The sequence below is a fragment of the Phaseolus vulgaris genome, chromosome 2, assembly GCF_000499845.2.
Source record: "Phaseolus vulgaris cultivar G19833 chromosome 2, P. vulgaris v2.0, whole genome shotgun sequence".
NCBI lineage: Eukaryota > Viridiplantae > Streptophyta > Magnoliopsida > Fabales > Fabaceae > Phaseolus > Phaseolus vulgaris.
In genome coordinates, this window is record NC_023758.2 from 22102781 (window position 1) to 22174869 (window position 72089).

At 34.3% G+C, this 72089-nt stretch overlaps 3 protein-coding genes across 3 annotated transcripts in view; 1 reads left to right on the forward strand and 2 right to left on the reverse strand.

The window, feature by feature from the left end:
- LOC137810913 (uncharacterized) overlaps positions 1 to 6236 on the reverse strand; it is a 6318-nt gene extending 82 nt beyond the window's left edge. The window contains exons 1-10 of the mRNA XM_068612408.1: positions 6035 to 6236; positions 4227 to 4729; positions 4019 to 4102; positions 3668 to 3913; positions 2411 to 2543; positions 2126 to 2288; positions 1910 to 2038; positions 998 to 1192; positions 758 to 880; positions 1 to 395 (exon numbers count right to left, since the gene is read on the reverse strand). The exon at positions 1 to 395 is cut by the window's left edge and continues 82 nt beyond it. Of these exons, the coding sequence (XP_068468509.1) occupies positions 282 to 395; positions 758 to 880; positions 998 to 1192; positions 1910 to 2038; positions 2126 to 2288; positions 2411 to 2543; positions 3668 to 3913; positions 4019 to 4102; positions 4227 to 4524 (1485 nt within the window). The 5' untranslated portion in view covers positions 4525 to 4729; positions 6035 to 6236 and the 3' untranslated portion in view covers positions 1 to 281. The remainder of the gene's footprint in view (positions 396 to 757; positions 881 to 997; positions 1193 to 1909; positions 2039 to 2125; positions 2289 to 2410; positions 2544 to 3667; positions 3914 to 4018; positions 4103 to 4226; positions 4730 to 6034) is intronic.
- Positions 6237 to 16262: 10026 nt separating this feature from the next.
- On the forward strand, positions 16263 to 22516 carry LOC137810915 (probable protein S-acyltransferase 22). Its single transcript, XM_068612413.1, has 9 exons — positions 16263 to 16666; positions 16740 to 16853; positions 18404 to 18802; positions 19001 to 19069; positions 19145 to 19216; positions 20028 to 20156; positions 20338 to 20418; positions 20936 to 21124; positions 21489 to 22516. Exons 1-9 carry the CDS (start codon positions 16625 to 16627, stop codon positions 22245 to 22247), a joined length of 1854 nt encoding a protein of 617 aa, XP_068468514.1. The 5' UTR covers positions 16263 to 16624; the 3' UTR covers positions 22248 to 22516.
- Positions 22517 to 24135: 1619 nt separating this feature from the next.
- LOC137810916 (uncharacterized) lies at positions 24136 to 25287 on the reverse strand. The gene has a single exon (XM_068612414.1). The coding sequence runs from the start codon at positions 25213 to 25215 to the stop codon at positions 24274 to 24276; it is 942 nt and encodes a 313-aa protein (XP_068468515.1). The 5' UTR covers positions 25216 to 25287; the 3' UTR covers positions 24136 to 24273.
- Between the last annotated feature and the right edge of the window lie 46802 nt (positions 25288 to 72089).

The following is a 72089-nucleotide window of genomic DNA, read 5'->3' on the forward strand; positions in this document are numbered from 1 at the left end:
TTTAGACCAACTCCATAATCATACCTTAGAATCTATTACTATGGGATATCAAAGGTGCAAGAAAGACACATTCAGGACTTTGATAGCATAAAAGAAAACAAAAATCTTGCATATGAGAGAAAGCACAGATTGCTTAATTTTTACTTCTCTCCTTTTGCCTCCAAATTTATGTAAATTTAGCACCCAATTCTTAGAAAACAGCCCTCAATCTTGTCTTTTCTTTTCCCCCTTAGATGATCATTTGGGTCTTACCCCAGTTTGCCACCTGATGCCTACATGAATTAGTTATCATCAACAGCTACAATGCTAGGAATTTGACCATGGTTAACAAAATCAATTTTATTCAGCCGTAAGCAGCACAACACTTGCTCTGGCAGTTCCTCTTGCTTCTGTGCCTGTCAAAGCATACAAAAAAGAGAGTATTATTAATCAATCAACAAGTGTTTAGAAATCAATCAGCTCAGAATAACATCATGCTTCATGTCAGAGATATCAGATAAACTAAAGACAAGATTAAATTATAGTATATAAATGAGGGAGGGTATAATTCTGAGGAAAATAATCTAATCTTTCTATCTTGGTAATTTAGAGAAATATAATCTTAGTCTTTTTTTGCAAGGAAATTTGGTGGTTTATATCAACTATAAAAAGAATGGTAACAATTGCATTGATACAATACAATTGATGAATTAAAGAATAGAGTCTATCATATGTCTAAGAGAGTGAGTAGTTAAGCTTAAGCACATATATATCATACCTGGATGGTTAAGCCCAAATTAAGTACTATATTTTTTGTACGGTCTCGAAGTGAATCAAGTGCTTTCCTTGGTATATAGCTAAAACGATGTATATCCAAGTCAATCTCAAAGTAGTTAGGTCCCTGCAATGAAGAATTGAAGACACATAATTTAGCAGAGATCCATAAAGTGAGCTTCATCTTGCATGTTAATTAAATTTAAAGACGAAAATTTTAAGCCCAGAGATCCATTTGTGCAACCTTAAAGAAACTGTGTTGAGGGCGTGAAAGCACTGGCTTTCCATTGTAGGAATGTATAAGCTTTTTCTCTGCAGAATTTAGCTCAAGGTCCTCTGGATTTACTACCCCAGCCAATATTTTTAGCCTTTCACTGAAAGGAACCAAGCTTTCCTTTGTAAAGCCTTTCACCTTTTCCATATCATCATCTACTAATCTCTGTGAAAACAATACTGTTAATAAACTAAAGAGTAAAGTAGCCAAGTGGGAGCCGCCGCAGAAAAACAATATAGAAAATCTATACTACCATTAGAAAAAGAATGAGCATGTTACATTAAGGACCAAATGTGAAGACAAGAATTTCTAGAACGTTTATATCTGGGTTATACAACATGAGGGTAATCAAGCATTGGAAACAAAGTCTAATACTCTTATCAGGGACAATTTGATGGAGGACTGTAGAATTAAATCAAAAGAGATGAGACTGGTTGGTAGGATTAAGCCATAAATATATTGAATGGCCTTAAAAGAAGAAACTGCAGTTCCAATAACCTACCAAACAGCCAAGACATTAACCGAACATAGCATGTAATAAGCAACCACTTTAGTTCTTCAATTCAAATTAACTTGACATGTTTTGAAAGGGGAGCAGCTAGTTGTATATAACAAACCAATGGTATGTAATAGATTGTATAAGAATTACTAAGCCTTAATCAAAAGAGAGTGTGTGACTGATGATGAGAAAAAAAATCAGAGTGAAAATTTTACATATGATTGCAACAGCTATTTAATATGATAAAATGTTGAAATTCTATAGTCCAGGAAGCAAAATAAGATTAAAGAATATTTTTACTTGCAAATACCTCTTAGAGGAAGATTATTGTAAGCATACAGATTTGGGACTCAAAATATGCAATTGTTAATGAGAAGAAATACCTTGATGCTCTCCTGAAAGTGTGGAGAAGTATCTGTATCAAAATTCTCAGACAATTTGAAATATAATACAAGGCTCATGCCTTCCCCATCAGCATCACCAGGGAACATGCTAGCAGGATAAGTTGGCAACTGAGACAAAAAGAAAAGGAACATAACTAAGCTATCAGTTGATTCAGTTGAGAAGGAGCAATATGTGGTTTGAGATGGAGAATGAACCTGTATATTAACAATTAGGAGGGAAGGTACGTTCTCATGTTCTTTGAAAGGTGGAAGTTCAAGATGCCTAGCAATGTGATTTATCTTCCGGGGACAGGCAAATAAATCAACACCTATTGGTACATAAGGGCTAAAATCTGAAGCAGGACACTTCTGCTTATCTCTGCATAGTTAATTGTTGTCATATATATAATAAGGTAATAGTACTAAGATTTCAGATGAACCAGAAGAAATCAAATGATTAATGGATTAACAAAGATTGATAGAGAGAATTTGGTGACATGCCTGAAAAAATTCCCTCCTCGGAGGCTGAAAACTGAAGGTGAAACCACGGACCAGGAACCAGGGCATGGCTTCTCTTCTGTTGTATTTAGAATCTGAAACCCAGCTCTAGGACGATACAATCTCTCGGATGCACCTGCCCATTCACTCATTTATTGTTATTATAACTTCTCTAGCTCTAGATACATACATAGCTTATATCATCATCTTTTATTAATATTTAGTGCTTTGACCAGACCAAATAAAAAATTATTGAGTTTAATTAAAATACATATTACGTTATTATGGTTCAACAAGGTAAGCTCCAATGCTTTAAGACAAAATAATTATTATATATTTTTAAAGATTTTCAACCAATAAAGATCTAGATAGTGAAATATGATGTATGAGGTTCAATTTCACCTGTGTATTAAGATGATTGGTCTGCTTACACTGGATCTAAATTATTTCAAAACCTCACATGAGACATAAAGGATCTGAACGACCAGTAAAGAATCTAAAAGACCAAAGACTAAAAGCATCCATAATGAAATGGATGACAAAGATCAAAACAAACCAAAAAGGTGCTCTTAATATAGAAATGAATGACACAATAGGAGCAATTGTTCATACTCACAATAATATGTCATCATTTGTAAATAAATTTTTCTATTATGAAAAAATATATTCAGCCTTCTTATATTCTCATGTACCATACTTATATGTCTTTCAATTAACTCCAGCAAATTTACATAATATCATAATTTACAAATAATTGCAATTAACAAATTATTACAAATCCAAATTTTAACATTCTCTTTAAAATAATAAAAAAATAACTTTTGAAAATTTATAAATATATTTGTAAAAAAGAATTAAAGTCTTTCACTATCAAACTTTTTTTTTTCACAATTTTTTTTCACAACTAAACGAAACTTGTGCATGAATAACACAATTTTAATAAAAAATAATAAAAGACAATTTTAATAAAAAATAATAAAACTTAAGTAAGTTGTACACCCTCACACAACTTCAAATATATTATTTTACATTAAAGTTGTGTAGATGACACACAAATTCTAACTTAAAATCATTTTGATTCCCCCAACTTAACCCAATTTCATAAAAAGAAAATAATCCAATTTCATTAAAAGAAAATTATTTTGCCTAAATCAATAATAAAAGTTTTAAATTAGCCGAATTAGTAATTTAGCCCTAAAAGTTCAAAAGCAAAGGAAAAATCTTAATCTATTTTGTACTTATATAATTCCTTTTTCTTACTTTCATCCAAGGATTTCTTATCCACAGAAAGCATAGAAACTGCTTGTTGTTGCTTTCTTTGTACATGTTGAGGACGTGATGGATAATGGTTCACGTCAGCATTCTTATCGTTACTAACTTTAAAGCAGCTTTCATTGAATCCGTCATATCTACATCCTGAATCTACAATGTATGATGCATTTTCATGCTGGAGTAACTGAGCATTTGGGACACTTCCCAAAGCATTACTAACAAAGGGAAAACGTTCTGTTGGCCACAAAGCAAGAAACAGATAAATTTCATGAGCATAACAAAGTAACAATTATAAACCAGTGACAAGGTAGGAAAAATATCATGAAATAAATTCATCACCTCCATGTACACTAAAGAAATCATCATCCGACTCAGACTCTACAATGCTAACTGAGTCAAACCAGGCATCATCATGGCTTTTTCCTGCAAAAGATAATTGCTCATCATGTCTATCAAAGTGATCTATGTCCAACACATGAATCCAATTTCATCATAAATCTCTTAACTGCGTTCATGCCAAGGAGAGGGAGGGAGAGAAAAAACATACCCTTTGATTGTTTTGTACTGTGGCTGTGATGAAATTTCTTGTTAGAAACATCAGATTTCCGGCAAGTGGCTGGAGCACCCTTCTCAAAGTCCAGGGGCACACAGTCAGGAAGGGGAAAGTCTCCCACACGGCCTCCAACATGGCTAGGCCTTTTCATTGGCATGGCAGCGGGTGAAGTGGAAGCATTTCCCCTGCGTTTTCTAAAATGTTTTTTTTCTCTTTTATGAACATTATTACTCTTCCTGTTTGGCTTCGAGGCACAGCCTCCCATTACTTTTTTTACTAATCCTCCTATCATTCTGCCAACTTAAAATAATTCAGGACCAGTGATACGGTCTCTTTCAGAATCAGTGATGGATCAAAGAATTTACTTGTCTATGAACTGGATGGAAAATGGAGATCTGCTAGATATATAATGCACCTACTTTTATATTTTACATGGAGCTGATTCCGTAGTAAATCAGCGATCACCTTCTTCTGACAAAACCTGAAGAATGAAAGTTCTTCAAGGAGAGAAAAAAAAATCCAGTGTTAGCCAGCTTCAACAGTTAGACCAAACTTCATTGTGCATGGTATTACAGATCAAAATAAAAAAGTTGTGTTTATCTGCACCAAAAGAAAAAAGAAAAAAGAACCTCCTTCCCACTGAAGAGAAGCAAAGAAACTCAGGCCAGTTTGATTCCTTCTGACTTTTTTATTCAATGGTTTTTATCTAAAGCAGTTCTTAGCCATTAATTTCTTATCCACAATTATGAAGGTCTGAGAATTGTTTATGTTCCTGCTAGGGAGATGGGACCTAGAGAACTGTTGAAGTCTTCTTCTCCTTCCTTCGGTCGGTCAGGTGACTGGGTAGTGAACTGGAGTTCTCTTTGCCCTCCTGCTTCTCGTTCGGCCCTCGGCCTCGGCTGAACACCGGATGGTGGGGGTACCTGCGAAGGCACTCCGACGCTCAAGTCAGTAAAGCGGGTGGTCAGCTCTCAGAGTGATAAAATGACATACCTTACTCCTTGGGATGCGTACTATTTATATTATTCTAGTGGGCCTACCTTGTTGGGCCCATTTATCGAGGTGGACACCTCTTAGGTTTGCATTACCTAATTCTTAATGACAGATTAGCTTCACTGATCTTGGTTTGAGCGTTAACTGTAATAGGGGTCGGCCATCGGCCAAATCATCATGGCATGGGTCGGCCATCGGCCATGTTCCAGTGGTCTCGGTCGTCTCGGCCAAGTCTTCTAAGGTCTCGGCCTCTCAGTCGTCTCGGCCTCTCGGCCAAGTCTTCTAAGGTCTCGGCCCCTCGGGCAAGTCTTCTAAGGTCTCGGCCTCTCGGCCAAGTCTTATCAGGCCTCGGCCTCTCGGCCATACCGGTACAGTTTACAAAACAGGTATTTTAAATATTTGGAAACTGTTTTCTCATCTTCTATTTTCTTCAAGTGATTCAAAAACTTTTAGCATATATATATATATATAGTTTTGAAATATGCTGTGGAAAGACAACGTGGAAGTTGATCATTGCAAGAATACAAAAGCCCAGAAAACATGCTGCAATATTGAAAGGAAAATATAAAAGGACCTTTAAGAGATAGTGATGTGAAAAATGTAAGGAATAAGGCGAAAATAATAGAAAGATTCCAGTGGGAAGGCATGCATTCGGTGAGATAAAGGGCGTGCATGTATGAAGGAATTGAGCAACATCACGGATTGAAACACAAACACAGAGTAAGGAAGAACGATATTGCATAACAGAGAAGGGACATGATCGTTTCATGAAAAAGATGTGTGAGATAGAGAGACAAAAAAAGGAGAACCTGAGAGGGAGAAAGTTGAAAAAGCATGAAAGAGGAATCACGGTTCCTAGGGAGGAACATGGATTCCTCGGTTGTTCTTCCTTCCCCTGTCTCAGAATCAGAAGGAATCAACCAAAACATAAACAAAAGCAAAACAAAGAGACTCCCAAAATAAGTCCTTTGTTTTCGGATCCTGCTATGTTCTTAGTCTTTATTCCTCTCCTTTTTAATCTCTCCATTTCATCTAAATAAAATCTTACTTGAGAGAATGAAAAGTTTATGTATCAAAGCTCTATATTTATTATCAGGTATATAGATAGATAGAGAGAATAAACACATTAATTTTTGTGACTCTTTATTTCTTATGGTAATTGTTTTCTCTATGTACAGGTAAAACTCAATAATTTAAGGAATTTCAATTAATTGTGAAAAAAGTTTCAGGAAAAATAAACAAAGTGTGGTTAATAATGTATTTATTCATTTTGTTGACTAAAATTATAGATTAAGAATTAAAAATATTTTTTATATAATTTATAATTGTAATTTATTCTCTTATAGCATTGTAATCTTTGACTATTTTTTCTAAAAATCACTCACTATTTTTTCATCAATATTTTATCATGTCAAATTAACTCATCAAATAGTTAGAAATATAAGTTAAAAAAAGGGAATGAATTGAAATTTAATTTTTTTTAAAAACGTTTGCAAATTGTGCTTTCAATAAATGATATGTTATGGTAAGATAATATCAATATTCAAGACCTCACAATTAGTGTTCAAATTAGATATAATGTCTAAGAGTCATTTTTAGTTAATTTGTAGAAAATAGAGAATTTAATGTTATCTCAAGGATATGTTTAAGCATTGTTATTAGAGGTTTGTTTTATATGACTTGGGTCATTTGTTGTCATATATTTTCAACAAAATTAACTATTCTTAGTTTTATGTATTCTTGGTTTTATGTATAGAGTTGTCTATTATTGGTTCTTAGTGTCTAACAATATGTTTGCCTTATTGAAGTTAACTTGTAGAAAATAGAGAATTTAACGTTATCTCAAGGATATGTTTAAGCATTTTCAAGGATATGTTTAAGCATTTTTTATTATAGGTTTGTTTTATATGACTTGGGTCATTTGTTGTTATATACTTTCAACAAAGTTGACTATTCTTAGTTTTATGTATAGAGTTGTCTATTATTGGTTCTTAGTGTCTAACAATATGTTTGCCTTATTGAAGTTAAAGAATGTTTATTTTTCATCCTTATCTGGCTTGCATTCTCTTACACTTCTTTATAGAAGATTGCTTCAATAATATGTTTCATATCTTCTATTCTTCTCATCTTGTGATGTAACTTACATCACATGTTATACAAGATTAACTTTAAGAACATGCAAGATAAAGTCATTCGTTGATAAGGATGTATATTAAAGAACATTGTCTACTAATAACATCATCGTCTAAACTTGTCAAGGTCGTCTAATACTTTTTAAGGACTCGTTTAATCTCTATAGCACTTGTTTAATGTTTTCTTTAGGACTCATTTAATCTATGTAAAAATTATGACTCTTTTTAAGGACTCATTTAAGCTCAATAGCACTTTTCTAGTGCTTCTTGATGGCTTGTCTTTTCCTTTATATCATTCATCTAGCGTGAGCTAGTTTACTTTTATTTCTTGTAATTCAACTCTAACTTTTACCTTTATTAGGAGGCTTGTTCTATAGTCGTGATCAAATATCATTTTTTTGTTTGTTTATTACTTGTTACACGGTAGGTAGATTATTAGACCAAAACCATTTATGATCAAAACCTAGGTGTCAAAAAACAAGGCATAAGAATTTAATACTTTTGTCTTATAAGAACTTAACTCGCCTTTAGCTTAACATGACTTTATTTTAGTGCATCTTACGGTTAGGAAAAAGTCCAACACCCATGATTTTGATTAAGTGTTGAAAACAATAAAATGTAAAACATGATCATACTTTGTTTGTAAGACGATAGTACTAGTTCAACAAAGTGTTTCATCTGTCAGACAATATAACATTGTGTAGTCTTTGTCTATGCCTGATAAGCATTTCATATGCTTAAATGATATACACATAGATTTAAGTTAACCTCGTACTACATGAATATATATATATATATATATATATATATATATATTATTTTATTTTATGTTACATTCTATTTCTTTCGTCTACCAAGAAGATTCATTCAAACACATTTCACTCAAATGATCTCTCGGATGAAGAGTTGTTTTCTTCAACAACTCAGTGACGCTAGTTGTAACACTCCAACTATATTATATATAATTTTTATTTAATTAAAAATTAGGAGTATATTTTTTTTCTAATAAGAAGATTTTCTTAAAGAGAACATTAATCATAACATAACATCGTCGATATAAATATTTTACATTTTTAGTAATTATGTGCAATATATTCCAAAAATGTATAATTATAAAAGTTTTATATCATGATATAGATTTATCTGTATATTTTATATATTTACTAAGTTCTCAATGAGTCAACGTTCGCTAAAATATCTCCCGAAATCTTCCTAATTATCTCTTACTAAGAAGGTTCTACTTCTACTTACAATAAGTACATTTCAAAGAAAAATAGGGAGAGGAGTGATATTTTTATAAGTCTTACATATCATTCTTAATAAACTTAACACATAATGTAGATAATGGGGCTTATGCATGGGACTTATGACTTGACCTATAACCATAATAATAGGGGCCAATAACCGATTAGGAATATTGAGATCTAGATGAAAAAGTGGTCAAACAATTTGAAGAAATACAAAGTGACCAGTTTTCAATTGACAGCCAAACCAACCCAAAATAGCATTGCAATAATGTAGTAAATGAAAAAGAAGATGAGACTGAGGAGTTAGAGAGAGAAAAGAAAAGAAGTGAGGAAGAAAAAAGTGAAAATAAGGAGAGAGGATTTCTTGAAAAAGATTTATCATATCCTCATCTTCCTTCAAAAAATGAAAAGGAAAGAAAATTCTTTGATAAATTACTCCCTAAAAATTATTTTGCAGGAAATTTGAAGCAAGATTCAACATTTGAAAGATTTCAAAAGAATAGGAGCTATATTGAAGAAAGAAATATAGAGCTGGAGGATAGATACAATGTCATTATTCGAAAAGGCTTGCCTCAAAAATTCAAGGACCCAAGGAGTTTTAACCTTCCCGTGTCTATAGGTGCTTTATTTGTAGACAATGTTTTATTGGATTTGGGAGCAAGCGTAAATATAATTCTTTTGGCAATGTTGAAGAAAATAGGTGATTTGGAGATTAAACCCACCAAGATGACTTTAAAGTTAGCTGATCAAGTAACCAAGTATCCATATGGTGTGGTTGAAGATGTTCTCGTCAAGGTGGATAAATTCACATTCTTTGTGGTTTTGGTTGTGATGGACATGAAAGAAGATGAGGAGGTTCCCTTGATACTTGGAAGACCCTTTATGAAGACTGCTAGAATCATAGTTGATGTTGACAAAGGAAAACTTCAAGTTAGAACTCAAGATGAGGAGGTAACTTTAAATCTTTTTTATGGTCTTAAAAATTTTAATGCGGGGGAAGAATGTGTACAGAAGGATGGATCAAAGAGATATTCCACCTTGAAATAAAAAGACATCAAGCTAGATGACGTTAAATGAGCGCTTACTGGGAGGCAACCCAGTCCACATTTTAGTTTTATGTTGTTACCTTTGTTGATTTTATTTTTCAAAAAAAAAAATCCCGTATGCCTCCTAATCATTTTGCAAGTTATGTGTTTTGACCTAGGACAGGTTCTATTATTCAGAGGGGCAGATTCAGCAAATGAAACAAGACGACTATAGATAAAGATTTTAACAAAAAATTGGATGATTTCTTAAGAAGAGAGGATTGAAAAAAAAATGGTTTTATCTTTCTAATTCTCTTTTATTTTTAGTTATTTGAATTTTATTTTCTGTTTAGTTTTTATTTTATTTTTTTGTTTTCTATTTATTTGTTTATTTGCTTATTTGGTAATTTGAATACATTTGGTTTTGTTAGTTTTATGTCTTGAATTAATTTTCTTGAATAAATTTCAGTTTTAATTTGTTTGTTTTCTAGTTTATTTTTCTCAAATAAAAAAGAACTAGAATATTAATTTTGAATTGTGGGAAAAAAGAATGTGTTTAAATATTAGATAGTGAGATGAATTAGACACAGGTTAGAAAAGAAAATATGATTGAATCTCTATTCAAATGTAGTTGAAATTATGATACATGAAAATTTAACAGGATGATTGATTAAGACAAAGAATGACAAGACAAAAAGGAATGAGGCCAATTAAACCAAGTGAGTGTGTGAACCTTAAACAATTTTGAGAGTTTTGTTGATGAATTGACAGTTGTGGTTACTTAATTTTTATTTTTGTTACATCATAAAAGAACATGAAGATGATTGAGGCATTTGTTTGTGTTAATTAGGAACCCAGGGCCAAATAGCCAACCTTTATCTTATTAGAATTTCATTTTTTTATGTATCCTCTTTAGGCCAAGATTTTTGTTATTATTGCACCTTTACCTTTGATGATATATTTTTCTACCCTTTAGCATGTTTAAGGAAGGAGAACATAAATGCAATACATATACAAAAGGGAATGATTGGTTCTGATTGTGAAAGCTCAAAAAGTTATAAAATATAGGAAGAATATTTTCCTATTATTGAAAGAAAAAAAAAGAAAAAAAAAGAAAGAGAAACAAAATAAGAAAAAAAAATCATCATGAAAATAATGAAAAGTCGAAAAAAAAATAGAAAAAAAAATAGAAAGGAAAGAAAAAATTCATCATGAAAATCATGAAAAGTTAGAAAGAAAATGAGGAAAAAGGTGACATCGAAAGAAAGTGGTAATTAGATAACATATATGTTCTCTATAATTGAATTGTAGGTATATTCTTCTTCTTTAGATGTGCATTTTGTTATCTAAGAAAAATCAATATTTTTTGGAAGCTCAGCCTCATTACAACCCTGGAAAAGGCCTCAAGATTCATGTTTCTAATATGTTTGTGATTTGAAGATGAAATGAAAAGCAACTGTGATTTGTTATGATTCAGTGAAAATAGAGAGAAACACTTACCCGTGAGCATATGGGAAGATATTCTTTGATGAATTGTCATTTATTTGTTTTGACTTGATCCTAAAAGTTAATTGTGTCTATATTTTTCTATATTTGAACTTGGAAGTATCATAAGTTTTTAATTTGATCTGTTGTTTAGTGAAATAAGCGGTTTGATATTTAAATTCAAATATATTCATTTACTTTGTTTGAGGACAAGCAAGATTTTAAGTCGGAGAGAGTGATAAGTGTCTAATTTCAGTAATATTTCATATTAAAATGTAGGCACTTATGATGATTTATTGCTAATTTACATATAAAATAATCCTTAATTTATTAATTTTTACATTTTTACATTTTTTATGAGCTTTATTTGAATAAGAGCATTTTATTCCCAAATTTGGTGTTAATCGCAGATATTTAGGGAAGATTGAAGATTTGGAGTAAAGGAGAATAATTTGAGCTAAAAAGAGAAAGCTGGAAGGTCCTAAAATAGAAAAAGATGCAAAGAAAGCTTAGGCCTTTTTTATGTTTTATCACTTAGCCCATTAGCGCGACACAGGAAGCAACCTAACCCTAGAAAATTAGGTTAAATAGGGGGCTAGAGGCTCAACTTGAGTGTGTCAGATTGAGGGGAAAACACCATAAAGTGAATTGTAACCCAATTGGGAGAATGGAAGGTGTTAGAAGTATGTGTGGCTAATTCTACCCTTTGGGATTGGGAGTAATCTGCTCAAACTCTTATGTATTGACGTGATATCTTATATATTAATATTCAGCTTTTGAATGATTATTGGTATTGTTGTTTTACTTTTAATTTTTCGTGACAAATTGAGAATCTTAAATCTGACCGGGAGGTATTTTTAGGGTTCGGACCTAAACAACAATATTTGAGTGTTAGGGATAGACTTGAAATGTTAATCGCCATTAACGTTTGAGCTTCGTTCTAAGTTGTTCTTGTAATTATGCGAGGGATCAATAGTTAGGGAACATTCTTAAGGATTTTATATGCGAGGAATCAATATAAATGATTTTTATACGGGCATCAATTTCAATCAAAGAATTTAATATTAACATGCTAATCAAAATACATAAGAGTGAGAAAGATGAAACCTAATCCCTAATTTGAGTAATTGAAGCAACCAATTCTTTGTCTATTTTCTTATTGATCAGTGCCAACACAATTAATTCAAAACTCTATTTAGCAGTTTTTGTACTCAATAATTCACTGTTCCTTGTAGGATCGATATCCATCCTTAGGGACAATTATTACTTCTGACAAACGCGGTGCACTTGCCGTAAAAAGTCATCACAAGGTAATACTTTAAATTTTGTATTGAAATATTTTTCTAACTATTCACGCTCATTGCATACAATTTACAATAACAATATTAATTACATGTTGCATGTGGTAAATGAATCCCTTTTACATTGGAAACAGTTCTATTGGCACCCAAGAGAAACCCATAATCAGAGATATTATTAATGAGTTTAGTGAAGACGACGATGTTGATGATTTACTTGAAGATGGTGGTTTCACAACGTCATCATTCCAGCAAAGTGATTCATATAACTGATCTAGACAAATAGTTCAATATGACATTTCTAAGCGAATTACTTTTCCTAATATAGAGGCTACTTTGATTGCCATCAAACAATATCACATAGTTGAAGGGTACAGATTTGTTGTCGTGGAGTCAAAGACGAATCGATATGTAGCCCAATACATTGACAACAATAATGGATGTCAATGGCAGCTTAGAGAATCCTTTAGTAAATTCCATGATACATGGGAGATCAAAAAAATTGAAACACCCCACACATGTTTGTCGACCACTCTTTCTAATGATCACGTAAATTTGGACTCCAAGCAAATTACAATTATAGTGGTCAATTACATTAAAGCAAACTCATCCATCCCTATGAAAAGTTTAATTGCAAAAAAAAAAGTCATTATGGTTATTCTGTAACGTATAAAAAAACATGGATGACAAAACAAAAGACGCTTGCCATATGGGATGAATCCTATAATCATCTTCCAAGATGGTTGCAAGCGGTTCAAGAAAGTTTCTCTGGGACAATTGTCGAATATGTAACTCGGCCTTTTGTTATAGAAGGTGTTTAAGATAAATCGTGTTACATGTTCAAACGTGTATTTTGGGCTTTCAAGCCTTGCATTGATGACTTTAATTACTACAAGCCAATAGTCCAAGTTGACGGAACATTTTTTTACTGGAAAATACCACAAGACTTTGCTAACTGCAATTGGTCAAGATGGCAAGCGGAACATATTCCCTTTAGCTTTTGCAATAGTTGAAGGTGAAACAAAAGAAACACTGATCTGGTTCTTCCGTCTGTTGCGATCACATGTCATACCACAACAAAAATATTTGCATGATAACTAATAGAGGAAAAACCATTTTACCAGCATTAAAATCTCCAGAAGTTGCTTGGGAAGGACATGGTCTTCTATCAGTATATTGCATACACCACATTGCATATAACTTTAATAAGAAGTTCAAGAATGCTGAGGCAAAAAGACAATTGATAAAAATGGGTATTTATCTTAATTCAATTCACTTATATTGATTATTCTTATTGCAACACAATCACTTTAAATAATTTAATTGTTTACATTTTCACAAGTTATGAAATGAAACAACCAACTCTTTCAGACAAAGTTGTCGGCTCTAAGATCACAATTTCAGCAAGCTTTTTCCTAGATAGATCAAATACCTTTAGCTGAGTACATGAACTCTGTATTAAAGGGAGCACAATAGTTACTTATATGTGCTCTTGTGAAGACAACTTTTGAAAGAACCAAATCTTGATTTGTTGAATGAGACGAAGATAGACTGCATGTTATGAGCTGGCCATCAATATCCAGAAGATATTATTGCCTTGTTACGGAAAAATGAACAATAATCTACTATGTGTCATGTCCAAAGCTACAATAGAAAAAATTCAGAGTTTGATGTTCAAGGGCAACCCACTCCCCAACTACGATGCCTACCTATGTCATACACGATAAAACTTAATGACTGGTGGTGTGATTATAGGGAGTTTCAAGCTCTTTGACTTCCCTATGCTCATGTTATCGTTGTTTGTTTGACATGTCATTTACAACTAACAACATTCGTTGATCCTATCTATAGTCTGCAGTATATTTTGAAGGCTTACGAAGTTGAATTTCATCCATTTTATAATGTATTATAATATTTAAAAATTTCTAATTCAAATCGTATTTCAATATATGATTTTTTAAAAATTTAATATATTAAAATATAGGTATAATTACCTTATTAGTCCTTACATTTCGGGTCAATATTCAATTTAGTGTAGTAGTTTTAAAAAAAATCAATTTGGTCTCAAGTTTTTTTAAAAAAGTATGCAATTTGGTCCCTTCGGTTAGATTGATATGAATGACGTTAACTGGTGAGTACGTGGCATAAAGAGTGACAATTTTATTTATAGGTCTCTCCAAGTGTAATATAGTATTTTAACACTCTTCTCCATTATGATTTCATTTAAATTAAATTTTTTAACTAAATTAAATTCATTCATAACCTAAACCAAATGACAAGAAAAAGAAAAAAAAGGTTTATATCTGAACCAATCAAAATTGCATCCCGAGTTTCTTTGTAGTTGTGTTGAATATAAGAGAAAAGGTGAAACCAAGTCAATTGATGAATATGAGAAAAAATTGTTAAGACATAAGGATCCACCCACTAAAGAAAACAAGGGGGAAAATTGATGTAAAGAGGAAATTGAATTGGAGATTTGCAATCCCACATTTTATATTGTTGCTTAAGAGAATATTGTTGAGTTAAGAGATTGAAGTTTAAGCCTTTAAAAAAAATAAAGGGTTTCCAAAGCTTTGTTGGTGAAGAAGCGAAACGATGGAGGAAGAAGAAGAAGAAGAAGACCAATCGGATCTTCTAGATTTAGTGAAGAAGTGAGTCCACTACTTCCTCTCCCAAAACCTTCCCACCAATTCCCCACCGCTAAAGCCAGCTCCTCCAAATTTGTGCAACTCTCTCCGCTACGCCCTCCACCTCGCCACCCACGCCCGTCCCGCATACATATGCACTCTCCTTTGCCAACCTCTTCTCCAAATTCGCCTCCAAAGCCCAAAAATGACAACAATAAATGGGTCTTTGACATCAACATCGTATTGTTTGACGAAACAGAAGGCGGGAACCACAAGGAATTGAACCTGCACGAGCTGTGATTTCGCTTATAAGTTTGGAATTAGGGTTTGTGCAAATGTAGATGTAATATTTGCTTATGAGTTTGGGATTAAGATTTATGCAGATGGAGATAATATTTAAAATTTAAAAATAAACATAACATAATTAATGAATAATCTACGTATAAATGTGTCACATTGTGTGTCATCTCATCACTACTTAACGTCCGTTCATGTCAATATAACATAAAAAACTAAATTATATACTTTTAAAAAAAAATTAAAATTAAATTGATTTTCTTAAAAATCACTGGAAATTAAATATTGACATAATGTAAGAAATATTATACGTAAAATATATTATAATATTAAAAATGTGTATACGAAATACGATTTCTATATACGATTTCTTATTTTTTTAGAATATACTTACTATTGACGATTTCGCCTTATTAAATGTGTGCAATGTGTTATTGATTTGCCGATTATAGAAATAAAAAAATTGTCCATTTTAAAAAAAATCGAAACAAAATTGAACTAATTTAAGAAAAGAACCGTAAATTTGTCTTAAAAATAATATATAATGAGAGTGAGTTAAACTAAAATAAGATCTTAAAACATAAGGAGATATTCTCAGTGCAGTGTGAGACATGGTTTTGCAATTCAAAAAGGTAAACGCTTTTTGCTGCAGTGGTGGCAGGTAACACCAGAAACCAAAAAGTAAAAAGGGTGTGTGGTAAGGTAGTTTCATAATTAGCTCAAGTAAAAGGTTCTTTTAACCAAAATATTTTTATAATCAGAATTTTAAAGAGTAAAAATTATCAAAATAAATTTTGATATTTTTTAATATTATCTCCTACAAACAGTCAGAAAAAAAGAGAGTTTATTTTAACTTAAAACATCTAACTTTGTTCTAAATTGCTGAGCTGTAAAAGGGCTTTTGCAACCAATAAACAAATCACACACCAAAATCCAAACAAGAACAAGACCATACCTTTAGTCCAGTATTTCCTCACTCAAACATTCTATGAAACCAGACAAAGACAAAAGAAAAAGCTTCCTCAAGACACACTTCACACCCACCATCATTATCCTAATTCAACTCTCTCACACATTCACTTCTCTTTCTATCTGCTTCAAACTCCTTTTCTTTGTCCTTCATAATCCTTCCTTCCCTTAAAAAACGTGAAAAAGTTGACACAAAAACACAAATAACCGTCCCTGGTTCTTCCTTCTTCTTCTTCTTCTGTCTAGTGTTCCCTGTGTTCTGGGTTGTTCTTTGAGTTCTTCTTCAAAAGTTTTGAGTTCAACTTGAAAGTAAAAAACTATGAGGAAACATGGATGGCAGTTACCTTACCACCCTCTTCAGGTACTTGCAAAATTTGATTTTTTTTCAGCAAAGTTTTTTTCTTTCTTATTCATTGTGGAAAATATTTGTGAAGGTGGTGGCTTGTGCTGTCTTTTTATCTCTGGGCTTTGCCTTCTACGTGTTCTTCGCTCCTTTTATTGGAAATAAGACGTGTCAGTATATTGTTGTTGGCCTTTACTCAGCGCTGGTAACCCATCTTCCTATATCTCTGCCTTTTTTTTATATGTAATATTTTCATTTTCTGCTTCTTAGTTAGTGTGTGAAATGAGTGAGATCTGTGATTTTATTTGGTCCCATATTCTTGTGTTTGGTTTCTTTTGTAAATCTGAATTCCGTTTAAGTTTAGAGGTTGCTTTTTATCACATGATCTACCATCCTGTTAAGATTGTTAAGATTGTCGTGTAGTTCAGTGAAGGATTCTATGGAGCTGTCTCTGTACATGATAAGGGCCATTTGGTTGCTTGCTGTGACCTCTTAAGTCTCTTTCCCTTGTCCATTTTTCACATCCATTTTAAGCACACACTCCCGAGTTATGACAAATAGCCATCATTAGACATGTATGAACTACATTTCAAGGATTTTTTTTTTTAAATTCTTTGGATTATTTATTTGGTTAAATATAAACTTAGTCTTGTACAACATGAAGTGAATTATCAATTTATTCCCTACACATTAAAAGCTTATTAAATTGATCCTTATAAATGTAAAATGTAATTGATTTAGTCCCTACAATCGGTATTTCTTACTCATCCTTAATTTGACCCCTACTTGTAATTTATTCTTATTTTTGGTTTATGTCCCTATATATTCTTAATTTAATCTTCAATATATTATTAATTTGATGCCCACTTGCAAGGGGGCATATTAAAATATTCTGCATCATGTGTAAGGATCATAAGAATGTCTTAGATGGGACTAAATTTAGACTGTGTAAGGGGTAATGGTGACAGAACCAAATTAGTGACACTTTTTATATGGGCAGAAACCGATTTAAAAGTTTTTATGGATTGGAATCATATTGAGAATTCAAAACACAGACAAGGACTAAATTTGATGTTTAACCCTAAACCCTAAATAACTACTTTTCTAAATTTCCTCTTAGAACTATACTCGTGGTTCTATTTTTTTGCTCCTAGGACACGATCCAAGCTAGTTTAAAATCTCATAATTTAAAATAAAATTGATATTTTGACAGACAACTTTATTTTAGTGAGTAGAGATTTAGATTTTATTAACATAAGGCATGCTTTTCATGATTATAAGACCACATACATATGTTCAATTTAGCTAAAAATTGAAGTGCATGATGATATCATATAATTCTATTGTTATGCGAATTTTGTGTTTTATAGAAAGTTATTGAGTAGAAGTGTCAAAAACTTACACTTAAGAGTGAGTGGATTCCTTACCTATATATCTGCAGTTATTTTGCTGATAACTGCCTTATGTGGTGGTTTATGTCAACTAAATCCTATGTCAAAGGAGACACCGTAGTGGAAGAAGAGTAAAGTCCATACACTGTTCAATACTTTAGTTTTATGCACTTGCAATTCTCTAGAGCACAATATTATCAAGTGTTAGAACTATCTATCTAAGCAGATATGCATTTTATATTCTCCGATGTTCACCCTTTTTGTGAGTTATTTTGGCTACTTCTATATAAGACTCTCCTAGGGTTAGAACTGTTATTTCCCTGTGAAAGACATCATCGTATAGTGATATTTCCTCTTTTTCCAGATTACTAGTGTCTTTGGACTGTACATTTGGTGTACGGCATCAGATCCTGCAGATCCAGGGGTTTTAAAGTCCAAAAAGTATATTAAAATCCCAGAAAGTAAAAAGCTTGCTGAAGTAAAGAATTCTAAATTAGGGGAAGAATCAACTTCGCCAATGCATGAAGTATATGCATCAACAGCTGGAGCTAGTTGTGTGGATAAGGAGGGATTGGGAACAAAAGGAATTTCAAAAAGTGCTTCGAATTCAGTGGAGAAGAGTACATCATCATGTTCATCCTGTGTGCTCTTGGTTTCTTCTCCTTGTGCTTATATCTGCAGCTGCTCAAGTTTAACTGATAAATCTACAGATAAACAAATAAGTGAAGATGGTATGTTCTTTTGCAGTTTGTGTGAAGTTGAGGTGCGTAGAAGATTTTGAACTGGAAATGTATTACCTTTTAATATTACTATTGGAGTTCATTCCTTAATATGACATGTGGAGGTTGAAAAATGACTTGACATAAGTGCATGGAGAACTTCATAATTACCTTGTGTTACAAACTCATGCTTACTCTGCAATTCTTAGATGGTATATCAGTGAAGAATAACTTTGATGTAGGTTTTCAAGTACAGCAAGCACTGTAGAGTTTGTGACAAGTGTGTAGATCACTTTGATCATCATTGCCGAGTGAGTATATCTGACTATTTCTTTAGTTATCACTTGAGGAATGTTCTGAAGGACTGTTTCTACCTTGGTTTGCAGTGGCTTAACAACTGTATAGGGAAAAAAAACTACAGGCAGTTTTTCGCGCTCATGGTTGCTGCTATGCTCTTGGTAAGCAATATCTGTCCATTCTTACTCATTCACATGGTTGACCCTACCGTAACTAGAAAGTTCTACTTGTTATAAACAAAGACTAAGTCCAAGATTTGAAATTTGAAATCTTAATTCATCACTAAAAGAGGGATCTTTAAGTGATTTTAATCGATTAAAGCTCATTTTAATTGATTGAAACAGAGTGCAATTTGAAGGTTACATGGCCTAAGTGAAATTGATCAATTAAAGCTTGATTTTAATCAATTAAAACATTATTCTTTGTATTTCCAGCAACTTAACATTCTAAGATTAAAATTGTTTTTAATCCATTAAAAACTTCTTTATGCACTTAACCTTTAATCCATTAAAAACTTCTCTGCACAATCTATGCATGATCAAAGGCAGTAGAAACCTTTACACAAGATTAAACATGAAAATTATGACTCAAAACGCAAGATCAAACAAGAAAACTAGATCAAAATCAACAATTTGCACAATTTGGTTAGAATCATCCAATCTTCAAGCTTTTGTATCAACCACGTAAGAATTGAAAAAGATAATTCTGCTTGAAAACATCAGCATTTGGAAATCAAGCTCTATTGCCAAAATAAAATCTTTCATCTTTTTTGACCCTACATGTCTCCCTACTAAGTTTCAATTCTTTCCTTTTCCTCTTTGAACCATCCCAAATCTAACTTAATAATTGTTTCAACATGCCATAATCTATAGAGCATCACAAGTATGGATTTGTATTTCCTAGTCATTTTCATTTTGACTAACTAATGACAGGTCTGTACATGATTTTTGCACCTTGGGCTTGAGATTGCAGTTTATTCTTCAATGGTTGACTGGAATTCTAGTGCTTATCTGCTGTTTTGTCAAGAGGAAGCAATTTTCTGTGGATATATCCTCCAAGTTGGGAACCAGTTTCTCTCTGGTTCCCTTTGTTCTTGTGGTGGTGAGCATTCTCACCCTCCCTCTTATGAGTGATTACTATATTTCTCTATTAATGCTTATTTATTTTTCTGATAAACTAACTTATTTTGCTCGTTTTTGTTTCGAATCTTTTCATTTGATAAAAAAATCTGAGGCTATTTCCGGATGCAGCTATTCTTATTTTCACCTGTGAAATTTTTCAGTCTATCTGCACAATTCTTGCAATGATTGCTACCTTACCAGTTGTTCAGCTTTTCTTCTTTCATATCCTCCTCATTAAAAAGGTAAGGTTGGCTGCTATTTGGTATGTTGATTATCTGGTTAACACTTCATCGTGAAAGGAATTTTGTTTATCTTTTCTGTGTTGCACCAAACGTGTTTTAGGCTCTTTTCTCTAACTGAAAACAAAACAGTAAATAATTACATAAAGCCTTTGTCATAAAGCCATTGTCACATTAATGTTTCTGTTTATGATTGTTGAGTATTGGGGATCTAGTCTCTTTGGGATGTCAAAGTCTCATAATGATGCTTAGCATGTGAGGTTTTATTAAAAAAATGTTTTTATTTAAACTGGCCATGTGTAGTTGTTGATGGTTTAGTCTACACACTTCTTGTATATGCAAAGATTGACAAGTCTCTCACCTTATAGTCCTAGTAGGCAATAAAAAATTGTCCTCTGGGGAAGATGCATGTTTATGTCTTAATTCTCAATGAATGACAATGGTGTTTTTAGTGCTAAACATCATCAATCTATCTATCCTCAGTCTGAAGTGTTAATTGTTAGTTTGACGAGTGATTCAGGGACTCAGCACATACGATTACATCATAGCTATGAGGGAGCAGGAGCAGGAGCAACTAGGAAATGGAGGACAGCAAAGTCCCCAAATGTCAACTGTTAGCTCACTTACTGGATTGAGTAGTGCAAGCTCCTTCACTAATTTACACAGAGGTGCGTGGTGCACACCCCCACGCCTGTTACTTGAAGATCAGGTAACGTTTTTTCAATTTAGACTTGCTTTATGTTCCTTGCATTTGAATTGTTTTCATATCTCGTGTATAATTTTTATGTTATGGAAAAATTGACATTTGCCATTAACTGAATAAACATATCAACTTCAGAAGTTATTGTAGCTTCTTGGATGGCTTTTGATATTGTGCAGATCATGCACAACTTGAGCTAACCTTTCACCCACTGGAAAACTAAATTTATGAACTATTGAGCTTGATCATTTAGTTGTTTCTAGATTGTTACAGCTATTTTATGTTTTATGCTCTTTCTTTCGTTTGCTTACTGAGAGGACCAGCTGTTTGATTTTTTCCTTCTCTTTTGGGGTGTTGGGGTTAACGGTTGTAGTTTGATGTGGTGCCCTCAGACACCGGTTCTGTTAGCTCACATGGAAAGAAGACAATGAGAGAAGATCCGTTAAAGAAAAAGAATCCTGGAACAGTAAAAATTAGTCCTTGGACATTGGCACGCTTAAATGCAGAAGAAATTTCCAAGGCTGCTGCAGAAGCAAGAAGAAAGTCCAAAGTTTTGCAGCCTCTAACAAGACTGGAACCAGAAAGCAGTATTGGTAGCAACGGCCTAAAAATGCTTCCTAGAATTGAGCACAATAAGAAGCGGGTTGGTAAGCGGGTTGATCTTCTGGCCGACATGTCTATAGAGTCTCTGACAAAAGATTGTGCCAGTAAAGGTCTGAGTGGGATATCTAGGTTTGCCCCTCTACCGTTTGAAGCGCGCTGTGCATTTCAAACAAGTAAAGCAATGTCGAGCTCAGCTGGGATTGTTTCTTCATCACCTGAAAGCAGTTTAGACTCTCCTGATATTCGCCCTTTCGGGGTGTTCTCTTCGGGTGTTGAAAAAGCAAAACAGCTTGCAGGCCCTTCAGCTGCTGATGCTGCTGCAACTCTGAAGGAAATTCCTCTGTCAAGTTCAACTAGTGATGGATATGAGGCTTCTGGCGGGGAAGACAGTGATCGGGTTGTTCCGAGTAGAATTGTTCAGAGATCTACAAATTGGAGTAATATTCTTTTCAGAACTCATCTGGATGAATGTGCATTTAGAAAGCCTGAATCGTCATCCAGTGTCGTTGGTCACAGTAGAAAATTGTGACCAGCAGTTGTTGGTCACATCCAGTGTCAATTAGATATCTATATTTCTGACCATTTGATTGGAAATGTTCATTCTTTGACGTTTGAGCAAGAGGTTCTTAAACTATTTAAGATGATGCTCGCAAATTTTGGACTTCTAATCATGTGGGAATCGTTGTACAAAGTTTCATGTTGATTCATAGTAACTGGTCAGTTCTAGCTGTTAGTGAAGTGCGTCGGTTTGACTGCCCTGCTATTTTTATCAAGAGAACTACAAGTTGCTGATTACAATTGTGTCTTCGTGTATAATTTCTATTAAAACGACTCTGCTTAATTTGCCAATTTATCAGCTCTTTCAAAACATGCTGATAAAAATAAAAAATAAAAACTCTTTCAAAACATATTTTTCTCCGATCATTCTATTTTTGTCTCGAACTATGCAGTTATTTGAATTTTAATAGTAATATGTGAAACACTTGTGTTTAACTTCGTGAACACTAATTGTTTATCTATTTTAAGAAAAAATTAAATTGATTGATATTCTCAATTTTCAATAGAATACTAATCACTTATTTCTTTATCCACTTCCAAATAAAACACTTGCATTTATAATAAGTAAAATAATACATTTATTAATGAGCTTATTTTAGTAAAATTATTTTAATAAATAACACATCTATTATTAAGTTTAAAATGTAATTATGGGAGGAAGATATTACTCAAGAAACATTTATGCTTAGAAGTCGGTAAGTTCATCTAACCATCAATAACTTCACAATATTATTAACCACTTGCTACACAAAATTAATGATTCTCCCAACCATATTAATCTTGCTTTATCACAGGATCCATGTTGATTTTTACAAGCAAATATTAAATAGGATAGATAGTTATTCAGAGTCCCAAGGAAATAAATAAAAACATACCTATTTTAACGTAAACATTTTATTGCCTCTTCATTATTTATGGCATTTAGAAGCAATTAACGACTTAAAACGTACATAAGTGAGTTTCGACAGGTGGAATTCCTGGTCCATCTTGAACCAATTGTGACCTGTTTTAGGAAGACGATTTAATATATATCACAATTAACAAGCACCTAAAGCATAATTATCCTATTCAACATACACATGAGAATCCCTTCTGAAATTTCGGCTTTTTAAAAAAGGATGATTTTTTTAATAACAAGATCAATTAAGCCAAGAGAGGGTCTGTCTTTTGCACATTTAAGCAAGCTTAGTTGAAAGGATCCTCTTTCAAAAAGAATGATCAATCACTTTATCATTCTTATTCACGCATCTCATAAATAAAACCCAAAATAAAAGGAGCTCATTTTGCTATTATTGTTGTGCAAACATCTTTCAATATGCCACCTAATATACCATCACTATTACTTTTGGCTATATTAACTCCCATGTCTCCAACACCAAGTCTCCAACACCAAGACCTTGTGCAAAATTGGAGCAAGGTCATTTCTAGTTATTTTTTCAGCAATGGGTGGGAAGAAATTTCAAAGCATCAGAAAAGATCATAGAAGCATGACGAGGAATAACCTTTTGAATATGCAACCCAACAGGAAGCCTGTGAGGTCATATTCGCAAGATGACCTGCAAGCTGATTAGCTTCACTTGTAACCTTGACCATCCTTGGTTTTAGGATCATCGCCCTAACTGACTGATTCCACCTTGATCCAAAAGGGATGATATTGATTGCACCCAAGTGATTTCTAGTTTCAAGCCTTCTGTTACACTTCAGATTCAGCTAAACTCCAATAAAGCAAAAAAAGATTACAATCATAACTTCCCTGATTAACACTACACGATCAAACCTTTAGCACAATCTGTTAACTACTTAACTTAAAAGAGCGTTCATCCATGCCATGATTATGCAACCAAATAATAACTGCCAAATTTGAAGCTTCACACACTAAATGATTATATATTTAGCAACCACAAGTTCTACATAACAGAAATTTACAGGAGCAAGAGAGAAGATACACAGGCCATGTTACAAAAAGTAACGTTGAACCAACCTGGGACGCTACATCATTACACATGAACAACCGAAACAACGTGAGGAACCTTGCCGTCATCGAAGGGCAAGCAAACGTATTGCCAGGCGAACTCCTGGGCGATGTCGACGGCGAGCTCGCCGTGAACGGCCTTGCAGTACATGTAGAGGACGGTGTCGGCGGCGGCTCTGTAGAGCATGAGGATCATGAGGAGAGTGGAGGTGAGGACGATCTGGGTGACAAAAGCCCAGTCTTTCCAGGCCCAGCCGTCGGAGCCAAGGAGGAAGGAGGTCCAGAGGAGGAGGGCCTGAAGGGAAGCGAAGAAGAGGAAGGAGGAGGCGGCGACGGGGGTCATTCCTTTGACGAGAGAGGCGCTTCGGCGGAGGGGTTGGTAGCCCCAGGTGGACTCCGCGACGACGATGACGGGGGCGAGAGACCAGGAGACGCGGAGGTAGAGCAGGGAGAGGAGTAGGGCGAGGAGGAGGATGGTGGAGGCGGTGAGGAGGAGCGGGGAGGCGAGGGAGAGGCGGCGGAGGAGGAGTGGGAGGGGAAGGGAGAGAGAGAAGAGGATGAGGTGGGAGAGGAAGGAAGTGGCTATGAGGCGGGGGAGGGAGGCGGGGATGGAGAGGAGGGCAGAGGGGAGTTTCACGGGGCGGCCGAAGAAGCCGTGGAAGACGCTGTGGGTGATGGAGGCGAGGGCACAGAAGTAGAAGAGGGGGAGGGAGAGGAGGAAGAGGAGGAGGGGAAGGGAGAAGGGGGTTAGGGTTAGAGATAGGGTTTGGGAATGGAGTTGGAGGTGGATGTTTTGGGAGTGGTGAGGGGATAAGAGAGGGAAGAGGAAGGGGGAGACTATGATGGAGAAGGAGAGAGGAAGGAGGAAGATGACGGAGAGAGCGAGGAAGTGGCGTGAGTGAGCGTTGATTATGCTTTTGGATTCCGATAGTACGCCCCAGAGGTTCAGGTTCGTTGCTCCTCCCATCACTGCACCTGATTCCTCAATTTGCTCAGCCTAGACGACGGAGGTGGATCGCAATTTGCAAATTAATGCGGGGATAAATATATACATACACAAATAATAATAATAAATTATACCTTCCACAAATTTATCTATTCTATCCTTATTTAATATATTTCAGTATAATAAACTATTTTATCATTTTATATAAATTACTTAAAAATAAAATTATGTTTTAATTTTTTTAAATTAATGTACCGTTTTTATAGATAAACGGACTCCCTTCCTCCTTTAATTTTTTTATTGTAAGGCAACAATAGGAAAAAAAAGAGATATGACATATTCATTCTCACACGTTTTCACACCAAACCTCACATATCAAATAAAATAATTTCTATTACTCATCACTATCTTCACTCCATTTCAATCAACTATATTTTTTTGGTAAAACCATTATTCTTTTGTATCTATCATCAACTCAGTCCTAACTTTAACGTGAACATAATCATTCCCTCTAATCTAAAAACTACCAATGGAAGAAGAAAAAAAACTTGAAGAAGAAGAGAGACTCAAACCGAAGAAAAAAAATTGTTTAATCAATTCATCATTTTTCTTTTACATGTTATTTTTTGTTTTTTAATTTTCACTCATCCAAAAATTATTTGTGTATGTATGTTAAATTTCTATCATCGTAAAAGTTGAGTAAAAAAGGAAAATGTGGATACACAGGCGCGGTTGCGCATGTGTTTCCGCAAATAATAATAATAATAATAATAACCTATATTATACCTATATATAAAGGAGATTTCTCTCTTTAATTGCTCTTTTGGTGTTTATCAATTTTACCCTTATATTAATATTTATTTTATTGTTTTATCTTAGACATTTAAGTCATTTCATTATTTTTTTAAGTATTTAATAAATAATTAATTATTCTTATAATTAATTGGAAAATATTGTTTTTCTTTTTTAATTTTAAAACTAATATTTTATTATTTTGTAAAAAACAATTACCAATTTTAAATTTTGAATGTGGAGCGTTTTGTATATAGTTGTTATTTTTTTCTTATCATTTGATTTCTTATTTTTTCCGTCCAAAAAAAAATGAATAAATGGCGACAACAGTTTCTTCACTAATGACTCAATCTGTGACTGTGACCTCCGTCAACCGCATTTGGCGGACGACCATCTTCGAATACCTCGTGTGGGCGATCTAGATGGAGATGTGAACGAGGAGCAATACAACTTATTATTCCAATTACATCATTCTTCACGGATCACCTATTCTTCTCATCACAAATGTGGCATCGAAGCTTCTCCAAATTTGTCAATAGAAATTTGAGTCTGTGATTTCTAACGCAATCTTTCTCGCGCGAGGCAAGGAAGAGGTTCACTGCATTATGGAGAAACGACTATTACAGAAAATTTGGCATTCGTAACTTGGATTTGCAACGGTAACTTGTTTGTCTCACCTTTCACAACCAGATCTTTTAAAGTCATTGCTTGGGGGCGGTGCTCACACTCTCTTATTGACAGGTTCGCTTTTTATTCCTCTTTATCAGATTGATCATTCTTTCATTTCCCTTTTATTTATTCGTTACATTAAATTGATAATTATTAATAAATATAAAATATTGAGTCATTTTTTTTCTTTATTGTTGTATTATAATATTAATGACTTTGGAAATGTTAATGATAAAAATAAAAAATGCGGACACTAATGTCTGTGTTTCCGCTAGTAATAATTTATACATATATATAAAGGGGAATCCTCTCTTTAACTGCCATTTTATTTTATTCCAATTTTATCCTTATATTTATATTTTATTTTATTATTTTAAAAATATATAAGAGGAGATATTTGTCATTTTGTGAGCAGTTTTAATTTTATATCTTAAAAAGATAACGGAAGAGATAACACTATGTTTAAATTCAAAAAAAAATAAATCAAAACTAAACATTGCAAAGTGAAGCTTGCTAAGGAGCATTGCACAATTGCATTTTTTTCTCCCGTTCATCTTCACTTTTACCCCATCAAACACCTTTTCAGTTTTCTATTTTCATATTCAAAATTCAAAATAAGAGAAGTCATAGTTTCCTTCTAGAACCACAAAACCAACCAGTAAGTGTTGTTTTTCAATTATAAAGTAAAAGATGGAAATGCAATGTCTGAATTTACTTTTCTTTTTTATTCATTTATGCATGTCTTTGGCTTGTATGATGACAATATTGTTATTATTGTACTGACACAAATAGTGCCATAAAATACACGAAGACAACAATTTAATCAAACTTATAATAGAACTATTAAAGAAAACAAACAAAAAAATAGTAGGATTTTGTTCATTGAATAAAAAATTGAAAGGAGAAAAAACGTATAAGATAAAAGTGTGCTGGTGGGAGTGAGAGGGGTTAGTTTATGAGAAAGAGAAGGCTTAGGGAGAAAAGGGGAAGTGCATTAGTCTATGAGCGAAAGGAGTGAGAAAATAGATCACGAGAGGAAAGAACAAACAAGAGAAACACTTAAGTTTTGGGATTTGATTGGGAGGGTTAAGAATAAGGGTTAAGAATTTGATGGAGGATATGGAGGGGAAGTTGTTGACGGTGGAGATAAATGATAAGAACGATTTGACTAAGTTTTTTTACAGGTCCAATACAAAGAAAAAAGAAACATATTTCATTATATTTTCTTCTTTTGTATATACTATTTTTCATGATTAATGTTGATTGAACAATTGAGGATGAATTTTTGGTTTATTGCTTAATGGTATCACTTCTATTGTAATGATAAAAATAAAAAATCAAATACACAAACGTAAAACGCCTGAGTTCCCGCTAGTAATAATAATAATAACAATAATAAACTAACCTTGTTCCAACCTCTTCCACCAGTACCCATGCCATGTCTCAATCGTCATCTTTCATTTTAACTTAAAAGCCTGAAACAGAGTTTTAGTCTCCCAATTTCCTAATTAATTTCGTTTTTAACTTTTACAAAACAATATTCTTTTGTTTTTGTTCCTGCCGATTGACCTGGTCGCCGGTAGACTTTTGTAGGTGAGCTCGGATTTCGTATGCCTCGTGGTGGAACTCGTGCTTTCCTCAATGTCTGGATGTTGTTCCTGTTAAGACAGGGGGCGCCCTAGTGGTCGATCGCACTCCGACGATCAAGTCAGTAAGGACTTATGAAAGAATAAAAAACAAATAGTTTCAGTAGTCAAAATGCGTATTCAGAATTGCGTACCTTCACCTGGGACTTTAAGCTCTTTTTATAGAGTACCATTAGGTCACTACTGGTAACCACCTTCCCCTCACGAGAATCCTGTCTCTAGTGAGAGTATATTCAATAAAGAGAATTTTGTTACAGTGTGCGTAATCTTAACCGCATAGCTGTGTAGAATTCTATCTCCTTGGAATGCAACAAACCATAACAGAATAACCACTTGGGCACCAATGAAGGCAACCACTCCCGGGGTCCAATCTGTTTTCAAGTACTTTTACATGCCCTTTCATATCACTGTACCATGCATGTGCCGCTACGTATCATGCATGTGTCCTCATGTAACATGCCAACTGCTTCATCAAACCCTAGTGCACTTTTGGGTTTGGGCTGACAAAGATTGTTTTGCTCATGCTAGACCCAAATGTACTAAGTGCACCCTAGGTCCATTAACATATGCTTTACTGTCCTACCTGACCTTATACACGATTAATTATACCAAATGCATGAATGCGGGTTATTATGCAAATACCTAAGTCCAAACGCGTGGCCCATCATCCTGGCCCAATAGCCGAGCTGAGCTGCCTAACGCAGGCACCAAGGTTCGATCACCGAGGTCTTCTTTGCGAGTTCTGGTCCACTACACAAGCCCCCCAATCTCAAGCTGAATTTGTTTCAGTGAAGAGACTAAGTTGCTTGACCACGACGACCTTCATGTCCTGTGAATAACGCGTCGTGCATAGTGCCTTGAGGTGGCTCCTTCACGAGCGTACACATGTCACATCAGCGGCTGAAAAGCGTTGCTGCTTACGTTTCCTTCTGTAACCTTCAAAAAAATTTCCAATACTTTGTATATATGCATGAACAACTTATTTATGCCCTTATGTTTCCCCTTTACTATGCCTCGACCAGTACAATGACAATGCATGTTTCTACTAGACACGACTATAACGACTTAACCAATTACATTTGATTATCTTGCCCTTAAACAATGTAGATATTATGACTTAATCAGCTAATAACAATTTCAAACAAGCAAGGCAAATCGCAATGTATTTCGTATAATTGATACAACTACTATACCAATCAAAGGGTGCTCTTGGCAAAGCTATTCATGGAATAACTTGTACCTCGTAGCTGTAGTGGGCCTCCCACTTTTCTTGCATTTTGGTTGTGCCAAACTTTGACACATTCCTCTGTGAATACCTTTGTGGTGCCTCACCTTCCTACGGGGTTGACCCGACTTGTCCCAGTTGAGGTCCTGAGCTCAGTATTACTAAATGTTGGCGAACTACCATTCAAAATGTCCTCGCTCGAATTTTTTTTGAATGAGAGTCTCTCAAACATGAGTTGCCATAAACCTATACATTCCCTCTCTTGGAAACTTTCCAAGGCGAGGTCACATACCTGTGCTCGAGCCAAAATGTTGGCGAGCTATCGTCCATGATCTGTGCTTGAAATCCTTGACAACAAGAGGCTTCTCAAAGCTGAGTCGCCATGTACCTACACATTCCATATTCAAATTCCACGCTTGGAAATCCTCCAAAGCGGGTCCATGTTCAAATTCCACGCTTGGGAATCCTCCCAAGCCAACCCATATTTCGTGCTCAAACCAAAATATTGGCGAACCATCATTCACTATCCGTGCTCAAAATCCTTCTCAGAGGCTTCTCAAACCTGAGTTTCCTGTATTTTTCCTCTTTTGGAGCCCCTCCAAGGCAAGGTTACATTGTTTATGCTCTCGCCAAAATATTGGTGGCTATCATTCACCACTGATGCTCGGAATCCTTCTAAGGGGCTTCTCAAACCTGAGTTACCCGTTTCTTTCCTCGGTGCTCGGAATCCTTCCGAGAGGCTTCTCAATCCTGAGTTGCCTATATCTTTCCTCTCTTGGAGCCCCTCCAAGGTGAGGTTACATTTTTATGCTCCAACCAAAATATTGGCGGGCTATCGTTCACCACCGATGCTCGGAATCCTTCCGAGAGGCTTCTCAAACCTGAGTTGCCCGTTTCTTTCCTTGGTGCTCAGAATCCTTCCGAGAGGCTTCTCAATCCTGAGTTGCCTGTATCTTTCATCTCTTGGAGCCCCTCCAACGTGAGGTTACATTTTCATGCTCCAGCCAAAATATTGGCGGGCTATCGTTCACCATTGATTCTCAGAATCCTTCCGAGAGGCTTCTCAAACCTGAGTTGCCCGTTTCTTTCCTCGGTGCTCGGAATCCTTCCAAGAGGCTTCTCGACCCTGAGTTGCCTGTATCCCACACGTTCCCAAACTTAGAGCCTCTCCAAGGGGAAGCATGCATACTTGTGAACCTTTCCAGACCTCCTCCCGGCCAAGTCACATCCCTGCAAGTTATCAGGATAGTAATGACAAATAATCTTTCGTCATAAATACTTTTTATTGGGTGACTTCGTTAAAAAACCCTCGTGAGGAAAAAAGAGTGTCCCCTTAACCGTTCATGAATAATCATTATACATCAATTGAAATAAAACTTAATATTGACTCCATTCCACGTTCGGGGTATAGGTCCCCCCTCCAAAGTAAGCTCCGTTTCTGAGAGCCTCCACCACGCAGAATGGACCGGTCCATTTGGGAGATAGTTTGTTTTTTTTCAACTGATACGGGTGAGCTTTCCTCATCACTAGGTCAACGACTTGGAACTGCTGAGGTCTAAGCTTAGACCTTTGCTTCTGCTCCACCCTTCTCTTCAAAGCTTCAACTTTGATACGCACTTGTTCTCTTACTTCGTCGAGTAGGTCAAGATTCACCTTCCTTCCTTTAGTTGGATTCCTCCACCACAAAGTTTTGGAACTAAGGTGAACTCTCCTGGATCTCCACTGGGATCATAGCATCAGCCCCGTACACCAAACTGAAAGGTGTCTCCTTCGTAGTAGATTGAGGAGTGGTGTGGTAGACCTACAAAATTCGAAGAACATAAATAAATATCATATAACACAACAAGTGTCACTCACTTATCCTCTATAGTCGTTTAACCATTACATGTTTTTTTTATGTCTACTATAACTTGGCACATTAATAATATCCTTTCAAGTATAATTCTCATAAAGGTTTAACCAACCACCATATCGAGGCGGGAAAAATAGTGCATAACCTAAATGGTGATGATGATGACCATTATGATAAAACTCCTAGCCCTCCACATACATTTAACATTAAAAGTTACAGATTTACACAAACTACTAGTTTACATAAATGCAACACATCCAATAAATATGGAAAAACCCATGATAAAAAGCTAGCTAGAGCACATAAATATGAAAGTCTAATAATTACTCTATAGAAGTAGGGTCAAGTTACCCTGTAGTAACTCTAAGAGAATTACTCCTTATCTTTACTTTTTATTTTCTCTTAGTGTAACAACAGTCATACAAGGTCTTTTTATTAAAAAAATAAGAGTGAGAATGTTAGATTTATTCTTAAAGTGACTTGATCCCTCCTTACATACATTCACGAAGGAGTCATGTTATATTTAAAGAGTAATTTTGAAAGAGTTACTTTTCATTCTCATTCTTGTAATCTAATGATTCTAACAAATAACTTAGTTGTTAGATTTAAAGAAAAAGAAAGATGAAAAAGAAAAGTTTCTTTTGGAGTGATTTGATCCCTCCTCTCTCTTGTGTGTAGTGTGCAATACATTTTTCTTAAAATGAAAACTGTATGAGAAGCTCTTCTTATTTGCAAAAGTGATACTAAGGTAGAAAATCTTTGGTTATGCAGTTCCTCCTAATCTGGATCCTAGCAATATATATGGTGTATGGAGGATCCATGACACAGATAACATTTTCTCAACACAGTCTTTTCGGATAAAATGTGCTAGACAGGATGTTCATTTGTATCTGATGACCGTGTTCAACTTACCTCGTAGTAAATTGGTGGTAATGATCATTGATATTTCTTTCTTTGCATGGGTATCAAAGGGAAATGACACTTTGTGGGAATGAGATTGTATCTTGTGTGCCAAGTATCTATTATTGAGGTTCCTAGGTCATTCAATGCTGGTTAGCATATCAATTGTGTATAAATTAGTTTATACACATGCTAGCGCATTGTGTAACTACATACACATGTATGTATTGATGTTGGCAACATTTGAGCCACAAAAAGACCCAGTACATATTTATTATGATTTAGTTCATTTAAGGATTAATAATCATAATACTATTAGTTAAGATATTGGGTTATTGGCCTTAAAATATTTGCTGTGGTGTAAGGATTATGTTAAGATATTATATATTGGTTATTAGTCATATAGCTTGTGAGTGGCCCATATTAGTAATGCTATTATCCTATTAGTTGACCTAACTAACAGTACAGAATGGTTAAGTCATGTGTTTTTTTTATTGATATCTACTAGGTGAAACTGGCATGTTGATTGTTGATGGAGTATAGAAAAAAAATAGAAAAGATTTAAGGGTAAAGTAGTAAAATGATAAGAGACAAAAGGGTAAAATCATATGTGCATCAGAAAAAAAAAAAACTTAAACAAAGATTTGTGTCTCCACTGTGTGTTTCAGAAAGAAGAAGAGAGGAAACCTGATGGTTCTCTGGAGTGTAAGCTATAGCGATTGGACAAGAAGAAGGAATAAAAAGCAACAAGTAAAAATAAACTTTGTTTTATTTCTGTTATTGTATATCACACTTACAATAAATATATGTTTCCTTTTTTATAGGATTTTATAAAAACTAAATAACAAATTGTATATGTATGAATATAATGCAGGACGATATTCATCATACCAAACTTGTTCACAAAATTTTGAAAAAGAACCCATTATAGGATTTTCATTAACATGTTTGCTAATTGATCAGAAAATTGAATAGGTAGGAGATGTAGGAGTTTGTCCGTATTTTCTCATGAATCACATGAAAATAATATACATTACATTTTGTTTGAAAATAGGTGATTTTAATTGTATAGTGAAAATATAATCGATTATGAAATGAATAATTGATTATGTCAACTAAATCTAAAATGATTGTTATAACATATAATCGATCCTGTTATCCTAATTCAAAATATTTTCTGAATTACACTAATAACATAATAAATTATTATGTCTAATTATAATGGATTATACTAGTCAATAACTTTTTTTTTAAAGATAGTTTTCTCTCATTCATTCATTGATATTATTCTATACTTTGAGAAATATAGTTTTGTTGGTAATTCATGCTATATATTTTTCATTGTAAATCTATCACATTATTGATAACTTTGAACCAAGATTTGATATAAATCTTCTTGAACAGTGTCTCAAGGAATGATTTTTTTCTTCTTGTTCTAGTCACATAAGAATTTCTTATAATTGGATAGTTCAAAATTGTTTGCAAAATATACACTTCATTACCAAATAACTATTTTAAAAAGTGTTCATCCTCAAATACAAAATACATACACACGAGTGTTCATCCTCAAATACAAAATGCACTAAATTGTAAATGTACATCCTGATATGTTATAAAGGATCATTAAAAATAGCTTTATATTATTCTATAACACCTTTATAATATTAACCAAAATTCATGCAGAAAGTAATTTTCTTTCAATAAAAATGCGATTTATTCTTATTGTATGCATATAATTGCAAAAAATTATACACAACACAATCATCTATTTGTTAAAAATGCAAAAAAAAAACACAGTTTTCTTAAATTTTAGGTAATTTGCATCTATAAATTAGTCCCACCTGAATTTTCCTCTATTATAAAAAATATTATCCATTACTTTTAATAATATTATGATATAAATTAATGTAGTATGACCAAATTATCAATTATTTCCATTACTAACATCCTAAATAGAATATTACCAGAGAAAATTAATGCATTAAATGTTTCAGAAACAACATTAAATGTAAGAAACAAACGTCACTGGAGAAAGTGAGACAAGTTATATTTTAACTTTTAATGAAATATTAATTATTTTTATAGGCTTTATTTTAACTTTTAATGTAATAATAATTTTTTTCTTTAGACGAAATAATAAACTGAATAATAAAAATTATAACAAAAATTAATGATGATAACATTAATTTTGTAAAATTAATATTTTCTTTGTTCATTTACTAGCTTTTTTGGAACTTGTATAAAATATACCTAAAATAACATTACATATTGAAACGTAAACATTCTTAAAAAAAAAAATCAAATGAAAATCAATTTTTAGATATTAAAATAATTATTTACAATAATAAATTAGAGACCCTTTTAAAAACTAAAAAAAAATGGTTTCTAAATTAGTTTCTATTTAATTTTTAAATTGGTATCTAATTTAGTTATTATTGCAACTAATTATTTTGATATCCAAAAATTGGTTTCTATTTTATAATTTTCTTCTGGATTTAAAAGAAAATGTTAAAATAGTGTGATGATGGTGTGAATTACATAATTACATTTACAATATGGCAACAGGAAATCTGAACAATTTTTTAAAACTGATTACTTTTGGAACCCAGAAATGTAAGAACAATAAAAACTCCGAAACACAAAAAGTTTACCATAATACATTAATGTATTCTGAACAAATGTGAAATTAATAAAAGAAATTGCAGTAGCGAGTTAAAGTCATCCAAGAGAAAATAATGAAAATTTCTTAATTTATTAAGCTATCATCATCATTGATATTGATATTGTTACTAAACTCTCTTCACTTTATTTATTAATAAATTATCTTTACTTTGTTGTCGTCTTATTTTTTATATTTGATTTTTTCGTTATCTTTTCAGTTTTCTTGACAAGAATAACTAATCACAATCTGATCCTTAAGTAGTTTTTTCTTGTCTTAATAAATAACGTTCGAGTCAATTTTAAAGATTATAATATTAAATGTTTAAGATATAAGTTTCATTATCCTATATGATTGTCTATTTATAACTAGAGTTTTGTACAAATGCGTGGATACCATTTAATAAAACCTAATTATCTATCATAATAATTTTAGGGTGTAGAAAAATCGACTAATCGAGTGCTTATATACACGTGTTTGACCTCTTCTCGTAGTATATATATATTTTGGATTGAGAAATAAAAGAATGAATGGTTAATAGAGGATGAGTGTGTTATAAGATTGGATGGAAAGAAGGAAGAATTGAAAGTGAAGAAAGGAAGTGAAATACCTGCATTTGATGTTGTTGCATTTGATGTTGTGTGAGGTGAAGAAAAGATGAAGTAGCATTGGGATATTGACACGGCTCAATCAAAAACCCAAAAAGGAAAAAAGATGAAGAGTGTTTTGAGGTATGAGTGAACCGAGGCAATAGCACAATGGTGCATCATAATAGAAAAGTGAGTATGTTTGATAGAATTGTTGGATGGAAGAAGGGTTTTTATAGAAGAATGTGTGTTTAAAAGAGGCTCTGAAAATGGCATTTAAAGCCACGAATTCCAAAGCTTAAAGCAGGGACCAAGCATTTAAATGCCTTCGATACCATTTACAGTTTTCTTCTTTCCATTTATTAATCCATTACATAACGCTTTTAATGTTTCACAAAACCTATCTCCAACTCATTCTCCCTGCACCGTCTCAACTGTTTCGTCAGAATACTACCATTCTTTTCATCTACCTTTCTTCCCTTTTTAAACAATTCATACTTATATTCAAATATTTTTTTTTTATTTTTCTCTTATTCTACTTACTCTAATACTTATCCATATAGTTTCTCTTTTTTTTTTCTTCTAAATCAACCTCTAATATAAAATATCAGCCTTTTTTAATCACTCTATTGTTAGAATTGATGGCTTAAACTAAAGGAGGTGAATTGTTTCTAAGTGTATGTTTGCTTTTGGGGATGATGGACGTTAAGGGAGTGAGTGAATGGGTGTCACCCTTATTTGACAAACAACCCTTGTTTTCGCAGTTACTTTCCTTTAGAATGAATATTTAACAAACAACTCAAATAAGCATTTCAGAAAGTCAATCAAACAATTTAACATAAACACATATCAGAATTTCAATCGGTTAAAACATGTTTTAATCGGTTGTTTATGGCAGCGCGAAAATATCAAACAGTTAGAGATTTGAGAGAGAGAGATACACACACACAAGGTTTTACTGGTTCACTCAATCCCTGAGCTACATCCAGTCATCAGTCAAACCAATGAGTATTCCACTATGTAACTAAACACAAATTACAAAGCCCCACAAAGAGGTGATCCTGAAACTACAAGACCTACTCACCCTCTTTGCACACAGCACACACCTCAAGCCAGAATCACACTGACTTTACAGGATTTTACAAACACGTTTACAGAATGTAATATGAACAATTATAAGAAACTAATAAAGGGTAGAAAACACCTGGAATAACAGTAAACCAGAAGCCCTATGATCAGTTCTTGAAATCACAAAAAAGCTCAAAAGCAATCTTGCTAAACTTGAAAAATTCATTTTCACAAAAAAATTGTAATCTCTCTTTTTGATCTCAAATCAGAATGTAAAACTTCTATATTTCTCTCGTTTGAAACCTTTGAAAGAAGACTATATTTATAACCTTTGAAAAACTACCGTCTAAGGCAGATTTGAACAACTAAATCAGTTAAAACAGGTTTTCAAAATACTGTTATGAAAACTCACTTTTAATTAGTTGAAACCACGATATAACTGGTTGAATGGTTTTAGCAATTACACATCTGATTCAAAAAACAGTTTCAAAACTCATTTGTCAACTAAGTGACAAACAACCGATTGTCTCGAAACTTTAATCGGTTGTTTTTCCCTTTGCATGGAAAAACACTTAGTTCTTTAAAATAGATTGAAACAAGCTTTCTGTAGGAATCAAGACTAATTTTACAAAGATTCTAAACCCCATAACTAAACCCAAACCTAAAACGCAAAATAGCTTCAAGTTCCATGAGGATTTGATACATCAAAGTTTCCCATCTTCAACATCTATAATAACTAATAATAAGATCAATTTTTTTAAACTAATTTTCATACGTTCTTTTGCCTCTTTTATTCCTTTTTTTTCTTTATTTATTAATACACATTTAGTTCCAATTCTCTAAAGAACTACTCATAAAAATTAAGTATTTTTATTGTATAATTATGTTATTTAATAAAATTAAAATATTTCATTACTATTTTTTTATTTTAATGAAAAATTACAAGTTTTCTATTATATAACTATGACATTATAAAAGTTTATTCAAAATCTATGAAAATTTATAGGATTTTATTCAATTTTTTATTTTAATCCTAAAGAATTTAAATGATAATAGTTACACATGTTAAAGAGACTGAAATTTTTAAAAAAAGTTGTATTTTTTTAATATGGTATATGTTTTTGAATGTTGAGTGTTTATATTGAACATATAAAGGTAGAAAGATTTCAGTTTTTCTAAGGTTGAATAGAGTAAATGTAAAAATGGGACTTACTAATGTCTGGCTTGAATGTGATTCTGCCTTGGTTTGTGCTGCGTTTACTGCTAGGACTAATGTTCCGTGGATGCTTCAGAATCGATGGAATACTTGTCTTAATTTTTGTGGGACAATCAGGTTTAGGGTAACTCATATTTTTCGTGAAGGGAATGCGTGTGCTGATAAGTTGGCTAATTTAGGATTTATTCATAGAGAATCTTTTCATTGGTATAATAGACTCTCAGCTAGTCTGTTCTTAGAATTCTTTATGAATAGGTATAATCTACCTATGTATCGTTTGTGTTAACATATGGGTTTTGGTCTAATCCCCCCATATTTTTGTATTTTCTTTCTTTTTTCTTTTTTTAATAATATTTTTTTTAAAAAAAAATAAAATAAAAATAGAGTAAATGTAAAACCAATATAATTTTGGGAAATTTTTCTTTTTTTTTTTCTCTTGTATATTGTTATTGTTGTATAAGTTTTATGTATATGATCTTTATCAATCTTAATTCCAAAGTAATTGTATTCAATTTTTTAACAAATTATTTTTTCAAAAAAGTTAAGAAATAAATAAATCTTTTAAAAAAGTTTTTTTAAATCAATTCACCTCTTAAATTAACCTCATTTAACCTCTCATTTTTTCCCAACAATAAATAAGGAGTTGTGGTTAGAAATGTGAATTAGAGGTCCATTTATGACAAGTTTTAAACTCCATTCAAGCAATACCTATTGATTACTTATAAATTCAGTGTCAATTGTAAATTCAGTGTCAATTGTAGTAATAATATCATAATCAAAAGGCATGGTTGACAAGAAATAGAATGTTAAATTGCACAAATATGAAAATTTTAAATTTATTTTACACAATTCTCAATAAAATTTTGGAAGATAAATTTTAAACATATATCTACCCATGTCTTTATTATCTTATCCTTCTTCTAAAAATTATTAAACTCAAATTCACTCATCATCTTATATGTTATTGAGTGATTCTTTAACTCTGTTTTGAGACACTGTTACAATTTGTAATTTAACTTTTACATAGTTTTTACCCTTTTTTATTTTTTTTCATGTAATTTCACTTTAATATTTTTTAATAGATTCCCTATTATCATTGTAAATTTTATTTTTTAAATAAAATTAACTTTATTGATTAATTAAAAATTAGATGAAAGGGTACAAATTAATAAATTATTCACTAAACTATTAGTTGATACATCATGTAATCTATTTTTATTATATTATATTAACATAGTTAAACATAAACTCTAATTTATTATTAACAATCCCATATAGGAAGTATTTTAATTTCCTTTCAACTTTTCAAAAGTAGATGTATAATTGATAAAATGACAATTAATATAGTTTAGACATACAATTTTTTAAAAAAAAATAAAGAGACATAGAACAAATAAATGGTGTAGTTGCTTGTTAATTAATATTAGCTATAAATGTGTAATAATTTAATCTAATTAATAAAAGAAAACTGAGAAGGGTATAATAAATATAAAGAGACTAAAATTGTATTGAAAATTAAAGAATTAAATGTTTTTTTTTTGGTGAAACAACCTTAAATTACTATTTTATTAAATAGGAGGAGGACTAGTATTTATCATCATTTCATAATGAAAATGTAAAATTTTAAATTAAAAATATTTCCAGATTTTAAATTTTAAGCACGATTTTAAAAATATTTGAAGTTTAGAGAAAAAAAATGAAATATTTAATTTATTTTAATTTGATTTTTTATTATAATCACATTAATTTTTAAATATAAATTAATTTAATTCAAGTCTTTCATCTAAAAACTCTAAACATCATCACTAAAAAAAATTAAATAAAAATTAATTTTGAAGACTAAAATAATTATTTATTATATTAAATCTAAATTAATGTTTACTTTATAAACTAAAAAATTATTGATATTTAAAATAATTTTTATTATTAATAAAAGTTATAAATTATTTTTATATTGATATCTAATCATTAGATACTAATGTTTTAGTTCCTAAGTACTTTATAATTTAAAATAGTCTATATTAATCTTTAAAATACTAATTTAAAAATTTAAAATATTAGTAGCTAAAATTTTGATAAGTTAATTTAAATATCAATTTAAAAATTATTTTATTTTATTTTATTTTTTATTAAATAAAAGCTTTCATGTTATGCATCATTATGCAACTTAAGATCTCAGTTAGACTGACACCTCAAGTAACAACAATCATTTATCATCACATGAAAAAAATATTATTAAAAAAAGAAAAAAAATACAAAAATACAGGAGATTAGACCAAAACCATATGTTAACAAAAACGATACATAGGTATACTATACTTATTCATAAAGAATTCTAAGAACAGACAAGATGAAATCCTATTATATCAATGAAAAGATTCTCTATGAATAAATCCTAAATTAGCCAACTTATTAGCACACACATTCCCTTCACGAAAAATATGAGTAACCCTAAACCTAATTTTTCCACAGTAATTAAGACAAGTATTTCATCGATTACGAAACATCCAAGGAACATTTGTCCTAGCAGTAAACACACCACAAACCAAAGCAGAATCATATGTTAGCCTGACATTAGTAAGCCCCATCTTTTTAGTTTCCTCCATAACATGTATAACCCCATAAAACTTACCAACCAGAGCAGTCTGAACTTCAAGAAACGCAGAAAAAAACTCCAATAAATTCCCCCATACTCCCACGAAAAATATCTCCACAAGTAGCAAGACCAGGGTATCCTCTAGCAGCCCCATCAATGTTAATTTTAACCCAGCTTGGTGAAGGAAACTCCCATCTAACAGGAAGAGGACATAGAACTTTACCAGTACGAGTGTTAATACCAAAAAGCTTGAGCACATTGAAATGAAACATATCATTCTTCATTGAAGCTTTAGACGAATTACCTACTAGACAAGTTAAATCTTTAATAACCAAAATAGCCCTAGAAACCTCAATCTTATCCTGAAAACGAGCATAATTCCTTATACGCCATATCATCTAAATAGAAAAGTTATCACAACTAGCTTAATCAATTTAACCAACGGACTACCATCACTCTTAATAAAAGAAAGAATATCATCCTTATTAGAGAAATGATAAGTAGGAAAAATGTGTCTAACTCAACTCCAAATACGCAAAGCATTAGCACATTCAAAAAATAAATGCTAAATAAATTCCTCGTGCTTTTCATAAAGCGTACACATAGAACAAATATGCAGACCTTTATTTTGAATATGCTAATTTGTAGGAAGCCGCTCATGAAAAACTTTCCAAAGGACAAGAGTTTTGGAAGGCGTAATATATGAAGACCAAATAAATTTACCCAACAACAGGAAACTCCTGGATTAAAAAAAAAGTCCTAACTCATTTTTTATAATTTTTTATTAATAATAAAAATCATATTAGATATCGATAAATTTTTAATCTCTAAAATATTATCTAATTTAATTAATATAATGATTATTTTTAAAAAATAATAATATTATTTAATAATTTCTTATAATATAGGTTGAGAAATTAATACTTAGCATTTATTATCCCTACTCGTTACAAATCTTTAAATTGATTTATCTTTTAAACAACATCTTAATATATGAAAATAGGGAAGCAAAGTAAACAAATTCCCACTCTTGTAAATATAATATTAAATTAATCAATAAATAAACATAAAAACTAAACAAAATAAATATTGATAATTAGTTGATGACTGAAAAACAATAAACGTGATGTTGAAAAAGTAATAATTAGATGTTATGATCTTCATCTTCAGACATCAAAATTTAACCACTTAAAAAATTTAAATTATAGTTTTATTTTGAAGCATAATTTTATTTTGATGTTAGCATCTATAGCTAAAAAGTTGGAAAAATATATGTGGTTTAATGAACTTGCCCAAATAGTAGTCAAAGGACAATATTTAATCCAAACAAAATAAGGAATGTGACACTCAAAAAATAACATATAACTATTACAATACAAGTTCTATTGGTTTCTATACAAACTTTGAGTATTTCAAAACATTCCGATTACAAGATTATGACTTATAGAAATATAAACATTTACAATATAAGGTTAAAAAAAAAACAAATTTTAAAGCCCTCCAAAATCTCTTACACCTATATGATCATCTACTCGTGTACATAATACAATCATCGCAGTTTACAACACAACAAGAAAAGTAAGGGTAAGCTAGTGAAAATAAACTTTTATCATATACACAACTCAATCAAAAGAGAAAACCAATTAATATTCTCAATTATTCAATCTTCTTCAAAATCCAACATAAAAGATCACATAGATCTCACATGGATCTACACATCCAGGATATTAAGCAAACATAATAACAATTAACGTCTTCCGGAAGACCCTTATTAAGTAAGTCCTACCAGAAACTAACCCCTGATCCAAATATTACCAGTAAATCCAATGGAAAGGATTAGGGTAAGTTCAATACAACTCAAGTCGTGCATCTTATATGTCACGGTGTGCATGAACTCCTCCATCAGCTTCTCACCGCTTGATATCTTAGTATATGTGACTTAGATCATTAGTGAAGCTCGGAGATTTCTGTTACCACATATGCATCAATACTTAATACACAAAGAAACATCAGTCCATACATTATCCCAAATGTATGAATTCAATTGCATACAATTTTCATCATACAATATCATTCAAAACACAATTCACAATATTTAAAATCTTATTTAACATAAAAAATAACACTTAAATACTAAACCATCAAAATCTAATATTTTTACAAGTTTAAACAATATATAAACAAACACGATACCTAAACAAACAACATCCTTGCAAGATAAATTGAATATTGGGACCAATGTGTTATTAAAAATTAAATTTAGCTTCTCGTACCTTAATTGTTTGCTTTTCAAGCAACTTTTAGAATTTTATTCCCCCTGTCTGGATAAGCTTTAGGATTTGATGGTCTAATGCAAGTTATCCAAACAAAACAAAAATATAGTATGTAGTATAATAAGTTGAGAATATTACTCTTCTCAATTGATCCCACCAAGATTGATGACTAAATTCTAAAAAAAGAGAGAAAGAATTTAAAAATTTAGCAAATTGCCCCACCTCTAATAGAACAGGTCAAGTAAAAATGGACTAAGGTCATTTGTTTTCTCAGTTCTACTTTTATAAACTAAAAAAATTATAAACATAAAATAAATAGTAATAAAATATTTTTAATCAATTAATGATTAAAAAAAGGAATCAAGACAATGAAAACTTACTATTTAGAATTTATCATTATCAAGCCTAAAGAAAATTTAAAACTGAAATTATTTTCAAATTTTAAATTATAGTTTTCATTTTTAAGGATACATTTACCATAGTTCTAACATTTAGTGGGAAACATAAATTAATTTAAAATTTTAAAAAAATATATAAAAAATATTAATTTAATTTGGAAATACTTTTAGGACTTGTTTGTTTTTATGGATGTACTTTTCACAAGAAAAAAAAAGTGAGAATATATCCCTTATTTAGATCCATGGTTTTGTGAATAAGAGAAAGAGAAGATATAAGTGTAAACAGTAAATTTTTTCTCCCCATGAAATGAAGAGAACCAAAGAAAAAGTCAGCTCAACATTTGATTTTTTCCAAATTTGTCATTTTTTATTTTAGAATTTCTCGTTGTTTTACATTTTTCATTAATAAAAAGTACACTTCATTACAAATATTAGTTATTAAATAAATTTAAATAACACAAATATTTTAATAAAATGAAATAATAATATACAAAAATATATAGTTATTTATAATAAATAAATTATATAATAATAATTATTATTATAAATATAATAATACTATTTACATTTAATACAAAGGGATTTTTTAATTATATTTTTAAATTTATGAAAATTTAAATTATTTATATTTAAATAACAATTTACAGTTTTTACATATTTTCAAAATTTGACATGTAAATTATTTTTCGTTAGTAACTTGTATTTTTTTTCTTTCTAAAATTAACTATTAAACTATATCAGATTATATTACTAATAATTTTAATTCATCCAAATTTAGATAAAAATACATAATATTTGATTATTATTTTTTTATAAATATAATGGTAAATTTGTAATATTATATTTTACACCTTTGAGAAAAATAAAAATACCCTCACAATCATCACATCACTTACAAAATTAAAAAAAAATTCCTCACAAATCCACTCTAACATACCCTAATCCAAACACAATTACTTTCTTCACATTTTCCTCTCAAATCTTCACACATCCACTCCCTTGAGTCCCCTCACACTTTCACTCCTCAATTCGAACACAACCTTAATTCTAGTAAAACTTTACATTTTTATTAAAAGTTGTAATTTTTAAGAATCTATATAATTAAAAAAATAACATAATTTTTATAGAATTTAATTCAAAACTTCAAGTAAATCAATAGGTCAAGTCATAACAAGTTTGTACAAAATAATTTAAGACATGTAAAGAACCTTTGTATCCTGCCACCCCCCCTCCCTCCCCCAATAATTTCATCTCCTATTGTTCTCGCCGGTTGACTCGAACGGCAGCCTTTGGCCCTCCTATCTCCGCCTGCGAATCGTACTTCCTTGATCGAAGAATCTCTCACCTGCAAAGACAAAACAAAGGGCACCTTGACGGTCGTTTGCACTCCGACGCTCAAGTCAGTATAAGGGCAAAGAAACACTAAGTGTATGAAGTAGTTTCGGTCTTAGAAACTGTGTACCTTGCTAGGGTTTTTAGCACCCTTTATATAGGTTGAAACTAAGGTTTACCTTTGTTCTGTTACCCACGTTTAGGGTTCCTTGGAGAATGTCCCTGCGCCGCTATTACACAATCTTAGCGTAATCTGGCACATAGAACTTCCCTTAACTGGAGTGCAACGACTAACATAATGGTCGCCTGGGTACCAACTTGTGTACCAAATCTCTTGGGCCATTTGTTGCGCGAGTGCCCTAAGTATTCACGTGCCATGCATGCAGCTTCCCTTGGAGACCCTAACCCTAATGGGCCTTAGCGCCTCCAAGGGCTATTCACTCATGTCACGCCTGAATGTGCTATACACACCACCTGCATGGATCCTTCATGACTTAGGCGTTCCCCTTATCTGATGTTTTCAACTGATAACTGTGTAATTCTGGGACCCACCTTATTTAGCCCAATATAACTGTTCAAACCGTCGACGTTCGATCTTTCCCTCTTCTGGCGATCTTATGTTGATTTCCAACATCGAGGTCCATGATACCGATGTCCGAAGACTGACCAACACCCTGATACGTGTATCTAGGGCCCTTACGTGGCCCATCTTTGCTATCAGGCACCGGTGTACGATGTCTGAGGTCAGTCACTAGAGTCGATGACTGAGGACTGGTCGGGACACCTCTTTTTTTTTTTATATCTCTCCCTTTCCATTCTCTCTTCATTTTCTCTTCCCGATTCTCACATATTTCAAAATATGGTCACACCATGCAGTGACTGAGAAGTCATAATATATTCCTATTCAATCAAATTTTCAAACAAGGTAAGTTTATTTTTACTCTAAAGATCATTTCTATGTTTTTCCTAAGAATTTAGCCATCAATCTTGATAGGGACAATTGAGAAAAAAGTTCATCTCGACTTGTTTTACCACATACTAAAATTTGGTGATATTTGGATAATATACTTTAGGTCCTTAGATTCTACAGTGGTTTTCCGCTGGAGCTGAAATTTTCATTAGAAAAAAGAATTTCTGATAAGGGAAACTACTTGCATGTTGATTGAATTGATCTTAAATACAACTTGAAAAATAGATTTGAGTTGTTGGAAATGTTAGATTTTTGGTACAAGTTAGGGTTTTAGTTTGTAAAATCTATTAAATTCACTCAACGTAAGCCTAAGCAGACTGAGGTGCAAATTTTGGGTATTCTCGGCCCCAAATCAACTTAGCGCTTTCCCTTTGCGCTTAAGAGGGTTTTATGTGCATAATTGGGGGAGATCTCGATCTCAAATTTGCTTGGTCAAATTTTCCTATGCTAAGCATATTTGAACTACAGTTTTGGGGTGCTCTCGGTCTCAAATCTGCTCAGCGGAATTTTCCTGCGCTAAGCGAATTTGAGCGAAATTGAGCTGTAGTTTTCGGGTATTCTCTGTCTCAAATTCGCTCAAGCTAAATTCCATGCGCTAAGCAGATTTTTGATCGTGGGCTTAAGCCCAACTAATTTGGCTCAAGCCATTTTAACAACTTTTGTCATTTTGCTTATTTATCTTTTTTTCTTTCTTATGAGTCATAAAAGTGAATTAAACCTTCAGAAAATTTATTAATCTGAAAATTGTAATTGATTACAACTTTTTAATGTTAATATTTGAAAAAAGTAAATCTAATCATTATTAAAATGAAATGTAAATACTAGTTTGTATATGATTAATTGAATTATGCAATTTCTAAATTATATGGATTGGTGTGAATGATGGAAGGTGTATGAAATTAAAATATATGTGTAATTAATTTGAGAGATCTTAAATAATGTGTGAGTGATTGATATGTATTGCATGTGAATGATATGTGTTATGTGAATGATGAATGCTTGTATGAACTAGTCTCACAATGACCGCTTGTATTAGTTCATACACACCATGACCGCTTGTAGTCACACAATTTTAGATATTTGAACTTACCCTGATTATTTCTCTTAAATTCGTGTGTAGAATCTATGTCTTAGATATTAGATCAAATGTTAGTATCTGGTAGATACATCCTTAATGAGTCTTCTAAAAAAGGATATATCTATATGCAATCACTACGATTAAAATGAAATCGAAAGTATCAGGGATTGAAAGAAAATCAAGTATTGTGAGACAAATGGATCTATGAATAGTGAATATGAATGAAATGAAAATGATTGTTGATGATGATATTGGAATGTAGTTGGATTGTGGTGATTTGTATTAAGTATTATATGAGTATGATCGTGGAAAAATAAAAATGAAATTATCGATATAAATAATTAATCTAATTGTTTTTTTATTGTATGTTAGAAAATTCAAAATTAATTGATATTACTAATCCAAAATGACTTTTTACCGAAACATAAGGCGTTTTAGTTTTACTTTATTTTTAAATTAATTATTATTTTTATCAGATAAAAATAATATATTTATTGGGAGAATTATTATATTAACAAAATTATTTAATTTTTTATTATTATCTGTGTTAAAAAAAATCTTAAACTGTCATTACCATGAAAAAACATATTAATTTTTCACATGATATCTCATAACCTGCTAGTATATGTTTGTTTTCCTTTGTTCTTTTGAGTTGTAAACTAAAAAAAGGGAATGTATTTTTGTCTCTTTGGTTGGGATAAGGTGTAAACAAAGGAAGAAGAGAGGTGATGGCAATGGTGGTTGTCTTGCAGAAAGGGAAAAGATAAGACAGAAACATTAAAAATATAAGACAGAGACATTTAATGAGGGAATCTAAATTCATTAAAAAGCTTATAAAAGTAGTAGTAATATTAGTACCACTTCTCATACTGTCTCCTAACTGTTACAACCATTTGGCTCTCTCCCATTTCTCTTCCTCTTTTGCATTACCTATTAAAAGCCCTTTCATGGTAGGTTCATTCTGTATTTATGACAACAATTAATATACTCATAATTTCTGCCATCAAATTTATGAGACCACCATGGTTTCACATTACTGCATATCTCTCTTTATGTTAGTACTAGTAGTATTTACTCTTGACAAAATTTTCATTCTTAATACATAGTAAACTTTTTTTTATCTATTAAAAGGCAAAACTGTATATTGTTATGTATTTCATCATAAATTAATTAATTTTACCTAAATTATTTTAATATTAAGTTATTTTTTTATTATTAATATTTTAACTAAATTCTAGGATGACTTTTCCCTAACAAAATTTAATTTTAATGATAATAATATATAATATAGATGAGATAAAAATACATTAGTTGACGAGAGATAACTTAAAAAATATGTGTGTAAAAAAAGGATTAGCACTGTTTCTAATATACATTGCAGTCATATGGGTACAAGAGATTAGCACTGTTTCTAATATACATTGCGGTCATATGGGTACAAGAGATGCACTTGTAGATAAAATGTATTGGAGATTTAGTTACAAAAGTGTGATGGTGTTTAAAGGAGTGTAAGAGACACACTCATATAACAAATTGCATTACAAGTTTCACCAGAGGAATATGAGAAAGATTGATTATACAAAAAAATTGAACAAGAGGTTGGAACATAGAAGTCTGAATACATATAAAGAGACATGCTCATAAAAAACTATTGTATTGGAGGTTCAATAATAAGGATATGTGCTCATATCATATGAAAATAACACCAAGTTCCACCTAATGAGTGTGACTTCATTTATATAGGTGTGTCTGACATGCTCATTTATAAAATTATATTAGAAGTGTGATTATATGAGTATGGTTGTATCTATATGAATGAGTGAAACACTAATAAAATTGCATAAGAATGCGAGAGATCTAGACCATAGATTTATAACAATATCTACATAGGTGTAAGAAACATGTTCATGCAGAATATTGTAATTTGTCTTGGTTGCATCATACAAATGTAAAAGACATGTTTATATAGAAAATTGTACTGAGATTTTACTACAAGAAGACTATGTCTGCATCCACTTGGTATGAGAAATGCACTCGGGTAGAAATTTATGCCAGAATCCAAAGTTATGACTACATTTAAAGATTACAACAAATTTTAAAGTTAATGTCCCAAAAAAAAAATAGACACTAGGGTGAACTTAGTGTCTTAATAAAAAATACACTAAATAAATAATAGCTAATTCATTAGAAATGAAATTTACGATAAAAAAACAAATTTATAAATTAGTGTCGGCTTAACCTACATAAAAAAATAATTATTTTTATTTAAATTAATTGTAAGTTTAGTTGACACAAACCAGACATATTATTAATTTAGCATCAACTTATAAGGACACTACTATTAAGAAAATGGACTTTAAGCCTAACTTAACCCCATAAAACCGGTTCATAGGGTTGAGGTTTGCACCCACTTATATACAATGAAAGGCTCTAATCTTTAGTCGATGTGGGATCTCCAACACACCCCCCTCACGCCGAGATTACCAACTCGTGCGTGAGACTATATATTATGGGTGGTCCGATAGCGGCCCGATAGCGGGTGGCACGATAGGCCCAACACAAACACTCGCTAGGATAGGCTCGAAATGACTCTGATACCATATTACGAAGTGAACTTTAAGCCTAACTCAACCCCATAAAACCGGCTCATAGGGTTGAGGTCTGCACCCATTTATATATTATGAAATGTCCTTATCTCTAGTCGATGTGGGATCTCCAACACACCCCCCTCACGCCGAGAGTGATAGATAGAAGCTCGTGCGTGGGACTATATATTTTTGGGTGGTCCGATAGCGGCCCGATAGCGGGTGGCCTGATAAGCCCAACAAATACTCGCTAGGATAGGCTCGAAAATGGCTCTGATACCATGTTACAAAGTGGACTTTAAGCCTAACTCAACCCCATAAAACCGGCTCAATGGTGTGAGGTTTGCACCCACTTATATACTATGAAAGGCTCTAATCTCTAGTCGATGTGGGATCTCCAACACACCCCCCTCACGCCGAGACTGCCAACTCGTGCGTGGGACTATATATTATGGGTGGTCCGATAGCGGCCCGATAGCGGGTGGCACGATAGGCCCAACAAATACTCGCTAGGATAGGCTCGAAAATGGCTCTGATACCATGTTACGAAGTGGACTTTAAGTCTAACTCAACCCCATAAAACCGACTCATGAGGTTGAGGTTTGCACCCACTTATATACAATGAAAGACTCTAATCTCTAGTCGATGTGGGATCTCCAACACACCCCCCTCGCGCTGAGACTGCCAACTCGTGCGTGGGACTATATATTATGGGTGGTCTGATAGCGGGTGGCACGATAGGCCCAACACAAACACTCGCTAGGATAGGCTCGAAATGGCTCTGATACCATATTACGAAGTGGACTTTAAGCCTAACTCAACCCCATAAAACCGGCTCATAGGGTTGAGGTTTGCACCAACTTATATACAATGAAAGACTGTAATCTCTAGTCGATGTGGGATCTCCAACAACTACCATGAATATAAACTAAATTTAGTGTCCATTTAAGTACGATTAAACCTAAGCAAACATAAATATTAAGGTAATCAATATTATGAGATGTTGTCCACTGCCATATATTTCTTCAGATTTTTTTTTGGGTTTTACCTTTTGCACTCTTTCTCTACCTTTTTCTTTCTTCAAATTCTCCTATTTTTGTTTTTCTTTCTGGGATCTCTTTCTCAGCCTTTTCTCTTTCTCATTATTTTCTTTTTCTTCAAATTCTCTATTTTTAGTTTATATATAAAGAAAATACAAAAATATTTCTGAGTTTTACCCCTATTTTTTATTCTAAAAAAAACTAATGACCAAATTTAAAAAGAACTAAACCACAAAAAAGCTATTTTCTTTAGGTTGGTTTGTTTGAAATAGTAAAAATTGTTGGCATTTAATCAGATTCCTTGAGTAAAAAAATTTACATTTGACAATTGACAACTGTTTTGTTTTCATGTTTGTACATTAATCGTCAGTAAATTGAATTTTGCTAATTATTAATATGGTGCCTTTACAAAATATAGATATTTTTTATATTAATTTTTTTCCTTCGCGTAATAGCATAAGAGACAATCTTAGCAACTTTCACCAAAATAGACTCAGATAAACACATGAACATTGACATAAAAAAAATGATTAGAAAAAGTAAATGGCTAGTTAACCAATACAAATTTGGTACATGAGAAATTAAAGGAGTATTTTAAAACCTAAATCTGCAATTACATAATAACTTTGAATGTCCTTGCAATAACTGTACTTACCACACACTCCATCACTTTTACTTCTTAGAGCAGTAGTGTTAGAAGAGTAAAATGCTATACTATATTAAGTAAGACTAAGCCTACAGACTACTAAGACTACTAAACTAGGGTTTACTAAATTTCTTCTATTGTTCTCTTATTTCCATAATATCTCACTTATATATGTGAGATTTAGGTTAACATAGATTGGGTTTGTATGCTATTGGGCCTATCCAAACATTACTATCCGCTCCAGAAAACACTTTGTCCTCAAAGTGTAGTCTTAAGTGCAATTGGGTCGCTAGTGTTTCTTGGGTTGGGGTTCGACCGTTTGAGCATTTGTTTGGTTGTGGGGTAGAGTGTTATGGTAGTGATGTTAGGGTGCAGCAGGAAATTGGGCCGCGGGAGGGGGTTCAAGCTTGCTAGGGTTGGTTTGGGGGCGTCGCTTACTCTTGCACATTAGGATTTTAGTGCACCTCTTGCTGATTAGGATTTGGAGTGGATGATGCCGCTTGGGAATAAGGTTTAGCACGGGAGAAACAATCTTTGATACTCTAAAGGATACGACGGAGGGTGTTGCAGGTGACACTGAGCGATACGGCGACGACTGGGGTGCTAGCGGTTGAACGGATCTAGACACCGGTAGCGGTGTTGCGACGTGTGTTCTGGTGCGCGCGGAGGCTGGTGGCACTGGGCGACACGACGATTGGGGCGCGAACGTTGTTGCAGCGTGTGTCCTGGTGTGCGCGGAGGATGGCGGCACTAGGCGATGTGGCGGTTGGGGCGTGGGCGCTGTTGTGGGGTGAGACCTAGTGTGCGCAGAGGTTGACGACACTGAGTGGCACAACGGTTGGGACGTGAGCGTTGTTGTGGCGTGTATCCTAGTGTGCACGAAGGTTGTTAATGGTGGGCGTGGAATTGAGTGGAGTGGGGGCTGCTTTGGTGGGGTTGAGAGTTTATTCTCAGAATGAGAAATGGTTGTTAACTGATCCAGGAGGGACGTGAAGGTAGAATGAAGGTGATCATTCTTTGCCTCTAAGATAGATTGTTTGCTAGAGTAGTCCTCTAGCTGGCTTTGAATCGGCATGAGTTGTGCTTGGATGTTGTTGATGACCTCTTCCAGGTCTTTTGAGACTGGTGTGGGAGGCATGGTAAGAGGAATGAAAGCACCAATGTTAGAACAATAAAAGGCTATACTATGAATAACTAAGACTAAGCCTACAGACTACTAAGACTACTAAACTATGGTTTACTAAAATTCTTCTCTTGTTCCCTTATTTCCAGAATATCTCACTTATATATGTGAGATTTAGGTTAACATAGATTGGGTTTGTTTGTTATTGGGCCTATCCTAACATTACTATCTGCTCCAGAAAACACTTTGTCTTGAAAGTGTAGTCTTAAGTGCAATTGGGTCGCTGGTGTTTCTTGGGCTGGGGTTGGACTGTTTGAGCATTTGTTTGGTTGTGGGGTAGAGTGTTTTGGTAGTTATATGGAGGTGCAACATGAAATTGAGTCACGGGAGGAGATTCGAGCTTGATAGGGTTGGTTTGGTTATGGGGTAGAGTGTTTTGGTAGTGATGTTTATTCATTCTGAGAATAAACTTTCACCCCCACCCCTGAACCACCAAAACAGCCCCCACTCCACTCAATCCCACGCCCACCATCACCAACCTTCGCGCACACCAGGACACATGCCACAACAGCGCCTACGTCCCAACCGTTGCGTCGCCCAGTGTCGTCAGCCTCCGCGCACACTAGGTCACACACTGCAACAGTGCCCGCATCCCAATCGTCACACCGCCCAGTGTTGCCAGCCTCCGCGCGCACTAGGTCCACACCCAAAAATGTCCGTGCCCCAACCACCACGTCGCCCAGTGCCACCAGCCTCCGCGAGCACCAAGACACACGCCGCAACACCTCTACCGGCGTCTAGATCCGTTCAACCGCCAGCACCGCAGTCACCGCAGTCACCGTTGTGCCGCTCAATGTCACCTGCAAAAGGAAACACTGTTAAAACAGTAAAATGCTATACTATGATTAACTAAGACTAAGCCTATAGACTACTAAGACTACTAAACTAGGGTTTACTAAAATTCTTCTATTGTTCCCTTATTTCCAGAATATCTCACTTATATATGTGAGATTTAGGTTAACATAGATTGGGCTTGTATGCTATTGGGCCTATCCTAACAAGTAGTCAGTATTTTAATTATCCATTTTCAATTTGAAATCAATATGATTTCAATTACAAGACCTTGCAATTTTCTCCAACAGTCAATCAAAATTTCATTTTGATATTAATAGGGAATTTCAATTATATCAGTTATAAAAAATTTCAACAAATCAAAATGGAATTTTAATTACTACACATGGAATTACCACAGTATAGCCACAATATGGAAGTTCATATTGTTAGAATTATAGGCCTTAAACAAGAGGGGGGTGAATTCATTGGTGTAGAAAGGCAAAACGAATGCAGCTATTTTACATTTATAAAGGCGGCTATAGAGCTGCATTTGATGAGCACGCATTCTTAAATCAAAGAGATAAGAAGGCGGCTATATAGCCACATTTGTAAATCATATTTATAAGGGTGACTATTTTTGGTAGCCGCACTTGTATATGCTTCTGAATGAGGGTTTAGGGTTTAAGGGTAATGCATTTACAAGTGCGGCTATGGTAATAGTTTTGATTGATTGATTTAGTTTTCAATTAAGCTAAAAGTGATTTTGACAAATTCTAATCTACCCAGAACCCGTGCTCACAAGCAACAACCTAGTCTTCAAGCAACCTTCATGAATTTGAAGACATCAAAGATTCAAGCTCAACATATACTACAGTACACAGGGACATCCCAAACATGACAATTCTATGAGAAAAGATATTTGCATCACCATCAATCTTATTCATATTCATAACAATTCCCTAGCCAAAGAGGGTGCATAAATAATCTAAATCACCCTTGCTTTCATCTTCATCACCCATTTGTCTCACTCTATATATTCTCTATTATTTTCTCATTTCCAAATTTCCCACAAGCTCCTTGAAGTAGGGGACAAAGTGGATGGAGGTGGCCCCTCCAATCTGGTTGGACTTAAGGTTTTCATAAAAATTAAAGTACAATTAAAGCACAATTTTTTTAAATCATGAAAAAGGTTAAGCTATTACAATTTGTTATAAAGTTATTGGCATACATGCTGTTATAATTCCAATACAAGTAGCTGAAAGTGCTATGTACAGAAAACAACTAGCTGAAAATTATGGTTTCAAGCAAATTGGAGAGCGAATTCCAGGTGATGATGCTACTTTGAAAGCTGTTATCAATTCTTTCCTAAGAAAGTGGATCAATGTCATGCGCTATAGCATCATCACTGAGAAGAACCTGTGTTAAATTGTATATGCAGAGTCATTCCTTAGAGATTCTATCTTTTAGAATGGAATATTTCTTTTGGTACATAAAATTATATTTAGTGTTTTTTTATTGCTTACATAAGAGTCAAGACAATGTTTGCAATACCGTTTTGGCATTTAAGTTTATAATAAAACAACAATGGTATTCCTCAATTTTCACTATACCACAAGAATGCATATTAGTCTTAAAACTATAGTTAAAACATTACTTTTAGATTTAATATTTTTTTTATCCGCTTAGATTTAATAGTTGAAGCATAAAATACTTTCAAAACATAAAATTTATATAATTGTTCTTTTTGTTAAATAGAGTAATTGCCACGTGGTAATAATTAATATTTTTTAAGAAATGGAATGAGTATTAGAGTTAAAATACTAGTTCAAGATTAAACTCATAATTGACTTCTGTTGAAGATGGTTGCTGCCCCTTCAAGATTGTGTTTGATGAAGACTTCTATGTACATTTCATGTGTATTTTGCTTTGCTTTAAGGGTGTCTTAGGTAGTGCTTAGAGGTTGTTTAAGAGTGGGCTTTTTGCTGAGTAACTCACCTCATAATCACTGGCCATGTGATAAGAACAAGCATAAGTTTTCTTAAACTGTTTTTCACATGTTTTACAAAAAACACGTTTACTGCATAAAAATAAATATGTTCTTTCCTAAATAAACAGATTCATTTTTTACACTGATGCCTTGGCTAAGTCTTGTGAAAATTAGATTTTGTGCATCATGTATTTTGACTAAGTCTTCTATCTTTCAAAACGACTGTGTTTCAAACAGTTAAGCTTTTCTGTTTTCGTTTTGAAAAATAAATCTGTTCATCTGTAAATGAATAGATTCCTTTTGTCTCTGGTGCCATATCTAGCTTAAACGTTTTTCAGTTTTATCTCTGCACCAGAATGGTTGACTAAGTCTCCTCACTTAACAAATTCTCTAACTGCTTTTGAAAATAAATTTGTTCATTTTATTTTCAATCTGTTCATTTTATAACAGCTTTAACTGTTTTTCAAAATTCTGTTATAAGTTGGTTTTCTATAAAATGAAAACTTGTTTATGAGTTTAAAGATCGTTCATACATTTGCAAAAACAAGTTTTGACAGCCGAAAATTAAGAGTTTACAAAGGATTAGCATTTGTTCTTAAAAGATTTCGAAAATCACAAAGTGCTTGTTCTTGGTTTGGTTCCAAAAGCTTGGTGTGAGGTGCTGCTACTGTTCTAGCAATCTTGCCTACTGGTTTAAGGCAAATCTTTGTATCCTCAATCAGGTGTAGTCGTTTCACTTCTTATTTCTTGTAATAGTTTGGTTGAACACTCTTCTTGATAGGTTTTCTTGAAGAGTGTGTGTGAGCTGAAATAGGTTTTTTTCAGCAAGAGTACCTAAGTTCTTGTGGGTTTCAAGAACATTGGGAATTGTGTTTGTTTGTACTGTGATTTAGTGAATTTCACCTTGGTTTTAGGTGAAGACTGGATGTAGCTCAGTTGAGTGAACCAGTATAACTGCCCTGTGTTCATTCTCTCTCAATCTCTGCAATTAAGTTTCTGCATAATTGTTAAAACAGCAAAGAAATAAATCTGTTCAATCAATAATAAATCTGTTCTTTCTAGGCTCAGTTCATACTGTTCTTAATTTCTGGAAAAGTTGTTTGAGTCTGATAAGAACATATAAAATTTGTTAAAGCCACTGGAACAGATTGATTGTGATAGGTTGCTCAAGAAATTGTCAAAGCTATTAATTGAACCTTAAACAATTGCTTAAAATTGAAGCTTGTTGTTCTGTGATTCATTGTTCTTAATTTCTGGAAAACTGTTTGATATCAAGAAGAACACTCATAGTTTGTTAAAAGCCACTGGAACAGGTTGACTGTAAAGGTTACTCAATTAATTGGCATGCTATCAATTGAACCTTAATCACTTGCTTGAAATTGAAGTTTGGTGTTTTGTGTTTCACTGGTTTTCGTTCTAATATCAGTGTGTGTGCATCTGGAAAATCTATCTGCATAATCTTGTGATTAACCTTGCTGTATAAACGCTTTTCAAACAAAAACAGTGCTGAAATAAATTTGTTCATTTTCACATAAATCGATTTATTTTCTGTAAACTGTGTTAAACACTGTTTCTGCGAGAAAGTTTTAAAAGGTCAATTCACCCCCCCCTCTTGAACTTTGGCACTATTAAACCCAACAACTTCTACTCGAATTAGTATTATAATAATAATAATAATAATTGTTCTCGTCGGTTGACTCGAACGGCAGCCTTTGGCCCTCCTATCTCCGCCTGAGAATCGTACTTCCTTTATCGAAGAATCTCTCACCTGCAAAGCCAAAGGGCGTCTTGACGGCCGTTTGCACTCTGACGCTCAAGTCAATATAAGGGCAAAGAAACACCAAGTGTATAAAGTAGTTTCAGTCTTAGAAACTGTGTACCTCGCTAGGGTTCTTAGCACCCTTTATATAGGTTGAAAGTAGGGTTTACCTTTGTTCCGTTATCCATGTCTAGTGTTCCTTGGAGAATGTCCTTACGCCGCTATTACATAATCTTAGCGTAATTTGGCACATGAAACTTCTCTTATACAACGACTAACAGAATGGTCGCCTGGGTACCAACTTGTGTACCAAGTTTCTGGGGCCATCTGTTCTACGGGTGCCCTAAGTATTCACGTGCCATGCATACAACTTCCTTCAGAAACCCTAACCCTAATGGGCCTTAGCGCCTCCAAGGACTGTTTACTCGTGTCACGCTTGAATGCGATGTACACACCACTTGCATGGATCCCTCATGACTTAGACTTTCCTCATATCTGATGTTTTCAACTGATTACTGTGTAATTCTGGGACCCACCTTACGTGGCCCAATATAACTGTTCAGATCGTCAACATCCGATCTCTCCCTCTTCTGGCGAGGTCTGATGTCGATCTCCAACGTCGAGGATTGTGGTATCGATGTTCGAAGACTAACCAACACCCTGATATGCGTATCTAGGGCCCATCTTACGTGGCCCATCTTTGCTATCAGGCACCACTGTGCGATGTCTGAGGTCAATCACTGGAATCGATGATCGAGGACTGAACGGTACACAAGCCCCCAATCTCGAGTTGTAACTTGTTTCAACGAAGAGACTAAGTGATCGCCCTAGGCGACCTACGTGGCACTGGGTAATAGGACGTGAACAGTACACCGAAGTTACGTCTCACCATACTTTCTAGATCAGCATACATGTGGCAAGATCAACGACTATCACTTGTTGGCACTTTCGCTTCTTCGTATATTGTTCAAACCTTTAAACCCTTACGTTCTTTTCACTGTTTTATTACTTTCACTTAAGTAAAACATTTCTCAAGCATTTCTCTCATTCGAAACGCTCTCTCTTCCTCTTTCAAAACTTAGAACTTCAAACCCTACCCGATCAAAGGTATGAACATTACTTGTCGCTTGCTCTTGCTTTATGATTCCGCTTCCCATAACATGCTATAACTGTTCTGGGACTGTTTATGTTTTCTGCATTTTAGGTTTTTTGCACTTTATGTTTCCTCTGTTTTTCGCTTTGAGTCTCTGTTTTTCAGGGTTTCTCGAGTCACGCCATCGTCCTCTTCTAAACCTTCGTTTTCTCTCTTCCTTTCTCTCTTTTTAGATGGCCAGAACGAAAACAATATTGAACCCTCCACCTTCTGTTAACTACCAAGCCCTCTATCGATGGGCTCCAGAAGCCCTTCTGGCTGAGACCTCCCAGTTGAACTCCCACAAGGACATTGACACGTACAAACAAGGGGAATCCCAAGACAAATTTCATATCTTCGGGAAGGAACTTGACGTATACCTGAAGGTCCTTCCTTGCAAGACAGGAGTCCCTGTATGCGCTGATGATCGGGCGGACCCTGACGAGCCTTTCTTTTTCACGTACACTAACATCTTCAAACGACTCAGACTCCGCCTCCCCTTCTCGAGTTTTGAACGGGCTCTCCTCACAGAGATCAACGTGGCCCCTGCCCAGTTGCATCCTAACAGTTGGGCCTTTGTGCGGGCCTTCGCAATTCTGTGCGATCACCTTTGCCACCCATCCTTCGTGGACGTCTTCCTCTATTTCTTCGAGGCGAAGAAACCGGGGAAGAAGTTGTGGCTAAGCTTTAACAACGTGGCGAGGAGAGTCCTCCTGACTCTCTTCCAACAATCTTATAAGGGCTTCAAGAAGAAGTTCTTAAAGATATGTTGCAACATCCATGACCCTACCCTATTGGATGGCCTCCCACTTTACTGGGTAGAGAAACCGGTGTTGAACAAGATGCTTTGATGTCTCCAAATCCTAGTGGAAAGTTTGAAGACCTTGTTGTTGTTTTGTGTGTGTCTAGTTGTTTGAAACTTGTTAATTCACTCCTTAAGTTGATCCAAGCTCAATTGAATCTTTAACATTTTGAAAAGATGGATTTTTTAAAAGGAAGTGAAATTTCAACCAGTTGAAATTTCGATTTAACAGGTTGTTTGACACCGTGGATTTTAAGCTTTGTCTTTGCCTATGCTGTCATACAAATTTCAGCAAGTTAAAATTTTGTTTTAACAAGTTGTTTGACAATTAGTAGATTTCAAACAGATTTGGAAAAGCTTTGTCTTTGTCTTTACTGTCAAACAAATTTTAACAAGTTAAAATTTCGAAAAAACAGGTTATTTGACACTTAGTGATTTTGAATGCTGTCAAAAAAACATTCAATCGATTATTTTGAAAAATTAACCAATTGTTTTGCTGAAAACCTTAATAGAGTGTTGTTAGGTGGTTTTTCAGATTTGAATGATTCCAACTGCTTTTGTGCTTTTGTTGTAAACTGTTATAACCATTTGATTGAAAGATAAAAAGGTGTTTTTTACACTTCTATGTTTGAACTAAGAAAGAGATCAATCAAAAACAGTTTTGAAAGAGCTTTGGATCATCTCAAGTGTGTGGAATAGGATTGGGTCTTGTATTCTGATCTTTGATCTTGTGATTTACCCAAGTGTTTTCTATTACCAAAGCGTTTATACTGGGCAACGGGTAGGAGTCCTTCGGACAGGCCTTGTTGAGGTCTGTGAAGTCAACGCACATCCTCCATTTCCCATTGGCCTTCTTCACTAGCACCACATTCGCCAGCCAGTCAGGGTATTGAATCTCCCTAATGTGGCCAACCCTTAGTAGTTTCTTTGTCTCTTCACGGACGACCTAACGCCTCTCCTCGTTGAACTTTCGTCTCCTCTGGCGGACAGGTCGGACCTGGGGTCCATGGTGAGACGATGACACGGAAGTCAAGATCTATGCCAGGCATGTCAGAGGCAGACCATGCAAAAGCATCAAGGTGTCGTGCTATGACTTCAGCAATCTGATCCTGTGTCTCTTGGCCTAAGGATTTCCCAAGCTTGAACATCTTCCCACCGATCTCCCTCTCTAGCACATCTTCGGCAGGTTCGGGTCGTCTCTCCCGGGCGATCTCTGCCCGGGTGACCCCTTCTTCCCTTGGAGGTTGAGAGGTAACGACGAACACTCCTTTCTTCGTCTCGAGGCTATTCTCGTAGCACTTCTTAGCCTCTTGCTTATCAGACTTGAAGGTGATCACCGTACCCTCAAGGGAAGGCAACTTCATCTTCATATGCCTTGTTGAGGCCACTGCTCCAATCTTGTTTAACGCAGGCCTGCCCAAAAGTATATTATAGGCTGATGGAGCGTTAACGACGAGGTACCTTATGTTTACAGTACGCGAAGCTGTGCCATCCGTGAAGGTTGTTCTCAACTTTATGTGCCCACGCACCTCCACCTGGTCTCCAGCGAAACCGTACAAGAAAACGGTATAAGGCCTCAACTGGTCTAGAGACAACTGTAACTTGTTGACGGTCGACCAGAACATCACATCGGCCAAACTTCCCTGGTCCACGAGGACGCGATGCACCCTCCTCCCTGTTGTTACTACCGAAATCACCACTGGATCGTTGTCGTATGGAACGACGTCCTGGCGGTTGGCCTTGGTGAAAACGAGGTCGACATCGGGAGTATTATCTGCCTCTTGTACCTCTATTACCATCACCTCTCGCGCGTACTTCTTCCGCTGGGAGGCGGTGCATCCTCCTCCTGAGAATCCTCCAGAGATGGTGTTGAATTCACCATGAATGGGCACCTTGTGCCCCTGATCTACCCTTGTGGCCACCAACGTCTGATCTTCCTACGGCTCCTGAAGGTAGTCCTTCAAGAAGCCGTTTTTTACTAACTCATCCAATTGGTGCGCTAGTGCCAAGCAGTTGTGTATGGGGAGGCCATATGCTTGGTGGAATTCACACCAAGCGTTCTTGTTGGGCCCCATTTTTCTGTTTGTCTTGGGGGGCATCTTCAATCTCGCCGCTATGTTAGGAATAGTGATCAGCTCCCTGAGCTCCACACGAAAATTGTGCTTAGGGGGTGGGTCCCTCCACATGCGCGCTCAAGTCTGGGGCTTCTCGTAGGGTTGTTGCTTACCCGCACCCTTCTTCTCTGTGGTCACCTTGTGCACCCTCATGGGCTGAGGTCGACTTGTTGCTCGAGGTCGGACAGGACCGACGAGGCCACATTTCTCTGTGACTCGATCGTCCGCAGCGATGTGCGCCAAAGCCCAACGCCTGATCTCGCTGAACGTCTTTGGGTAGAACCTGAGCAGTGATTCACTAAAGGGTCCTGACAGCATTCCCTTGACCAAGGCGTGCACCGTCATGGCCTCATCCGTGGGCTTCAACCACACTACCTGAACTCCAAACTTGTTCAAGAACTCCTTTAAGGACTCTCCCTAGTACTGTTTGATGTCAAAGACATCATAAGAGATTCGAGTGGGGGCCCTGTTAATGAGGTATTGTTCCTTAAACAACATCGCGAATTGGTCGAAGGTAGTGATGTGTCTGTCAGGGAGGCTGACAAACCATTCTAACGCCACGCCTGCCAACGTGCTCATCAATAGCTTGCATTTGGGTGTGGAACGCCGTGAGATGAGCCTGTGGGTCCTCTACACCTGTGAAGGTGATCTTCGGGCCCAGAGACGTGGTTGGCAACGTTGTATCCATAATCGCCTGAGAGAACAGCATGGGGCGTGCCCTGAGTGGTATGGGTGGGGCACGTTCGTCCACTGCGCACTCCCTTGCTTGTTGCGAATCTCTGCACAGTTTCTCATTCGTTCTGCGCAGTTTTTCATTTTTCGCCTGTGATGCGGTTATTTCAACCCTAGATGCCACCACCGCCTCCTAGAGGGCGTGCATGGTCTCCATGAGTTGTTGCATGGTGACGTTGTCCCCTCCAGGGAGCGCGACACCTGCGGCTACAACAGATCTTTGCCTCGTACTCCTCATATCGTTGGTAAAAACTCTTAACACGATTGCGAGTGGGACCTTGTTTTATCGGGCCTCACGGTGGGCGCCAAATGTTCTCGCCGGTTGACTTGCTTCGCTGGTTGACTAGAACAGCAGCCTTTGACCCTCCTATCTCCGCCTGAGAATTGTACTTCCTTGATCGAAGAATCTCTCACCTGCAAAGACAAAGGGCGCCTTGACGGTCGTTTGCACTCCGACGCTCAAGTCAGTATAAGGGCAAAGAAACACCAAGTGTATAAAGTAGTTTCAGTCTTAGAAAATGTGTACCTTGTTAGGGTTCTTAGCACCCTTTATATAGGTTGAAACTCGGGTTTACCTTTGTTCCCTTACCCATGTCTAGGGTTCCTTGGAGAATGTCCCTGTGCCGCTATTACATAATCTTAGCGTAATTTGGCACATGGAACTTCCCTTAACTGGAGTGCAACGACTAACAGAATGGCCGCCTCGGTACCAACTTGTGCACCAAGTCTCTGGGGCCATCTGTTCTGTGGGTGCCCTAAGTATTCATGTGTCATGCATGCAGCTTCCTTCGGAAACCCTAACCCTAATGGACCTTAGCGCCTCCAATGAATGTTTACCCGTGTCGCGCCTGAATGCGCTATACACACCACTTGCATGGATCCCTCGTGACTTAGGCTTTCCTCATATATGATGCTTTCAACTGATAACTGTGTAACTCTGGGACCCACCTAACGTGGCCCAATATAATTATTCAGACCGTCGACGTCCGATCTCTCCCTCTTCTGGCGAGGTCTGATGTTGATCTCCAACGTCGAGGTCTGTGGTACCAATGTCCGAAGACTGACCAACACCCTGATATGCGTATCTGTGGCCCACCTTATGTGGCCCATCTTTGCTATCAGGCACCGGTGTGCGATGTCTGAGGTCAGTCACTGGAATCAATGACCGAGGACTGGTCGGTACAATAACCAATATAAACAAGGTATGTATGAATGCAAACATGAACTATGTATCTTATGTTAACTATATTCCGTGAAAATTGTGTGTTTTCTATCACTCTTTTTAGATTAATTATATTATTTTTAATTTAATATGATCCATTTAATATTTTATTATGATCAAAATAGATGTTTTGATCTATTTTAGTTGAGAAATCATTTGTGACGTGATGAGGAAGTGGATTGTACGTAGAAATTTTGGTTGAGAAGGATTTTGCATATGAAAATGGAAAAGGGAGTTATTCTATGTGTAGTGGGGGAATGGAGCACTTACTCTCATTAAAACAGTGTTGGCAAGACATGAAGCAAGTGAACAAGTGGAAGAGTTGTGAACAAAGAGAGAGAGTTACAGTTTCTTAGCGAGAAAAGCGGTGGAGAGGTTGGGTGCTGAGTGCGAAAGCACAACCTTGTTGGCCTTCGTTGTAATCAAAAGAGCAAAAACAAAAAAAACGCCCTGCGTCGTATCCCTAATTGAATAGCATGGTAGGTGAAATAGGTTGAAATTGGAAAAACAGAGGGGGAAACGGAACGTGTTCTTCTTTAGGTTCTAGCACTGAGAAAATGAACAAAAAGAAGTAGAAGAAGATAAGAGATTACTTTTGTATTCTGAATACTTAGAATTCCAACCCAAGTCGAGAATTTAGGGATGATTACGATTTTTGGAGGAGATTTTGGGAGGAGACGTTGAGATGAACGCGCGCTAAACTTCATTCTAATATTTGTGAGAAAGTGAATATATAAGATAGAAAAGCATTTTAATGCTTTATTTCTTTTTCATTAAATAAGTTAACGTGCCATAATTTTCAACTTAGTGAGTTAGACCTTCACTGTACATAATAAAATATAACTTATTTGTATAGACTAAGCTCACACACACATTTACGTATTTATACATAAATTTTAATATAAATAAGACCGATATATCAGTGTCTCAACTTGTGTTTTCATTGTAAACAATAAATTATTATTATTATTATTATTATTATTTATTATTATTATTATTATTATAATTGTTAGTATGGTTTCAACGTCTCTATGATCAAAACAAAATTTGATATTTATTTATGTGTTCAACTTGTGTAGACTATAGGAATATTAGTAGCTTCTCTTTTGTGACTTTTTTTGCGATTAAAATGTATTTTTCTTATAGTGAGATGAGTTGAAAAATACACTAAAAAGAATTGCATCTAAAGATTACACACGAGTTGTGATTGTATTTACATGGGTGTGTAAGAGACACTCATGTAGAAAAATACATTTTGATTATAGGGTTATGATTGCATGCACGTAAATGTAAGAGACGTGTTCATTACACCAAAAATCTGACTAAAGGACCATGGCTGTGTTTGCATTATGTGAACAAAAATCAACATCTTTTGTTTATTTATTTTAAAATACTTGATAAATATTACTTATTGTACTAGATAGGAATGTTCGGAACCTCGGCTGGGTAGGGATTGACCCAGAAAAGGTAATTAAGATAAAAGATAAAGAGATATTTTATCTTTTGTGATATTATTTTGAAGATAAAAGATATAATTGTTATTGTTTAAATCTGTTATCATATTATTTTGAAGATAAAAAAATATTTGATCTCTTGTGATAATATGCAAGTTAGTTATGATAGCTTGAGCTCTTCAACTTGCGGTTTTTGTGGTGGCATTGGCGGAAGCATCCATGGATTGAGGTGGAATAAGGCTCTCCTAGGAGTTGTGTAAGCCTTAGAGGTGCATGAAGAGTGTGAAAGTGAGAGAGGTTCGGCCAACTCTCTTTGAGGTGCAGTTTTGGAAGATTAAGACCTAAATCCTAAGAGATTTTAGGCAAGGGAGTAAGAATGACACATTTTGGCAGCATTTCATTACTCAAATTAATCTTGTGAAAACATGAACCAAGCATCTCCTTATATAGACTTGGAGGGCTGGAATTGGAAGAGCCAAATACAAATGAAATGAGAGTCAAATTCAAAGTGTTGGCACATGTGAAAAGTGGCGCCTATTTTCAGCCCATGTGAGGTAAGATTCTAGAATGCTTCCATGTGCTAATTCATCTAGAACTTACGCTCATCTAGGGTCAAATTGGGTCGGTCCTAAGTTTAATTAGAATTTAGGAAATTCTAATTAAACTTAGGTTAGCTCCTTAGGTACCACTTTGCATGTTTCAACAAAAATACAAAAAGAATTAAACTATGCTAATTTTCACAAAAAAATGTAAAAACTATTCTTCACTAGAGTTTATGACATGAAGAATGTGTCCTATTGACCCCTCTTTGACTATGACTCTAGTGGTTGTCTCAATGTAGCTTTTTGGTGGCCTCTCTAAGGGTTGGTGTTGGGGCCTCTTCCATCAAGTTATATATATTTTATGTATTGTGATATTATTCGGAAGATGAAAGATATAATTGTTATTGTTTAAATCTGTTATCATATTATTTTGAAGATAAAGAGATATTTTATCCCTTGTGATAATATGCAAGTTAGTTATATATTAATTAATACATGTTAGTTACATATTAATTAACAGTTGTTGAGAATAAAAGAGGAGCACCCGAGAATAATAGAATAATGGTGCACATGTTAAACAAAATGTTCTCTTGTTGTTAGTACCTGAAGATAAGTGGTGCCCGTGAGCAGGTGATTTTCTGTTATTATTTTATGTTTTTAGTAAAAAGTATATGATAGAGATCAAGAAGAAGAAGAAGAGAATGAGGTTGAAGTTCAAGATGCTCAAAGACGCATTAGCTCATCATCCTTTTTACCTCAAAGGATTACAAGGAGCAAAGCTAAGGAGTTAGGTAGTAGGCTTCAAATGTTTTCTCTTTTTATAGTTTCTTTTGTATAAAATTGAAAAACATATAGAGTAGTGTTTAGGAAGGTGTTAAAGAGGAAAACCTAAGACACCTCCTTTGTATAGCACCTTTAGGCGTTAGTTTTTAGGAAAGATCTAGAAAGGTGCCTCTCCACTCTCCTTTAGGCACTAGAATAGGAAGAGTTAGAAGGTCACCTTTCAAAGCTTCTCTTGTAAGCTTCCCTTGTACTTGTGACCGGTCCTCCTCTCTATAAAAGGAAGGCTTAGGTCTTTGAAATAATAAGATTGATTTTGTGAGTATTGAACCTCTACCAAATTGGTGAGTGAATTGAGAGAGACTTGTGTCTTCTTCTCTTCTAGTCTTATCTTGAGTGAATTCTTGGTCTCTCAAGTGGCGGAAACAACACTCATCTTGAAGCCAATCATCCTTCAAGTGGTGTTCACATTTCCAAGAGCTCCAACCACATAAGTTTCCTTGTTCTTTTCATCTCCTTCTTCCATTTCCATTCCAAAACAAACTCTAAAACATGTCTTTGTTGTTTCTTGATATTTCAATCAATGGAACTTGTTTGTCTTGTGTTTATATTCGGTAGTTTCATTTGGTTTTCTGTTCTTGTGGTTTTAATTGTGTTTCCTTGAGTTTTAATCGGTGCATTTGTGTTGTTTCTTGTTTCAATCGGTTCTTATGTCCAAAAATGGGTTTCTGTGTGAGTTTGGCTTGGTTACTTGTGTTTTGGTGAGTTCTTGAATGATAAGAACATTGATCCAATTCTTAAAAAGTGCCTAATCATATTTCAACTCTTATTGAATCCATAACATGTTCATATCATATCCCTATCATGTTAGTGGAATCATATCATGTGGTATCATGAGTCTTAGGTGTGTTCTTGTGTATGTTTAAGTTGTTTTGGCACTTTTAATTCAAGAACTTTACATTCTTGTCTTTACCTTTCTGTTTTAGGTTTATTTTTGGGTATTTCTTGCTGTTTTCTTGTTCTTATTACATTGTGTTTATGTCATTTTGATTTTTGAATCTCTATAAGTTTTGTCAAAGTCATGTTTCTCCAAAAATGTTATCAATTCTATGTAATCCTTTTGTTGATAATTTTGGTTTCCTGATTTTGTTTTGAGTGCAGTTTTATGTGTTTGTTTTCTTGGTCCTTTGGTGCATTTTCTTTTTAGATTTGAGTTCTTACTTCTATTTTAGATCTATACAAGTTCTTGAAACATCAATTCTATTATGTCTTTTGAAGTTCTTAATTTTGTTTTTCATTCCAGTTAGGTTTCCTCTCTTTTCTTGAAAATGTGCTGACTGTTTCGATTTATTGCAATTTCTGTGCTTACTGGGAATTTCTGAAATTCTGCATTTGAGTTCTTGAAAATATTATAAAAAAGTAGAAAAAATAAGTATATCAAAATTCCAAGTACAAAAAAATGATAAATGAAATATGTCCAGTGTGTAATTCTGGCACAAAAAATACGGTAAACTGGCAGTGATTTTGCAAAATTTATCCCAATTAATTGGCGCAATATTTTTTGTGTAATTCCAGTGCCATTGTAGCGATAAGATCTTGAACTTTCTGTGGTTTAATTTTCAGATTCCATTTTGCATTATACAGTTCCAGATAAATCTGTAAAGTCACGCACAGTTTGCAAAAAAATTCCAGTAGTTCTGTTTTTGTTTTCTTCATCTATTCTAGTGCTTTTCTTTAGGTTTCTTTTGTGTGACATCCTTTAATTGAGTACCTTATTTTCTTGCTTCTCTTTTTTTCACTATTCTTTGAGTTTGTCATATATCTTGTTTTCCTTTTGCTATAGCCTTTCTTGTTTACACCTTTTTCTTGATTGTCTTTTTTTGTTCTTTAAGTTTTGTGGTGTTTTGGCTTTGAGAAATAGTGGTTTGCTTTGACATATTTCATTTGAGAGTTACCAAAACCTCAAGAGCAGATTGCTTGAGGGAAGTATTCTTTCTTGGAGTGATTTCAGTGTCTTTTAATTTTCATTACTGTGTTGGGTATGAAGCCAGGACCAATTGAGTTGGGCTGAGTAGACACCATGTTTTAGTGAGTGGGCTTAATCATTGTGTCCCTTTATTATCTCTATTTATCTCTATTTAAAGAGATCATTGTACTTGTAATTGGTGTGCAACAGAACATAATGAAAACCTAATAGTTGCCCGTGTGGATGTAGGTTGCAGTTGGCGCCGAACCACGTTAAATCTTGTGTCGTTTATTTTTCTACAATTGATTCGTGATTGTGTGTGTTGCTTCCGCGTGCGTTTTTCCCATCAAGTGGTATCTGTTGAACCAAGTGGTGTTCAAGCTTTGAAGAATCCAAAACCCTTTTAAGGATGTTGAAGGGTTGTGCTTGTTGTTGCTCAAGATCAACATTCTTAGTGTTGGTGTGTTGGCCAAGAGAAGTGTGTGTCTTGAGGGGATCAAGGTCACTTTCTTGGTTGTGTTGTAAGTGATCTAGGTTTGATTGCTTAGTGGAATTCCTCAGTGGTTTATGAGAAGACTGGATGTAGCTCTCGGTTTAGAGTGAACCAGTATAAACATTTGTGTGCATTCTCTTTATCCTTAAACTCTTTAAATTCAGTTTTAATATTTGCAAACTGGTATAAACAACCGATTGTTTCTGCGAAACAACCGATTGTTTTTCTGGTGCAGTTGCTTTTTGCTTTGTGATTTGACAAACTGATTTTCTTTATCAATTAATTCTCAAAGAAATTTCATTCTTGACTTAAAGTTTTCGAAAACCCTCTTTAAACAATTCACCCCCCTCTAGTTTAAAGCCATATATTCTAACAATTGGCATCAAGAGCTTGGTTCTTGAAAGTTATTCAAGTTGATCCAAAAATCCTTTTTTTTATGGCTGATAGACTACCTTTTGGTGAAGGTGCTTCAATCAACAGACCACCTCTGTTTTGTGGTTTGAATTATCAATTTTGGAAAGTGAGAATGCAAAACTTCATGGAATCACTTGACAAAGGAATTTGGGATGCAATTGAAAATGGTCCTTTTATCCCAAAGTTTGAAAAAGATGGATCCCCCATTGAAAAGCCTTGGTCTCAATGGACTGATTCAGAAAGCAAGAAGGCCAAATTCGATTGCATTTCCAAAAATATAATAACCTCTGCTTTAAATTCAGATGAGTTTTTCAGGGTCTCTCAATGCAAATCATCAAAAGAGATGTGGGACACCTTCGAGGTAACTCATGAAGGTACAAATGAGGTGAAGAGAGCTAGGAAGCATACTCTAATCCAAGAGTATGAGATGTTCAGAATGCTCAAAGGTGAAACAATTTCTGAGGTGCAAAAAAGATTCACGCACATCATCAATCATCTAATGAGCCTTGACAAGACCTTCGAAAAGAAAGAGCTAAACATCAAGATCTTGAAATGTCTTGATAGAACATGGCAACCCAAGGTAACTGCTATTTCTGAATCTAAAGATCTAACATCCTTAAGTATGGCTTCTTTGTTTGGTAAGCTTAGGGAACATGAGTTAGAGATGAATCGACTCAATGTTCAAGAAAGCGAAGACAAGCATGGAAGGAGCATAGCCTTAAAAGCTTCCAAGCATAAAGGCAAACAAGAATCCAACGATGATAGTGATGAGGAAAACCTTAGCTTGCTATCAAGAAAGTTTAGCAAATTCTTGAAAAGGAACCGCAACAAGGACAACAACAAAGATAGGTATGGAAACAAGAAATTAAATGATTTTAATTCCAATAACTATACTTGTTTTGGCTGTGGTGAGCAAGGTCATATAAAGGCATATTGTCCAAACAAGAGCAAGGAGAAAAAGCCTAACTAAAAGGAAAAGAAAGGCAAGACAAAGAGAGCATACATAGCTTGGGATGAAAATGAGGTATCATCATCAAGTTCTTCTTCAAGTGAAGATGAGAAAGCAAACATCTGTTTGATTGCTGAAGATGATGATGAATCATGTAGCTCAAGTGAGGTAATTTCTTGTGCTTCGTTAAATGAGCAAAATTATAGTGAATTGCTTGAAGCTTTTCAAGAAACTCACGATGAGGCTAATCGATTGGTGCTTTCAAACAACCGATTGAAAGAACTCAATAGCTGGTTGGAAAGGAGAGTGAAATCACTTGAAGATGAGATTGAAAAATCAAAAAATGATTTCAAAAATCTGGAAACACATTTAAAAAATTCTTCTTGCAAGTGTGACACTCTCATTTGCGAAAACTGTGAAAATCTTGAGAAGAAGGTACATTATCTTGTTAACACTGTGGACAAGCTTTCAAAAGGGAAATCTAACTTTGAGAATGTCTTGGCATCTCAAAGCTGTGTTTTTGGAAAGGCTGGTTTAGGTTTTAATCCACAAAACCAACAAGATAAGTTTTCAAAAATAAATTTAAGAAAGCCAAAGAAACAACCAATTGTTGTCTCGAAACAACCGGTTGTTACATGCTTTTATTGCATGAAGAAGGGCCATTCGGTTAGATTCTACAAAATAAGAAAGTTTTTTGTTCCTAGAGACTACATGAAATGGATTCTTAAAGAATGTGAGGTTCCAAATGAGAAAAAGAAATCAATTGGATCCACATTTGTGAAGGGGCCAAATCTTGTTGCTTGAACTCATGCTTGTGCAGGAAATCTAAAGAAGTGTGAAGAACTGAGTCATCTGATCAAGTCTTTTGGAGAAAAAGATCAACATTGAAGTTGAATCAATGTTCTGTATATATCCAAAAACCCTCAACTGTCAAGATAAGGCTTCTTGATCTCAAAGCACATGACTCATTGAAAGAACAACACAAAGGATAAGACATTCATTATCTATGTTTTTAATTTCTGTTTTTAAGATTCTTTTACATGTTTGAATAATCTTTTTAAAGTGTTAAAATTCATTTTCCTTGATCTATTTCTGCTCTTGCTTAAAATTTTAAAAAGAGCTTACTGCTGCAGAAAAACAACTGATTGTTTTCTCGAAACAACCGTTTGTTTTGAGTCTGACAACACTGTGAAGAAACCAATTTAATTTCTATTTTAATTTTCTATCCGTTGCAGTTAAAATTAAGAAAGAATCCTTGGTCAATGAACCTGAGCTGAAAGCTGATCATGCTCAGAAAGAAGTTACAATAGTCATAAAGGAATATATTCCAATATCTTGGAAATTCAAGAGCCTTAATCTAGTCAAAGATCACATGTGAAGACCATGTGATTTTCTGCTTTTTCTTACGCTTTTTCTCTGCAGGGCATGTTCAAGTCCTCTCTCTCTGAAAATCGGGTACCCACTCCTGTCATTCAATATCCTATGATTCTGTTATTGCTATAAAAAATTGTTGCAGCTCATCTCTTCCACAAGAACAACCCATTGTAATATCTTTTGCAACATCTCTTGCAAAATTTGTGAGTGAGCTTTTCTCTGTTGTTCATCTCTGCCATCATGGATTCAACTCCTCCCACCTCAAGAAGAGTCAAATCCAGAGCTGTAAGGTCTGGAGGAAGGCTTGAAGGATGGTTTTCGGGTGACAATGATCTAATTGAGAGATATAGATTTGAGACTAGCACCAAAGTGATAAACAACCCTAAAGTTGTTTGCTTTAATTGGCTGAAAAGTCAAAAGCTGGACAATGTAAGAAATCTCCTCAAAGATCAGTCCCTTAGAAAGTTCTTGGAGATGAAAGGGAATATCTATCTATATTTGATAAGAGTTTTCTACACAAATCTCAAGTTTGAGGGAAACAACCTTGTTTCTCATGTAAAAGGTGTAGATATGGAGATTACACATGAAGTGTGGACTTTTGTAGCTGGTCTAAAGTACTCAGGACTCATAATTAACAAAGGGAACCTTGGTGTAGTAGAGGAATTCAACAAAGTTCAATACTACAAGAGTTGCTTGAAGAACCAAAATGCACAAGTTGGGACTTGTTTGGTTGGTGGCTTAAGACTTGATGAAAGATTGCTAGCTCTCATTGTGACTTGGATTTTAACTCCAAGGGGAAGCAATCATTTTGTTCTCACTGAGGAAGATCTGGTGTACATCTTCTGCATTATGAAGAAGATCAGAAATAATTGGATACACATCATCAAAGAGCACATGCAAAAGGCAATGAGGTTAAGTGACTATCGTTATCCATATGTTGTTTTTATTTCTAAATTTCTGCACTATTTTGAAGTAAACCTAGAGGATGAAACATCTGAGTTGGTCAAGTTAACTCAAGAGTTGAACAATTGATCTCTCAGCAAAATGGGTTTCACCAAAGTAGGTGGCAAATGGATTAGCAAAGATGGTGACTTTGGAGCCTCATCTAGTGTTGATGCTGATCATGAACAAAATGAACCTGCTGATATGGATTTTCAACATGAAGATCTACCTGAAGCACATCAAGATGTTGGACCTAGTGTTGGTGCTGGAAATCAAGAAGAAAGAATGCAATCCATGTCTTCTTTTGAAGAACTCATGATGAATAGGCTTAATAGCTTTGCAGAGAATCAAAAGAATCTCCATGATCTTTGTGTCAGCAATTTCCAGAGGATTGATAACAAGTTTGATAGTATGGATGCACGTTTCATGACACTAGATGAACAGATTGAAGCAGTACAGAACCAAATCTTTGATCTTCAATATGCTGATGATGATGAATGAAGAAAAACAATCGGTTGATGTATCGAAACAACCGATTATTTTTTGTGGTTGTATCAATTTTCTATTCTTTCTGCTTTTGCTGTTTTATATCTGATGTATTGAGAACAATTATATTGTTTATCTCTTCTATTTGTCTATTTGTGAAGACAAATAGGGGGAGATGTATGTTGTGTTTAATGTTTGTTTGGTTTTATTTTTTTTGCAAAATAGTTTGGGTGAGTAAAACCTTATAGGTTTTTGCTC

What these genes read in the sequence shown, in the direction of transcription:
- LOC137810915 (XM_068612413.1), top strand. Translation starts at nt 16,625, where the DNA reads ATGAGGAAACATGGATGGCAGTTACCTTACCACCCTCTTCAG. An exon ending in TTGGCCTTTACTCAGCGCTG is followed by an intron (nt 16,854 to 18,403) that starts GTAACCCATCTT and finishes CTCTTTTTCCAG; the next exon opens with ATTACTAGTGTCTTTGGACT. An exon ending in TTCCCTTTGTTCTTGTGGTG is followed by an intron (nt 20,157 to 20,337) that starts GTGAGCATTCTC and finishes GAAATTTTTCAG; the next exon opens with TCTATCTGCACAATTCTTGC.
- LOC137810916 (XM_068612414.1), bottom strand. Translation starts at nt 25,215, where the DNA reads ATGGGAGGAGCAACGAACCTGAACCTCTGGGGCGTACTATCGGAATCC.